The sequence below is a fragment of the Hemicordylus capensis genome, chromosome 2, assembly GCF_027244095.1.
Source record: "Hemicordylus capensis ecotype Gifberg chromosome 2, rHemCap1.1.pri, whole genome shotgun sequence".
Lineage (NCBI taxonomy): Eukaryota > Metazoa > Chordata > Lepidosauria > Squamata > Cordylidae > Hemicordylus > Hemicordylus capensis.
The window spans coordinates 256,823,435-256,895,054 of record NC_069658.1 but is presented as its reverse complement, the minus strand read 5'-3'; the positions used below and the strand labels follow the sequence as shown (position 1 = coordinate 256,895,054).

The 71,620-nt window shown below is 46.9% G+C and overlaps 1 protein-coding gene across 6 annotated transcripts; it reads right to left on the bottom strand.

Annotated features, from left to right (window-relative positions):
• Positions 1-11,267: 11,267 nt before the first annotated feature.
• LOC128344975 (zinc finger protein RFP-like) lies at positions 11,268-58,478 on the bottom strand. Of its 6 annotated transcripts, none has more exons than XM_053296157.1 (13): positions 58,460-58,478; positions 42,870-42,972; positions 35,042-35,175; positions 31,669-31,776; positions 30,543-30,684; positions 28,218-28,363; positions 22,674-23,090; positions 21,852-21,947; positions 20,515-20,742; positions 18,837-18,859; positions 17,725-17,840; positions 15,423-15,455; positions 11,268-13,179 (listed from the first exon to the last, which is right to left on the bottom strand). In XM_053296157.1, exons 2-13 carry the CDS (start codon positions 42,943-42,945, stop codon positions 12,584-12,586), a joined length of 2,115 nt encoding a protein of 704 aa, XP_053152132.1. In that variant the 5' UTR covers positions 42,946-42,972; positions 58,460-58,478; the 3' UTR covers positions 11,268-12,583. The 6 variants fall into 6 exon arrangements, with proteins under 6 accessions (XP_053152132.1, XP_053152130.1, XP_053152129.1 ...); XM_053296155.1 differs by lacking the exon at positions 58,460-58,478 and adding an exon at positions 54,062-54,146; XM_053296154.1 differs by lacking the exon at positions 58,460-58,478 and adding an exon at positions 49,377-49,508.
• Between the last annotated feature and the right edge of the window lie 13,142 nt (positions 58,479-71,620).

The following is a 71,620-nucleotide window of genomic DNA, read 5'->3' as shown; positions in this document are numbered from 1 at the left end:
ACTAGAACCGAAGACCTACCTGTGCGTGCAAACAGCAGTGCCTCTGCTGCAACCCCATGCAATGAGAGCTCCTCACCTGTTCATACCAGGCCATGACAGATGCAGTTTTAGCAAAGCTGCACAGTGGATTAGGCTTGAGTGCTGGACTAGGAATGGGGAGACCAGAGTACAAACTCCCCATTCAGCCATGAGACTTGCTGGGTGACTCTGGGCCACTCACTTCTCTCTTAGCCTAACCTACCTCACAGGGTTGTTGTGAAGGGAAACTTATGTAGTACACCGCTCTGGCCTCCTTGGAGGAAGAGCGGGGTATAAATGTATTATTATTAATAATCATCATCATAATTAAACACCTGTGTGGCGATTAACCACACAACTATTAGTTGAACCTGTGCTTCCCACTTGCTCATAGGGGGACGTGACCGATGCAGCTAGCAAAGCTGCACAGTGGATTAGGCTTGGGCATGCTCCCGCAGCATGAAACACTTGCAGGCCCTGTCCAGATTACTAAACACCTGTTCCCAAAGCACCAATAATGTTTTAAAGATAACTTTATTCATTCATTCATTCATTCAATTTTATATTGCGCTCTTCTTCCAAGGAGTCCAGAGAGGTGTACTACATACTTGAGTTTCTCCTTACAACCCTGTGAAGTATGTTAGGCTGAGAGAGAAGAGACTGGCCCAGAGTCACCCAGCAAATATCATGGGGATTTGAACTCGGGTCTCCCCGGGATTTGAATGGGGATTTGAACTCGGGTTTCCCCGGTCCTAGTCCAGCACTCTAACCACTACACCACACTGGCTAAATGACATTGTTCAGAAAAAAATCTGAAACATAATTTTTAACAATGTTTCATGATTTTTAATTTGATAACCAGAGCCGGTTGGAATATGAGAGGGTGCTGATTCAGGACCTGTGCGTGGAAACAGCAGTGACTCTGCCACAGCAGCACACAATGACAGCTCCTCACCAGAATCAGAATCAGCTTTTATTTCGATCAATAACCAGAACAAATCGCAAGCAAAAAGGAAAAAGAGAATAAGACATCATAAAACAGTAATACGCAACTTACATGCAATGTAACAAAACTTGGCCACAGAGTTAGTACTCATACTATCAAATTTAGACAGTAATAAATCAAGATAAAATTCATCTGAGCGGCCAGGAAAAGGCTTCAACAAGGGTGAGATAAAATCTAAATGGGTATCCCTGTAGAGGTCACAGTAAAGAATAAAATGTGCAGTCAACTCAATAGCACCTGAGCCACAAGGGCAGAGGCGCAAAACATAAGGAATCCCCTTGAACCTTCCCTTAAGCACAGATGTTGGAAGAACGTTAAGATGTGCAAGGGTCAAGGCACGCCTAAATTTAGGAAAAGTTATGTTACTTAGGTAATCAGCAGGCTTAAGATTGTAGAGCTGGTTACCTATATACAAACCTCTAGATATTTTGGAGGCTCCAACCTGTAGGATAATCAATTATTCGCTGTTTAATAACCTTCATAGCTGTAGTAGAGCCCATCCTAACAAGTTCTTCAAGTGGGATCCCATAAAGTTGAGATTTTATTTTAAGCGACCGTTTCCATCTCGAATCAAAGGAGTCGGTCATAGTAAGAGGGACTAATCCCACTTGTGAGAACTTCAATTTTAACCAGAATAGGAAAATACATTTCCAATAAACCGATTCCAAAGTATAGAGGCCTGCCTCCCATCTAACACCGGCATTTGAGACACTATTTGGGACCTGGAAGATGGATCTAAGAAATTTTGTCTGTATGGCCTCCAGAGGTGAAAAATTGCAGAAAGGGCCCAATTGTGCACCATATGTAAGCTGTGGGTGTACTTTAGCTGCAAAGAGTTTAATAGCAGCAGGTATATATGCAGCGCCCTTCGTAAAATGAAAAGATCTAATTGAGTTGGCCGAATGCTGGGCTTTCTGTATGGTATAGTTCAGGTGGGCCTGACGGCCTCCCAAAGCATGGAAGACTATGCCAAGGTATTTAAATATTTTAACTTGTTCAATTAATTGGCCATTTATTTTCCATACATGGGGCTTGGGGCGTTTGGCAAATACCAGTACTTTAGTTTTCTGGTAGTTTACCTCAATGGCCTCCTCTGCACAAAAAGAGCCAAGTGATGCAAGTGCCCGCCTTAGGCCGACTGGAGTCAGTGACAGGAGAACCATGTCATCGGCATACAGCAGAATCCTCTCTAATAAAACGCTTGGTGTCCGTCCGTGGATGGGCACCAAGCGTGTGTTCGTGCCTCCCTGCCCTGTTCTGCGCCTGCGCGAAGCGCAGGCGCAGAACAGGGCAAGGGAGACACGCTCGCCGGTACCCGGCGGACATCTTGGGCGGCCAGAAGCGGCTGCTCAGAAGAAGCCGGGAAGAGGCGGCGAGGGAAACGGCGGGGCCAGAAGCGGCCGCCGCGAAGATAGGAAAGAGGCGGAGGGGAAAGAGGCGGCGGGGGAAGCCGGCCGAGGTGGTGGCGGAGCCGCCGCCGAGGCCAGGCGTCGCCGCTAAAGCCGGCCAGAGGGAAAACTTTGGGGCCCGACTTCCCCACACTAGAGCCCGACATCCCCGCACCCCCCCCCCATGAACAAAGGCCAACATGGCCCAGGAAAATGCCACCGCGGCGGCCGCCGCCAACCGCCCTCCCAGTAGCCCGATCCCGCCTTCCCCGCTCCCCCACACATGAACAAGGGCCAACATGGCCCAGGAAAATGCCTCTGCGGCCGCCGCCGCCAACCGCCCACCCAGCTGCCCGAGACCTCCTTACCCAAAGAAGAACCAACCCCGACGACCGAGGAAAAAGGAGCTCACAAAAAGAGCTCCTCTCTCGGCAAAGACACTGCCCAGACTGCCGCTGGGCGTCCTTTACGCCCAATGCAACAGTCCGGGAAGAGGCTTGCCCGAGAAATGAGCTCTGCTTGCGAGCTCCTTTCTCCGTCGCGTTCAAAACAGTGAGTAAAGTTGCCAGGTTGGGGGGGGGAGCGCAAGACTCTTCTGGGCAGGGGAGAGGGGGAAGGGGGGAGGGCAAGTGGGGGAGGGGGCAGGGCAAGAGGGAGGGTTGGAGGGGGGAGGGCAAGAGGGAATGGGGCAGGGAGGAGGGCAAGAACAAGTGGGGCAGGGGGGAAGAGGGAGGGCCAAGAGGGAGTGGGTCAGGGTGGAGGGGCAAGAGGGAGTGGGGCATGGGGAGGGGAGAGGGCAAGAGGGAGTGGGGCAAGAGGGAGTGGGTCAGGGGGAGGGGGAGGGCAAGAGGGAGTGGGGCAGGAGGAGGGGAAAGGGCAAGAGGGAGTTAGGCAGGGGGAGGGGGAAGGGAAGGGCAAGAGGGAGTAGGGTGGCAGGAGGGACTGGGGCAGGAGGCTGACAGGAAGGGGAGGGTGTGAGCGGGGTGGGAGGGGGAGGAAGAGAGGCCAGAGTGTGGGGCAGGAGGGAGGGTGGGACAGGAGAGACAAACAAACACACACACACACACACACACAAAGAAAAAAAAGATGAAGAACACATAAAGGGGGGTAAAAAGGCTAGCGCCCGTTGTTATAACGGGCTTAAAAATACTAGTCCTATATAATAAAAGGCTAAGTGAGTGGCCGTGGCTTTGGAACGTTGGGGATCTGCGTCCCTGCCTCCCTGGGCTGTTCTGGGCCTGCGCGAAGCGCAGGCCCAGAAGAGCCCAAGGGACACAGGACCGCAGACACCAGTGTCCCACAGCCACGGGCGGCCATTAGCCGGTGTGTGGCGGCGGGGGAAAGTGGCCGAGGCACGGCGAGAGGAGGCCGAGACAACCAGAAGCGGCCACCCTGAAAAAGGCGAGGGCAATGGCGGCGGGGGAAGACCGAGACGGGGGACAGGGAAGCTGGGCGAGGTGGCGGCGAAGCCGCCAACGAGGCCCCCGCCTGCTCACAGCCGTCGCCCCCGCCTGCTCACCCACCCTCCCAGCTGCCCAAAATGAAGCTGGGAGAGGTGGCGGCGAAGCCGCCAACGAGGCCCCCGCCCGCTCACAGCCGCCGCCGCCTGCTCACCCGCCCTCCCAGCTGCCCAAAATCACCTTCCCCGCTCCCCCCAAAAAAAGATTAAGGGCCAAAATGGCCCATGAGAAGGTCGCCGCCCCCACCTATCGCCCTCCCAGCTGTCGAAGACCACCTTACCCGCTCCAGCCCGAGGGAAAAGAGAGGAGCTCACGAGCAGAGCTCCTCTCTGTGCTAAGTCACTGCTCAAACTGCCGCTATGGACGCAAAGGACACCTATTGCGTCCATTGCGACAGTATGGGCAGCAGCTTAACACAGAGAATAGCTCTGTTTCCGAGTTCCTCTCTTCTCCTTCGGGCTGGAGCGGGTAAGGTGGGCTCCGGCAGCTGGGTGCGCGGGAGGGCGATAGGCGGGGGCGGCCACCTTCTCATGGGCCATTTTGGCCGTTATTCATCCACCCCCCCTCCAAAAAAAGTAAAAGCAAAATAAGGAAGAACAAAAACAGAGACAACAACAAAACAAAAAGAGAGAGGGGACAAGGGGGGGGGGAAGAGACAGAAAGAGAGAGAGAGAGACAGAAAAGACGGGATAGAAAGCTAGCGCCCGTTATCATAACGGGCTTAAAAATACTAGTTGATATATGTTTATGAGCCAGTTTAGGCAGATGAATAGAAGGAGCATTCATATGCGTTACTATGGAATTTACTATGGAGCTCCTCACCTGCTCATAAGGGGACATGACAGATGCAGTTAATTGTGGAGTACACAAGTCTCTTTACTAATTCTAAAGTTAATATGGGTAAGAGCTTCTGACAGGTGTTGGGTAAGAGCTTCTGACAGGTGTTGGAGAGACTGAGCATGCTCTTTTTGCCAGCATTCAAGATGTCAGTCGTTGATAGATTGACCTTCAGGGTAAGGACACTGGCTTCAACTGGAGAGACTGAGCATGCTCTTCTTGCCAGTTCTCTAGGCCTTTCACAGAAATTAACATTCATCCTTGGGACGCACTATTGTAGTCATTCTTTTTTATGTTTCAGAGTAATGTTGTTACATAATTGCACATCCAATCACATGTGATGTTTTTTGCAGAATCTAGATTGCATCTCTTTGATATTTTAATCAGGAATGAAAATCCGAGAGGGGTTTGGGGCAGAAAACGAAAAGGAGCTTCATTTAACCATACTGAGCATGCTCCAATGCTTCTGAGCATGCTCAGATGCACAGTGCATGACCCATTGATTGATAGGGCAAAGTGGTACTACAGGTGACGGAGCAGCGGAAGGGGCGGGACTGAACAAGGCCGGCAAACCAAGAGCTGAGGATTTGCACTTTGCTGTAGCGCAGGTGCTAACGTAGGAAGCTGCCTTATACCGAGTTAGACTATTGGTCCATCTAGCTCAGTATTGTTTACACAGGTAGCAGCTTCTCCAAGGTTGCAGCAGGCAGGAGTCTCTCTTGGCCCTATCTTGGAGATGCCAGGGAGGGAACTGGGAACCCAGATGCTCTTCCCAGAGCAGCCTCATCCCTTAAGGAGAGTATCTTAGTGTTCATATGTAGTCTCCCATTTAAATGCAACCAGGGTGGACCCTGCTTAGGAAAGGGGACAAGTCATGCTTCTTACCACAAGACCAGCTCTCCTCTCTAATGGTGGAGCCATTAGAGCTCGCCTCTTCTCTGACCAGCTCTCCTCTCCCTGGTGGAGCAGGGGTGGGATTTCTAAAGCACCAGGTTCGATCTGGCGCATAACCGGTGGCAGCAAGAGTCTTGCAAGCAATCCTGGAGGATTTAATGGCTTTATTGTGGAAAATACTGGGAGGTTTTTAAGAAAATCAAGGAATGGTTTCAGTAAGAATCAGGAACTCCTGCTGCAGGGCCAGGTGCGTAGCAAGGTTGGAGTGGGCCCAGAGACAAGATTTTAAAATGGGCCCCCCCTCACTGAAGCTCAGCTCATGAAGTAAAGAAATCTTAAATGAGGCTGAATAGTGGTAACAAAAAGCATAGTAAAAATAGTGCCACAATAGATCATCATCCTAAATTATTTTTTAAAAGGTTTTGTAAATTGTGGACGATGCAAGTCATTTAATGGTACTAGAGAAAGACATGCTGTTCTGGTAGCTCCAGGTCTTAACACACATCAATTTCGGAGGATGGATACAACAGAAGGCCCTTGCCCTATTATAGGTATGCCCCTGTGCAGGACTGTACACACCTGCTGCTCTCCGTGTTTGCTGACTTCACCGGCTTTCATGATCAGGCCAGGTGCATGTAATGGGCGTGCTCAGCAGAACTGGCTTAGGGAAACAGAGAATGATGGGCTTTTGCTGATACATGTGGCTCTGCAACATGCTCGCCTGAACCCATTTCCAGGCTGCCACTGGCGACAAGGCAGACAACTGCTTAAATGTAAGAGAGACTATTCTAACATCCTGCATGCTGCACATTTCCACAGCAAAGGCCAGTGAGGAAAATTTGTTGTTAAAAAATGTGGGTGGGTGGGTGGGGACTACTTGCTTTAAATAAAAATACACTTCTGCTTCCGTGCACCAGACTGGGCTTCAGCAAAAAGTGAGGTAACTGCTGTGACTGCACTGAGTTGGGGTGCAGGAAGGGGTGGATAAAACATTTGCCTAAAACCCTGAAATGTTGCTGCCAGTTAACACAGACAATACCAATCTAGGTGGACCAATAGTCTGACACAGTAGTGGGATGCTTTGTATGCTAATTTATCCAGGAATAAACCTGTTAAACTCAGTGGGATTCACTTCTGAATGCATACCCCTCAGGAACAGCCTTGGAGAGGACAGCACAGTGAAGGAGGACGATCACTCCCCAACACACACCAAATGACTCTATTAATATTATCTACACTTTATATCTTGTTCTTCCTCCAAGGAGCCTAGAGCAGTGTACTACATACTTGTTTCTCCTCACAACAACCTTGTGAAGTAGGTTAGGCTGAGAGAGAAGTGACTGGCCCAGAGTCACCCAGCAAGTATCATGGCTGAATGGGGATTTTGAACTCAGGTCTCCCTGATCCTAGTCCAGCACTCTAACCACTACACCACACTGGCTTTCTAGTCCCACCTATGCAGAATACTATTGGAATAAAAGGAGGTGAGAGCAAGAAATAAGTTTTACAGGGGCCTCTAGCATTGCTATCCCTGTCAGGCTAAGGGAAGGGGAGAGGTAGAAAAAGCACGGAGTAGATAGATTCTAGTAGCTGTGTAGAGAAAACACAGAGTGGGGCTCTCCTCAGACCCTGGACTTCTGTCTTCCCCCATTTTCCTCCTCCTTTGCTAATCTTGCCCTTTCCCCCCCTAGCTGCAGCATGCATAGGTTTTTAACCTAAAAGCAGAAGATTTGAAACTAAGATTTTTTAAAAAATGTATAGCATTTATATGCTGCCCCATATAAAATGGGTTTACAAATTGGAGGTCTGCAAGTAGCTGTGCCTTGGAACAGAAAGAATTCTAATAAAAGATGTGCAAAAGGAACTAATTAATATACTCTCACACAGCATCAAGGAAGGAATAATAAAGGATGCCAAAAAAGCTGCATTGTTTTCTATCATAAACAAAATGCACGATGCTAGCAAGATAGATCAGCTCAGGCAGGTGTCCTCTTTGTCTCTGTTGAGACCGGCAAAAAGGATTAGCCAGCTGAAATAAAAATACATGCCGCGTTCTTGGGATTTCTGGTGGTAGAAGATCAGTCTGCATCTGGCTTCACAGAGTATTTTGAACAGTATGGAAAGTAATAAAATTGTGAGGACAAGGTTATGATGAGCTGCAACCATGAGTAGTGTCTACAGTGGTGTGCAAGCTGGAATTCAGGCTCTACAGCCAAAGGCAAGTTATGTCCACTGTGCTTTCACAACTTGAACCTGGTTATGAATGATGCTGTGTCCAATGTTCCAGAAGTAAGAAACTTCTTTGGAGTTGTGGAAAGAATCTACAACTTTTTTGCAAACAGTATCAAGCGATGGCATACACTATCCCTCTCAACATCTCAATCACAAATCACACTGACGAAACTTTGTCCTACCAGATGGGTCTTCACATTATGAGGCTCTGGTAACCCTTTGGTGTGGCTTCACAGATATTCTCAAAGTGCTTGCTGAAACAATTCTAAGCAAGACGATGAAGTCTCGGAAGCTAAGGCTCTGAAACCCAAAATGGAGCATGTGACCGAACTCAGACCCATCATCTTGACGTGAGAGCATCACTCCACGAACTAGACCCACCTTTCACCAACTCCATAATCATATGACACAGGAGATAGGGACACTTTGCAGATTAGAACATTCTTTGAACCACCTGGACCTAGCTCACCTCTCTGTAACGGCTTTAAAACTAGAGGGCAAAGGCCTTGCCAGTGCTCACCCTTTTCCATCTGCAAATGGAGAGAAGCTGTAGGGATTAACACTTTCTCAGCCAAGGACCTGCCTACTGATTTTAGGAAAGATTGAGTGGATGTGGACTCCTGGTGACCACAGAGCCATGTGGCTTTCTTGGCAGAATACAGGAGTGCTTTACCATCGCCCTTCTCCCACGCAGTCTGAGATGATGCCTTTGCCATTGTCACTGAAGTGACCATCCATCTCCAGCACCTTCCTATATCGTTGCTGCCTGATATAGGTGACTACAAATATATATTTACTAGGCAGTCTGGGAAGCACACCGGCGGAGATTCCAACTAACAGCCTCTTGCTCCCTAGGCAAGCTGCTTCCCCACTAAGCCACCACAGCTGATTGCTACTGATAGACTAAAGGTAAAACTCAGTGCTATTCAGTTAATGTTTTTGCATTTTCTTTTTAATTCCTGTGTGCCTTTCTTTACTTCCAGTTTCAGCCTGTTTCCCCCAATTTCTTATTCTGTGCGCAATCCTTGTTTCTTAATAAAGTGTATATACTCAGAAGTGGCTTCAGGCTGATTTAACAGGTTCCAGAGGGTTACTTGCAAAAAACTCTTCCCCATGTGCCTTGTAAGGTCATTCACTACTGTTATCAGAATAATACATTGTCTAGAGCTGAGTTGTATGGACTCTGGCTGTACAATGCCTGTAAGTCCCAAGCCAGACAGTTCTAGGTTGTTCAAGCCCTTTCTAAGTCTGATCAGTGGCTTTAGATTGGTCTTCAACTCCTTCAAACTCCCTACTTCGAAGGAGCGGTGTGCTCCTAGATTTGGGATCAAAGCAATCTCTACTGAGGGTAGATCCCAGGAAAGCATAGAGTAACCCCTGTTTTGTCACTGAGTAGTTCTGTTCCTGTTTGTCTTCCTTCTTGTGCTGCTCTCTAAAATTCTGGAACCTGTTAATGCTGTTTCAGAGATGCTACAGTTTCTGCAAACTGACCACAGCAAAGCAGCAACCTATCTCCAAACCGTTCATGTTGATTTGCCAGAGAACAAAAATAATGACTTCTTCCACAAAACTGCAGTTTTAAAATGTTGGAAACATAGGGACTATCCCAGGAGTTTGAGCAGCAACACATGCGAAAGGTGAAGAGGTTTCATGATGAGTTATGAGAGGATCAAAGATTAAGATATGCAGAGGATAGATTTAGAATAAATGTGGTCCTTTGTGTACTGGATATAGCTTCCTCACAGTTGAAACAACACTTTGAGGGCCTACATGAAATAGTTTCTACCTTCATTGCTCTTTACCCCTCAACACTGACATCAGCAACTGATGAGGACTTACTTGGAGAAGTTTTGGTCAGAAAATATGATACCAACTTGACAACCTCTCTTCCAACACACTTTTGATACAGTTCAGAAATGTATTGGGGGGAAAGAAGTTTAAAAAAAAAAAAATCCAACCCCACTATAAAGTAGCTTAACTGCTGATGATTGATAATCGTGGCCTTTGTTGTAGTTACCCTGATGTCTCCACTGCATATATGTTTTTCCTACCTGTAACAGTGGTAACTTCCAAGAGATCATACTCAAAACCGAAGCTTATTAAAAAATATTTGAGGAGTTCTATGTCTTAGGAAAGACTCAGTGGCCTTGCTCTGCTTGAAAATGAGCATGCAAAGAAATTGGATATTCAAAAGATCAGACAGACCTTTGCTGAACTGAAAGCACGAAAGAAGCCACGTTCTTGTATTATACCACACACATCCTTAACATTCTTCTGCAGAAAAGAAATGGGGGCCAGAAGGAAGGGAATGCAGCGAGGGGCCCATTTTAAAATCTCATCCCCAGGCCCACTCTAACCTTGCTACACCACTGTACAGGCTGGTTAGCTTAACTTCTGTGCCAGGGTCCCAGGCAGTAGTCCTGACACTGAGGTCAGGTCAGACACTGGAGGTGAGCGGATCGACTTTTGGTGTGCCTGGGAAAATTCTACTTCAGATCAAGGGGTCCTGTCAATAGTCTCACAAGGCTACAGAACAGAACTTCTGCAGCCCCGGGGAAAAGTTTCTGCCAACTCCATGGTCCAGAAACCAACACATCTTGGCCTCCTTCAGGCCATATACTACCTTCTCCAATTATAGAGGCAGTTCCTTTTGGAAACTCATTTTCACAGACAAAAGCCTTCAACTTCTAGCAGTGTGCAGGAGCACTTAAGCCACACAGCAGGTCGTTGGATGCACACAACAATAATCCATTTTTATATTACTGGACTAACTTTTAGTCTCTAGCCCCATTCACATGTTATGTTCAGCACTCCTACAAGTCTGTACACAGGTACAGTCATTCATATGTTATGCTGAATGCAGCTACAGAGGTACCCTTCCTATTTGTACCATGCATTTGAGGGGCACATACCCAGATTCACTTCCAACATAGCAATAGCAAGCAATAGCAATAGCACTTACATTTATATACCGCTTTATAGCCGGAGCTCTCTAAGCGGTTTACAATGATTTAGCATATTGCCCCCAACATTCTGGGTACTCATTTTACCGACCTCGGAAGGATGGAAGGCTGAGTCAACCTTGAGCCCCTTGGTCAGGATCAAACTTGTAACCTTCTGGTTACAGGGCGGCAGTTTTACCACTGCGCCACCAGGGGCAGGTGGTAAATGCAGGTACAGTCATTCACACAAAAGCATATATGAGCATAGACATCTGTACACTCATACAACATAGCTTCTGAATAAGAATTCTGTAAGTGTAATACCTGCATCTCCTTCATTGCAACACAGCAGTGTAAAACTGGTGGATTGTGGTAGCTATAAAAGTAATTGTCCTCAGTTCAAATATTACCACAGCCACATTCATCCCATTTTACAGTTAAGGAACACTTTGGTTCCAAAGTAAGTGACTAGGCCAAGACATTCAGTGAATCCTTGTCAGAAAATTCTTAAGCAGAAATAGCAACACACTTTTATACAGGACTATTAGATTCCATGTTACAGCTGGGATACATCCAAGACAGAGGGATAACATAAAACCAATCAGTGAATCCATGGCAGAGTTCTTAAACCAAATCACTATTCCTCGCTTTCCCCAGTTAGCACTGAAGCGGAAAGAAAGTGATATGCTGAAGGTCAGCTACTGAGTCTGTGATGAATAATATTTCAGTATCTCGCAGCGAATCTATGACTTGCTGTAAACTCCCATGTGCAGAATTAGAACCTAGATTGACATTTCCAGTCACAACACAAGGCAGAATACGAGGCTATGAGATTTGTTTTTAAAGAAGCAAAATAGATTTGCCCCCCAAATGCCAAAAAATGAGAGTCAAAGAAGCAGATCATGGCACAGCAAGATCTACCCAGATCCTGTTACCTAGAGAGATATTCTCTTCCTCCTGTCCTATTGATGGAAGAAAAGAATACCCAGACACTTATTTCAACAGCCCCAGTTTGGGTCCCTCCCCCACCCCAATAATAACCCAACTGGGCAGTTTTGTTTTCAGCTCTGTATTTGAGAGCTGAGCAGGCATTGGCCTATTTAAAAACAGAGTTAGTTTAAAAAAAAAAAAGTGCATCCTATACTCTTGGCCAGTGCATCTTATCAATTGAAGTGGGCAGCACTGGCAATAAAGCATCTGGAGAACCACACTAACATGGTGCCAACCCATTTCTAAGCTCAGTGAGTTTGGGTTTTGTTTGTTTGAAAGACCTCCTGGTCTTTCCAGGAGGAAAGAAATGAGACACTGCTCAAGTTGCAGTTTATCCATGACAAGAATCAGAAAATCATAGTTATAGCTGCAAAATGAAAATGGTGATGGCATGGGAGAGCACTAATGGTTCTAGTTGTTTTTGGTCTACTTTTCCTCATGCAGCACACCACTGTTACTTAGGGATGCCCTGAAGGCAAACTGGATGTGATGGCACCAGCCTTATAAGTCAGAATCTGGTTGCTGCCAATTCCCTATGAAGAGGGTGGGTATCATGGCTAGGGAAGCCTGCCTTCCCACACATGCTCTTCTGAAAGTGCTTCTCTGCAGCTGTCCTTTTCCTGCTGGGGCTCCATGACTGGAAGGGACCCACAGCAAGGAAAAATGTCTAGAGAGAAACAATTTTGGGAAGAAAAGCATTGATAGAGGAGAACTCAACTTGCTCCTACTGCTCACGCATGCTCTGCTTTAAATCCCCACCAGCCGTGTCAATATAGGGATTTAGATCTAGTTTGTGCTGTGAATGGCATCCACATCTCACCTCCCCACACTGAGCCAGGAGCAGAGTTTCTCCCCAGAGAACGAGACATCATTGAAACTAAAGATGGTGATCTGCTTGTCAGGATCAAAAAAGGTCACAGAACCTTCCTCATAGTTCAGGGACACACGGATCCTTCTTGGCTTCACACTCTGATAAAAATAGGAAATATCCTCATGGCCCGCAATGGTGAAGTTGGTGGACGTGGGGTTTGGACCCAGAGATGTTCCAGGAGAAGTGAATGCATAGTATTTGTCATTCTCTATGTCTAAGACATAGTCTTTGCTATTTATGTGTAACTTCCCAATAGCCCAGATCCCTTCCTTAGGGCTCAAACATATTTTGGGCTTCCCCCTTAAATGCTCTTTGGCCACTCCCACTGCCCAGAATTTTTCATCCCCCACCTCCACCATCCAGGAATGGCACCCCGAGGTTATTCTCTCAACTCCCAGGATGTAAGACCAGTAACACAACTGGCTGGGCTCTTCATCAAAACAATAATACTGTTGTGTTTGGTGATCAGTTGATAGGACTAGTGTGGGAATTGTCAGGTCTAGTGTGGGAACCGTCCGGTCTTCAACATCAGTCGAATTTGCTGCAAAAGGAAGGAAAAGGATCAGAGTGTGCAAGGCAGCCTCAGAGGGATGTTTTGACACTCAGTGACAGACATCTAAGATTTATTCAGCTCTGGGTAACTAATGAGATATGAAGCCCTAACACTGGAAAAATGGCCCTTGTAGGAGAGCATTCAGAAGCTGAATCTCAAGTGCTGCAGCTGGTTCGGTCACTGGACTTTGCTGATTCTCTGTTTGGGACTGTTTAAGGTTCCCCTGACCACTCAGCAGCCTTCATTAGTTTTACAGGACAAGAATTCAACCTGTTTAGTTCTGTACTTTGCATACCTTGGGCTGGCTCTACTCATCAGTCTCATTCAGCCCATTTAGAGGCTCTTCTCAGGTGCCTTTGACCTCAGAGATCAGGCAAGGAGCAACCAGAGAACGCAACTCTGAAGGGTGCCAAGTTTACTATGATTCAGGTGCCAAGTTAAGACTAGTTACTTACCAAGGCTTTTATTTTATTTTTACATGTATATTCCACTCCCCAAGGAGCCCAGAGCAGTGTACATAGTTATGTTTCTCCTCACAACAACCCTGTGAAGTATGTTAGGCTGAGAGACAAGTGCCTGACCTAAAGTCACCCAGTGAGTTTCATGGCTGAATGGAGAGACAGTTATTTCTGCTGTTTTAGCTATTGTTTTCTGCTGATTATTTTAGTGATCTGTATATTTGTTAGATATTTGCTTAACTGGATTTCTAATTAATGTTGTATTGATTTATTGTGAGCCATTCTGGACGCTTTTGGAGTGGAAAGTGGTACCTAAACTCCCAGGAATGAATAAATGCACACACAAACCCCACATGGGTGTTTAGCTGGTTTCTCTGCTTGGCTAAAGGGTATTTTTATGAGTGTGGATGCGTGTGAGCTTATGCCCTCTGTAAGGCCCAGTTATGACTCCTGGCCTTCACAAAGTATCTACGTGTATAGCAGGTTCTAACAAATCTCTATTCTCCATAGATTTCCCCTGATTAATATCAGAACTTCAGAAGCCACTTCTGAACAACTTTTGCTAGTTGCCCAGCAACTCTCCCCCTGCCTACAATCCTGGGAACTGACACAGGATTTTTTGGGAATTGTATACTTTTCTAGGGCTGCAGCTATTGCAGCAGTTTTGGAAAAAGATTACAATTCCCAATAAAATCTGCATCATTTTCAAGGACATGGAGGGACAGGGAGTTTTTTAAAAAAAAGGCAAGCTGTGGAAGCAGCTTCAGTACTCCCTGTATGCCAAGAGCAATGATAATGGATGCCTGCCCGGTCTCTAGCTTGGGATAAGTACTGAAGAGATTGAGGGAGAGGGCAAAGCTCCAACCTGAGGTAAGGTGGGATCCACCCCCTTTCAGTAATCAAACAGGGGCTCCCAGGGCAGACCCAGAAATGACACTTCACACAGTCCAACTTGGCAGGATGGGAAGAAGCCTTACTGACTTTTCTTCTGTTTCCAGCTATAGCAGTAGGGTACCATCTGGAATAATGATTGCTCTAATCTCACCTAAAAGCTGCAGTGTTATTGCACTGATTTAATTAAGCTTGGCTTCCTTGCAAGAAACCCTGGGGCCTGTGGTTTTGTAAAAATACTGAGAATCTCCAACACAATACTCCGCATCCTCATAAAGCTACAGATTGCAGACTGGCACATTCTTGCAAGGTACATGAGGCAAGCAGGGAGACATGATAGAGGTCTATAAAATCATGCCTGGTGTGGAGAAAGTGGATGGAGAGAAATTCTTCTCCCTCTCACATAACACCAGAACCAGGGGTCATCCCATGAAACTGATTGCCGGGAAATCTAGGACCAACAAACGGAAGTACTTTTTCACACAATGCATAATCCACTTGTGGAATTCTCTGCCACAAGATGTGGTGACAGCCAACAACCTGTATGGCTTTAAGAAGGGTCTGGATAACTTCATAGAGGAGAGGTCTATCATCGGTTACTACTGTAGTTGGAGGGCTAAAGGCCACCTCCAGCCTCAGAGGCAGGATGCCTCTGAGTACCAGTTGCAGGGGAGTAACAGCTGGGGAGAGGGCATGCCCTCAACTCCTGCTTATAGGCTTCCAGTGGCATCTTGTGGGCCACGGACACTGGCGGGAGGGGTAAGTGCACCCTCCCCTGCTCTTAAAGCTAGGCACACCCCGCCGTCTGACCCCTCTCCTCCCAGTTTTGTCATTTAAAAATTTTTTTTAAATTTTTTTTTGCTGCCAACCCTTGAAGTTTACCTTTTTCTTCTTGTGGTCCAGAGAGCACAGTGTCTGGGGAAGAAGAGGAGTTAAGAGGAACAGATTAAAGCTGATGTACATAGCCATGTCTGTTTCAGAATGCTTAGAAATGAGCAAATTTAATGTCCCATTCCAAAGCCATTAGTTTAGCGATAATATATTTATTCCAAAGTCATAATGACCAATCAGTGTGACCATGTTAATACACAAAACAGCATTAAAGGCATGCACTGATTCATCAATCAATATACTAGGACCAAAACAGAAACATGTACTTTGATATAAATGCTGTTAGAAGTCAACAGAACATCACTGGTCATTTTAACTCAAAAGTTTCCCACAGATTTTAGTTTTCTAGTGTTTCATAAACCCACACATTTTTGGGTACTGAATGTTTAGAGTGACTTTCCCTACTAGTTGGTGTCTACAGAACTATCTAGCAAAACTACTATGTTGGGGGGAAAGCATTCCTTGTTGTAACTAATTCTTTAAGATCAACAAGTATTTGAGTGCTGGAAATGATGTGAAAATATGTACAGAAGCCCACAAGCATATTGGGGCAAAAACCCCAACTTCACAGATACACAGATGGGGTCTCAGTTGTCAGTGACTGACTAGGAAAGAGATCTTGGGGTCGTGGTGGACAGCTTGTTGAAAGTGTCAATTCAGTGTGTGGCAGCTGTGAAAAAGGCAAATTCCATGCTAGGAATCATTAGGAAGGGGATTGACAATAAAAATACCAATATTATAATGCCCCTATACAAATCTATAGTGCGGCCACATTTGGATTACTGTGTGCAGTTCTGGTCACTGTATCTTAAGAAGGACATTGTAGAATTGGAAAAGGTGCAGAAGGGGGTAGATAATTCCATAGATTAATTACATGCTGTGTAAAAAAAATTAGGAGTTTTGTTACTCCTAAAATTCCCTTGTTCTAGTGTTGAGAAGGAGGGAGAAAAATTTCTCTGTCCACTCTCTCTACTCGATGCAGAATTCTGAACATCTCCTCCCCCCGCCCCACTAAAAAGCCCCAGATGCTGTAGCCTTGCCTCATAAGGAAGGTGTTCTGACCATCTTGGTTGCCCTCTTCTGTACTTTTTCCAGTTCTACAATGTCCTCAAGATATGGTGACTAGAACTGTATACAGTACTCCAAAATGTAGCCACACCATAGATTTGTATAAGGACATTATAATATTAGCAATCAAGCCCCTTCCTAATAATCCCTAGCATGGAATTTGCCTTTTTCACAGCTGCCACACACTGAGTCGACACTTTGAACAAGCTGTCCATCACGACCCCAAGATCTCTTTCTTGGTCAGTCACTGACAACTCAGACCCCATCAGTGTATATGTGAAGCTGGGGTTTTTTGCCCCAATATGCATCACGTTACACTTGCTCACATAGAACCGCATTTGCCATTTTGTCACCCACTCCTCGTTTGGAGAGATCCTTTTGGAGCTCCTCACAATCTGTCTTGAATTTCACTACCCTAAATTGTTTAGTGTCATCTGAAAATCAGGCCACTTCGCTCGTTATCCCATCTCTCTCTCTCTCTGCATCTAATTATTTACAACACTACATAGGAGTATCCTGAATACATCAATTTGACAGTTGTTGAAAACTAAGATGAGATGGCTTAGGACCAGGGTACTTAAGAGAGCACCTTCTCTGTTGTGAACCCTGTTGCCTACTCAGCTCATCTGGAGAGGTCCAGTTATGGTTGCCACCAACTCGTTTGGTTGCAACTCTGGACTGGGTCTTCTCTGTGGCTGCCCCAGGGCTTTGAAATATGCTCCCTGCTGAAATAAGAGCATCTCCGTCTCAGTTTGCTTTTAGGAGGACCATGAAGATGTACCCATTTTTAAATTTCCCATTAAATTTTAATTTTTTAAAATCTATTGTGATTTATCTGTTTTTATGAATTTTTTAAAATAAAACTCATAATTTTATAAAAATTTATATTTTTATATTTTATATAATAAAATTTATATAATAAAATTATATTTTATATTTTAATATTATGTTTTAATCTGCACACTGCATAGAGATTTCTATATTAGGCAGTATAAAAATTCAACAGACAGACAGACCTTTAGTCTGACCCAAGAATGCTTACCTTATGATAAGGAAAAAATAGGTATAAGCAGCCAGGGCTACTGCAGCATCTATTTTACTGTGCATTTAAGAGGTAAATGCTTCATCTTCTAGGCTGCAACCTGGCAACCCTAAACATAATTAACAGTTGGCTTGCAATTTTTACACCCACATTTGAAAAAAAGGCATACATTGACTCTGTTACCTTTAAATTCCTTCATAACAGTGTGCAGAAAGGGATGCATTTCAGAGAATTTCTTGATTTGTTGCTTTAATCCCGGAGGAAACGCTACTGGATTCACAAATTTCTCTTTGCTACACCTAGGGAGAAGCAACTGAATGTTATTTACTATCTGTCCATTCTGCAGCAGACTTGAAGGAGAAGAATGGAGAGAGCATGGCAGAGATGGCAAATGAGTCCACTTACTGTCTAGGCAATGGCGATTAAAATGAGCAGTTAAACAGAATTTTTTAAAATTATCATAAAACATAAGAAAAATAGGGAAGTACATCTAGTAAGCTTACATGCAAAATTTGGCAATAAAATTAAGTGAACCATTTTAATTTATTTTAGCCTGCTTTATCACCTTGGCAGTCAACAAAATCTTCAAATAATCTGCCCAAATTTAAGATGCAGACACTGCATAGTAAAGTATATTTAGTTACAGCAGAGTCAGAAGTAAAATATATAAGTGCTTAATTCTAGCAGGCCAATTACTCAAGGAACAATCCCTTAGATGCATTAAAAAGGGTTCAAAAAGAGCTTTGATATATCCCTCCACCCCTCTGCAAAAAAGAAGAAGTGCATAGTATTAAGAGCCATGTATCACTGGCAGACTCAGGTCCAAACTACCAGCGATGTTAAATGCATCATTGCAGAGCTAGAGATTTCAATTTACTCATAAGTACTGGCCACATAGGACCATGATTGAGATCAAAACTGCAGCACAGAGGCAGCCTATATTCCTTGCCATTTTCCCACCTAGTGTAACTGCCCCCAGTGAGTATTAAACCCCAAAGTGATTATCATAGCAAAAATAATCTAAGAAAGGTGTAAGACAACAAACAACTCTAGCATGAAATGAATTTCCCAGTATGTTGAAGACCCAAGTGACATAAGAACATCAATACTACATCAGGCCCATGACCCATCTAGTCCAGCACTGTGTTTCACACATTGGCCCACCAGTTGCCTCTGGGAAGCTCACAGGCAAGAGATGAAGGCATGCCCTCTCTCCTGCTGTTGCTCCCCCAGCAATTGGTATTCCAAGGTATCTTCCTTCCATTCATCTTTCCCAGCATAACAGAGCCACATACCTTTGCAAGATGCTTCTGATACCCTAAACAGAAGAGACAAACACAAGAAATTAAGTTTTCTGCCACACACCAGGAAAGCCTTTATGCCAAAGGTTCTCAAACTTGGGTCCCCCACATGTTGTTCAACTCCCATCAGCCCCCACTACAATGGTCTTTTGCCACTGGTTAGAGAACTCCTGCCTTATGCCATGGTGGAGATATACTCTGCCTATATTTTCCACCCAGTGTAAACCAGGATAACTTCACTGACCATAGCAGAGTTTCAATAGCACTTGGGAACCTGGCAGTACTCTTCTATAAATATTCAGAATAATCCTATGCAAGTTTACTTAGAAGTAAACTTCAGTGGCACTTATTCCCAAGGAATCCTGTTTACAATTGCAGATTTCGTTTTCGAACACCATGTTGCACATATTCCACCACTACCAGAATACTGAGCCATTTCTCTCAAAAAGAAATTGTATCCAGAAGACAATCCAGTCATTTTAACCATTGGTAGGCACTGGGGTGGATCGTACTCCATCCAAGAAGCAAAAAACCACATTATACGTTGTATTCTATATTCTGCAACTCCATGTTCCAGGTCAGGATCAACCTTAATGAGGTTAAGCACCCTATAGTGTTTCATCCACCACCCCTCTGTAATGTTGTCTACAAGTGCCCTTTTTATTAACATGCATACTGGGGTATTTACAACTCTTTTTAGACAGCATGGGAAAATGCAAGCTGTGCATTTACAGTGCTAAGGGTCAAAGAGACCCCACAAACTACCGGAAGCATGTTTCATGTCTGTAGATGCTTAGATCAGAACTTGTTCATTCCATGTCTTGTGGACATGCTGACTCTTTCCATTGGATCTCAGAGCAATATCTCTGGAAGAGGGAAAGCCTTCCCCCTCTTTAATCACTATAAAATAGAGGCCAAGACACAGGCACACCCCAGCCATCTTGTCACCATTCCAGTCATGAGTAATCCAAGTTACTGTCACCAGCTTCTTCTGAGGACGTCCAGAAAGGGAGCAGCTGTAGATATTAACTCTCTCACAGCCAAGGACCTGTCTACTGCTAGACTAAGGTAGACCTTCGTGCTAGTTAGTTAATGTTTTATATTTTCTTTGAATTCCTGAGGCTGCTCTCATGAGCAGCTAAGCCTGGGTTTGGCTGCACCTTGGCAACAAACCTGGCTAAGAAGCCAGGCTGTTAAACGAGGTGAAGGAAGGCTTAACCCTGTTTGATTGACCATGTATCAGTGCCGGCTGCTTTCTGTTGGTGCTAAAACACTGACAGGCACTCACCTGCCCATTGCTGGGGTGGGGGGGATCCCCTCAATGTACTCGCGTGGTGCATTGTGAGATTTCCAGGGACCGGGATGATGCATCTCAACCCCCCTGCTGCCCATTGCAGCCACAGACTGTCTGGGTGCATAACTTGCACACCCAACAACTCCACATGGATTGTCTGCGCGGAAGGCGAGCTTCCACTGCCGCCAGCCCTGCCGCCAGCCCTCTCACTCAATCATGAGAAAGGGCCCCTGTATGCCTTTCTTTACTCCCTCCCCATTTCCCCCCAGTTCCTTATTCTATGTGTAACCCCTGTTTACTTAATACATTTCATTAATTAACATACTGTTTGTCTAGAGTTGAAACCAGCATCCTTGTTTCCTTTTAAACAAAGCTCACCTGCAAGAATTCTGCCGGCTGTTGCTGTTTCTCTTCTATTTCCTTGATGAGGTTGTCTACAGAGGAAATCTCCTCCGAGAGCTTCGCAATATGCTTATTCCCATTGCCTTTAACCTTGTCATCCAGATCTTTCAGCTCAGCTAACAGGAGGTGCTCTTGTTCTTCCAGGAACTGGTGCAATTGCTTAAACTCATCCACAATCTTCTGCCTCTCTCTTTCCGTCTGTTCCTGTAACCAGAAAATGGAAGCAGAGAGAAGGGTCAGCCTCACTGGCTTCAATTTTTTTTTTTTTTAAGGGTTAGCATGAGCACCATCATGCATGAGCGATAGTGGGGGAGCTAACTATTCTTGACCTAATGAAAGAAAACAAAACTTCTTAAGAAGTAACAAATAGTAGTACAATCACATTCCACTAGTATTGCAATATACATGATGACTCCTTTCATTCCTTGAAGGTCAAATGCCCTAAACTGCACATAAATCTAAACAGTGGGTTGGGGTGAGAGAAGAGGACAGCACGACAGCTGTCTGTGTCCTGATTGAGGCTCAACCTATGCACTCCATGCATATGCATGTATGATGGTCAGATGGTTCATTTAGATTATGCAAAGACATTTCTGGTGGGGTGATGGGAAGCCAAAATACGATGCCTAGTTTTTACCACCTGCCTGTTTTCCACTCCCAAACTCTCCAACCAGTGGCAGAGACAAAGTTAAGGCCAACTTGCACACAGGCTCAAGGACTCAGAATCATGCAAGGGTCTACTGAGAAGAGCTGCCATATTAATTTTATGTACAGACATAAGAAAATATAGAGCCAAGTGGTGACTCTATATCCTCTTATCTCTATATGCAACTCATGTGCAAGCTCCTCCCCCTTGGGAGAAAGCTTTTGGCCAGTGGAAGGATGCAGCTTTACGTGTGTGTGTGTGTGTGTGTGTGTGTATGTGTGTGTAGTCTTTCTCCATGATGTTTTAAATGCACAAGTGGCGAAAGTTAAATGGAACTACAGCACATCAATTTTCTCCTATTGGATGAGACTTTTCGTCACTTAGTCCCAGTAAAGAAATGAAGCTACTTTATACAAAGTCAGACCATGAGCCCTTTTAGCCCAATAGTGTCTGCTCTGGCTGACAGCAGATCTCCAAGGTTTCAGGCAGAAGACTTCCCCAGCACCTGCTACCCGAGTGCCTTTAACTGGAGATGTGAGACATGGAGCCCATGACCTTCTGCATACAGACTGACACACCTGCCCTGCCTCTGAGCTAAGGCCTCCCTGCAAGTGGCAGCCCACACTGTAAAGGCAAAATATAAGCCAGGCTTTAAAAGTGTACTCACCAGCAAATTTTGGTTTTCAGTCTCCACACTTAGTTTAAAAGAAAGAATTGTGCTTCTCTTTTTCCTCAGAAATTCCAAATGACTCTGAATTTTGCCCTATTAAAGACAGCATTGGATTTAATTTTGGCTTTAGAGATGTGCTCAAAACATCAAGGCAATGATTGCTGCAAGAATAGAAAGGATCTAGGAAAAGTTTCCATGAGAAAGGAGGGGGGAATATTTCCATTTTTCATAGCTCCCTGTTCTAAATCCCCCTATCCATGATTACCTACAGTGCCCATTCCTCCTTTCCTTTGGCAAGGAACAGCTGAATCTTCTCGACTGCAGCATATGGAAGACTGATAAGGTTGCACAAAATTGCTTAATCATGTTACAACACTGCTAATGTTTAGGGGTTTGTAAGGCTCCCACCCCACCCTAAGAGATTAAGGAGCCCAGACATACATTTTACTCTGAATACTGTCAGATTCAATTTTTGATGTTCGTCTCTGCCAGATTCCCATCAGCACTAGGTAATCTTTTTGACATGACTGCTGCAGAAGACTTGTCAAAATGTGTTCAGGAGTTTTATTGACAAGAGAAATTTGGAATACCATGGAATGAATCAGGATTCTAACCTTTAAGACACTGCACTGAGAGAACCGAGAGCCAGTATCACTTGGTTTTAATGAAACATTTTGTAAGAAGGTTGATAAATTGAATATTTTAGTCTTCAGTACATCTAACCCTTTTCAGTTATTTTGTTGAATTTGGATTCTGAATCTTCCACCAAGAATGAACCAACGTTTTCCCCCCCCATGCCCACCCACTGCAGTTTCCTACCTTATACTCTTCAAAAGCCTCCTCATTAGGAACCACCTTGTGTTCTCTGTGCTCCTTGGATTTGTCACACACCACACAGATGGGGATTTGATCATCTTCACAGAAGAGTTTCAGGGGCTCCTGGTGCCTCTCACAAATGTTTCCCAATGCTTCTGGCCCTTTGGCCACCTGAAGGCTGAATTTCTTGGCTATTTCCACAATACTTGCCAGCTGTCGGATTGGCCTAAGGTTCCTTTGCTGGCAAGGTTCTCGGCATTGAGGGCATGAAGCATCTGTGTCAGACTTCTTCCAACACCTAGTGATACAGGCTCGGCAGAAGATGTGTCCACAGTCCACGCTCACTGGCTTTTTGAAATATTCCAGACAGATGGGACAAGTAGCTTCATCGTAGAGATTCTGGACTGGACCCTCATTTGCCTAAAGAGGAATAAGAACCTTACTTTAGTAGCTCTTTCAAGCACTAGCTGGGCATTTTCCTTCCTTGTGTGGACTCACTCTTTGCTGAGCTAAGATCAGCATCATGTCCAGAACTGGGCTGAGAGTTAGAACATGTTCTTAATAGAAAAAAAAAGAAAAAACAACAACAACACAAAAAATAGTATGAAATTAATCCCAATTTAAAGAGAACAGAAGGGAGTACACACAAGGCTCATCAATCCATCCCAGTCTCAGGGTTTTTTGGAAGCCAATAATAATTTTTTTAAAACCTTGGTTAATAACCTCCAGTCACACAAATAAGATACATCACACCAGAAGTCCTTCAGATATCCAAGGCCCAAGCTGTTTAGAGCTTTAAAAGTCAAAACTAAACTCTGACACAGAAGCAAAGATATTTAATAAGTGGTTTTAAACTACTATAAGATCACTTGGGGGCTGAATTATAGGGCAAGGGCAAAGCCAGTTTGTTTTTAAAACATACACTCTGATTTTCACAATTGATTCAAAGCAGCTTATAACAAAAATTAAACAATTTTAAAATCACAACACATACCCCTGCTAACTGGGCATACCCCTGCTAACTGGGCAAAGAGGCACCTTTTACCATGGTGATTCTCTTTATTTGGCAGGGGAAGAGTAACTGGCCATATCCACCCCCAGCACAGTACTTCCAGTGACTGTTCCTGGTGTCTATCTTATGCTTCTTTTTAGAATGTGAGCCCTTTGGGGACAGAGTTCCATCTTATTTGTTATTTCTCTGTGTAAACTGCCCTGAGCCATTTCTGGAAGGGCGGTATAGAAATTGAATTATTTCTTGTTTACATAGTCAGACAGGTGTTATTGACTGGTTTGTTTTATCCAGACATCGAGTCCTTCCCAAGGACCTGGGATGGCTGAATTTTATTGTCAGTTGTTATAGATATCGTCGCAGAATATAGGCTGTTCCCAGTAAAGCTGCTTTTTGTAATTGGCTGGTGGTGATTTCTGTGGCCCCTATGGTGTTGAGGTGCTCTTCAAGGTCTTTTGGAACTGCACCCAGGGCGCCAATTACCACTGGGATTATTTTGGTCTTTTTCTGCCACAGCCTTCTTCTTCTTATTATTATTATTAATAATAAAATCAACGTCAGAGAAACAGACATTTTAGGTCCAGATAGAGCCATCTTCAGAGCAATAATTACAAGCAAAAAAGATGAGAGAAAGCCAGTCAGAAAACCCAGGTCTTAACCAGCCTCAATTTTTTTATTTTTATTTTGAAAGAAGGAAGGAGCCAAAGTCTCATACAAGAGGAAGTTCCAAAGGACAGGGGCCACCATCAAGAAAGCCCTCTCCTGCATGGCTGCTAGATGGACTTCTGTTGGATGTGGCACACACAGGTTAAAATCACAAGAATGGTTTTGAAAGTAAAATGCTAACATTTAAAAAACGTTAAACTTTATTTTAGTATCTGACATCTCGCTGCAAAGGATAGGGCTTTTTCTATAGTGGCAAAGTGCCTCTGGACCTTTCTTCCCGAGTATATCACCCTAGCCCTTTCTGTGGCTGTATTATAAGCAGCTGTAAGGGGACTCCTTACTTTTTCTCCTCTTACAAATCTCATAAAACTTTTAACCTATTTTTATTGTTCCAACTGTTATTGGCCTATTTGCATTTATTTTGCTGCTTTTTAAATTTATTTATTTTGGGTCAACCTTTCTATATTTTATTATTTTAAGGCAGTTTCTTTTAATTAAATTTATAAGGTTCCATGCTGAGGCCCTTGGCCTTAAAGGGGATTTAAGGCCAAGGATATTGAGATCATCAGGAGAGGTCCATCTGCATTTGCCATCAGCTTGTCTGGTGGCTACTCAGGGACTGGCCTTCTCCGTTGCTGCCCTGAGGCTTTGGAATGCACTCCCTAGTGAAATAAGAGCCTTCCCATCTCTGACAACTTTAAAAAAGTCTTTAAAGACACATCTGTTCACCCAGGCTTTTAACTGATATTGTTTTGATTGTTTTAATGTTGTTTTTAGAATATTGTTTTAAAATTTTAAATTGTGTTTTAAATTTCTTGCTTTTAAATTTTTGTTTTTAATTAATGTTTTACTTTTTAATCCTGTTGTAAACCGCTCAGAGACGTAAGTTTTGGGTGGTATAAAAATGTGTTAAATAAAATAAATAAATAAAATAAATAAAAATGTATCATATTTTACATAGACAAACATTGTCTGTGGTTATTTTAAAACGTGAATTAAAGATTAAATATTTTAACTCTTGTTTTTTTAAAAAAGGGATCCTGCCTAAGATTTGCATCCTCCTACCTGGGACTCAGGGCAAAGCCAATCTACACATTATAGAGACTGAAGTGGTAGAATTCTAGAATGTGCCACTTCAGATTTCAATTCAAAGTAAGTGTCTTGGGTTTTTAATCATACCCTGCATGAACCAGATTAGTACATCTGGAGGAGGGCTAGGCTAGGCTAAACTCTCTCCCCCACCATTCCCATTCCTCTCTCTCTTGTCCTAGCTTAGCATATATAGGGAGGATTTGGGGGGGTGGGGGGCTAGGAACTGAAAAATGCAATCCTTCACTTACAGTCTAAATGAAATAGTACAGTCTGCAATTCACCTGCCCTCCCCATCTAAAACCTCATTCTGAATAACGTATAATTAATCCCTTATGTGTGGGGCGGGTTGCAATTGAACACCTTCTTCGTTATAAACTGAACACCCCACCACCCACTGAGATCACCAGGAGAGGTCTGTCAGCAGTTGCCACCGGCTCGTTTGGTGGCTACTTGGGGATGAGCCTTCTTAACTGCTGCCCCAGCGCTTTGGAACGTGCTCTCTGCTGAAATAAGAGCCTCCCCACCTCTGACAACTTTTTAAAAGTCTTTAAGGAAGCACCTGTTCACCCAGGCTTTTAATTAAGCATTGTTTTAACAGTTTCAGCATAGTTTTGAAATTTTAAATTGTTGTCATGTTTTAACTTTTACTATGGCATTTATTTTGTTTTAACTACTGTTTTAAGTTTTTTGCCATCATTTATTTTAACAACTGTTTTAGCTTTGTTCGTTTGTTGTAAACTGTCCACAGGCGTGAGTTTTGGGCGGTATCGAAGTGTAATAAATAAATAAATAAATAGTTCCAAGACCAGCATGGCTACCATTTCTCCTCCCCACCCCCAACCATTCTGGCAGAAAGGACAGAATTTCATGTTTAAAATAACAGACCTAAGTGCCTTTATGCCTTCCCACTGTGCATCAACACAGATTACAGTATTTCAGAAGTCCTATCCATAGGTTATCTTCAGTGCACATATAGTACAATTCCTATCTGTTCTCTAAATTTGAGGGGCCTCCTAAAATGAACTCATGTACAGTCACTCACACAAACACATGTACATGAGTAGTTTAAACACAAGTAACTGTGCACTCCTCTTACGGCACCTGAAGACATCAGAGGTGCACGATGGCTAGATTTTCATTCAGTGGAGTTGTGGGGAAAATCCTAAAGCAGCTAGAGCCTGTGCAGCATGCCTATTTCTAGACAGGATTTTGGGGCTAGATAGAAAGTCACTGCAGGACTGCCACCAAGCCCATGGCAATGAAACAATAAGTAATCCTTGCTGGAGGAACAAAATCATGTCATCTCCAATGACAAAAGTAATTTCACAAAATCTGCAAGGAATGCTAATCTCTTCAGCTCAGAGGCATGTTCTCCACACAGCTCACCCAACCGCCTCATCAGCCCCCTAACACTTGCATCCTATAATCAAAACAATTGGGACTCCTTTTAACATGGAGTTTCTCGGTTGTGATAACTAGACACAATTATTAAGAGCCAAACACATTCATATGAAAGCCTATTTGAATGAAATGAATGTCTATCCCATTTCATTTTTAGCCTACTTACCAGTAGGCTTATCACTCGGCATTCCGTGTGTGTGTGTCGCTATCAACTTCGCAATGCCTGGACCAATATGAACCAAATCCGGTACATTGTAGAGACACATAGGGACACCTCAATGGTGTCCCTTGTGATGAGGTCCTCCACCCCGATTCAAGATAGCAGAAGCATGAATGTTTGAGATGCAAGTAGGCTAGCTTGTGAACTGTCTAACCGATTTGGACCAAATTTAGTCCAGTTGAAGGCATAATGAAAGTAGGCAGATTAGTTCTTACTAGAAGTTGTTATTGAGATGCTCGCGGCTTTATACATTTCCACCTATACCGAGCAGAGCAATTGGACAACAGTGGAGGAAAGGAGAGGACACACACGGCAAAGCAGTATGGAATAGGGAACCACAAACTAGTTCCAATTGCAGTATTCTTTTGTATAGCAATACAAGTTCTCATCACTGCCCAATAAAGAGGCAATGGCAATAGCTTTACTAGAACTAAGTCAAGGTATGGGACTTAATCACTGCCTGGACAGCCTGTGGAAGCCTCACATAAGCCATGTCTGGCTCTTTCTAGAGAAGGTGAGATGCAAGTATAATAGAGTGGATTATCATCCATCTATTTATTAGAGGTACAACATTTTCCAAGTGTCAGTTAGTCCTCCCTATGGAGGCATATGCAATTGCAAGGGGAGGCTTGGATTATCTAACTCAGTGCCTGGGATGAGGGTGAGCTCTGCTAGCCAAGCAATTGAAGTTTTATTCCAGTAATAACTGTGTGCAATAAATGGTTAATTTTTCAGTTGAGAGGAGCACGACAACATCTCCTAGTGGGGAGATGTCAATGTGGGGAAATTGAATGCATGTGTGACAAGGCACAGGTATCGGATGTCTCCAATTAAGAGTTCCTATACTAGGAGATAATCTCTGCCTAAGATTCTGGAGAGCTGTTACCAGTCAAGCTAGACAGTGTGGGGCTACATGGATCATTGTTCTGACTCCATATAAGGCAACTCTCCTTAGATCCTAACCTTCACTCTAAAGAACTCCGAAAAAAGTGCTAACTAGATACAGAAATGGGGGTTGAGACAGCCTGCCTACAAGGGCACTGAAGAGGAAGATGGCACAAGAAACTAACTGGGTATATGTTGACAGGTGGAAGTTGAACAAGGGGAATTCTTTTGAAAAGCTTTTAGTAAAAAGCTGCTGTAACAATTATTGACCTACCAGTGTGTTCGTGTTGAGCTGTCCAGGGATGCTGATGTTCCCAGATGAAAAGCCTGTGTTCTGTACAGCTGTGTCCTGGCCAAATGGCTTGAAGACGAGGCCGGAGATTTGCATTGTCTGACCAAACAGACTTCCTGTTCCGAAACCTGTTGTATCCGAAATCCAAAGATATAAAGTAAATCACAACTACTTTATATAGTGCCATCCATTTATGTGGTTCATTACATCATTTCTTAAGAAAGCTATATACATCAGGCAGCTTGCATCTACTTTTCAACAGTGGGGAAAGCAAGAAGGGTGGAGTGCGAGAGGGAAGGTAACAGGGGCTGAGTGTAAGCAGATGCAGCTAGGCTTTCTTTTGAACTTAGATGAGACCTGAGTGATTGAGCGAGGGCTCCACTGGAAACATGGGTTTTGAGGAGGGATTTGGAGGGAGAGGGTTTCTAGGTCCAAGGATTAGCAGGGGAGAACAGGCAGAGTAATTTCAATACAGGAAACCTTCAGGCAGCTGACTATGATAGGGTTTCCATCCCATCAACAGTGAATTGCATAATTCATAATACAGTGAATATGCACAATTGCATAATACTAATTGCATAAAACATCAAGATGAATGCACGAGACCCTTTGTTATTCACTGGTTCCTGGATCATGGTTTCGGCTATTTGCAGTTCACTGACGCAGTCCAGGTTTCTTTTTCCACAATATGTCACTTCGGCTATTCGCAGTTTTTGCGAGCACCATTTTCAGTCTCACTTTCAGCATGTGTCTTACGGTATATCTGCATTGTTCGAGGGAGGAGCTTTGTGGGTTGTTGAGAAGTTGATGGTGGGGATTGGAGAAGGAGTCTGGAGGAGTTTTTTGTGCTTTAGAGGCTGTTTTGGTGTAATTTGGAGCTGTGTTGTGTAAGCAGCACCTTGGAGTGTTTTCAAGCTGCAGCTGGAGTACTTAAGTACAGTACAGCTCCATCCATTGGATTGTTCCAGTGTGAGCGTGTATATGTGTGTGTGCGTTTATATGCACATTTTGTATTGAACAATATAATTCAGTATAGCTAGCTTCAGCTATTAAAAGGTGTACAGTACATTTTAAAACTTTAGACCAGTGTTGCAAATTAACCCCTGCCAACTGAGGAAAGAGGCACCTTTTTAAAGTCATGGATCTCTAATATTAAGCAGGGGGAGAGCAACTATCCCTATCCAACCCCAGCACAGCTTCCTTGCAGTGGCTATTGCTGGTGTTTTAGACTGTAAGCCTTTTATGACACAGGGAACCATCGTACTTACTGTATTTATTATTTATTTTGGGGACTTAGAAATTTTCCAAGAAACCCAACCCCCAGATTTCCATAGGATCAAGGTTTCTCCCTCACTCTACCCCGGTGGTTTCCCCATTCTTGGTAACTGGAAACCTAACCCCCATGAAAAATGAAGGCCTCCTGTATTACCATATTATGCCGATTTATACAGTCAGACCATTGGTCCATCTTGTGCAGTACTATCTGCTCTACTGGCAACAGCTCTCTAGGGTTCCGGACTAGGGACTTTCCAATCTTACCTGGAGATGCCAAGGATTGGACAGTAGACCTCTACAAGCAAAGCAGGTGGTTTACAGGTGCTACAGCCCACCCTCATTACCTGTGTTCCCTGTAACAGGGATTCCCAGATGTCGTTGACTAGAACTCTCAGCATCCCCAGCTGCAACGACCTTTGGCTGCAAATGACGGGAGTTAAACTGAACAACATCTGGGAATCCCTATTATAGGGAACACTGCTTATCACTCCGATTCTGGGAGTGCTCACCTCTTTCTGCTCCAAGAAGTGTGTGTTGTCTCCTTGCCTATTTATTTATTTATTTTTCAGATTTGTATATTGCCCCAAACTTCTGTCTCTGGGTGGTTTAACAACATAAAGCAAATTAGAAATAAAACAAAAACCTTAACACAATTTAAAACCACAGTTTGGCTGAAAAAATAAGGCTTTAGAGACTTCTTAAAAGTTGTCAGAGATGGGTAAGCTCTTATTTCAGCAGGGAACACATTCCAGAGTCTCAGGACAGCAATGGAGAAGGCCTGTCATGGGCAAATGACTGACATTTGCCTAGTCATTGGCTATCTGGCACCCTTCAAACAACCAGTGCCTAAAGTAAATAGGCCATTTACCCAATAAAGGAGGCCACTCTACCTGGGTGGGATTGTTAAGGCATGTAGCAGCAACATGGAGTTTTTATGGCAACATTTTACAAGTCCATGAGATGCTTTTGGAAGGGCGGTATAGAAATCGAATGAATGAATGAATGAATGACCACGCACACACAAATACTTACTGGTTCCAAAGCCTGTTTTATTCTGTGCACCGGTGTTGATGGTGGAGGAACCAAAGAGCCCTGTGACTGTGCTTGGTGTAGCAGTGGACAATCCAAACCATGGACCTTTCCTGTTCACCTGATAGTCTTCCAAACGAAGTTCCTGAACAAGAAATACTTCTCAATTGCTGCTGTGTCACAAGGGACAGCACCTGTTCCCCCTCTTTCCCCCTCAGTCACAGCCTTGCAGCCAAGGAGGATAAAATAAGTATTTGAGGCCACAGTTTCCGGCACACCCAGCTCTGCTCTCGCAAGGCAGGGAGAACATCACCTTAGTGATCATGTTTCCCAAAGGAGACATTAGCAAGGCCCCAGAGGTGCCAGCATTGTGAGCATTCCTCTGAATTACACAGCAGTCCAGTGTGTGAGCCAATTCTGATACAGAACCAAAGGTGGGAGTGCATAGACTCACTACCTTGGGCCTCAGTTCCATTCTGCCTTTTTGCAAAGCAGAGAGACCCCTGAAGAGTTTTATTAAAGATATTTTAAAGTTCTCTCTCTCTCTTTTAGGTAGAATTAGTACAAGGACAGGCCAAAGGCTCATGTGCTGATAAGACCTGGCAGGTTTTACCTGACATTTGTAGGCTCAAGCAAGTGGCTTGACTCCATTCCCTCCCACACCACACTGGGGACAAGAGAAGAGTTGCCAAGAAAGATAAATAAGGACCTGCAGACGGACCAGCAGTTCCTCCCTCAATTTTTGTGTTTGTTTACAGGAGGTGGATAGGAGAGACAGCTTCAGTTTAGAAATCTGTTTTGGCAGACTAAGAGCTCTAAAACACAGAAGGGAAAACCTGCGAAGTTCCTTTTGTCAGGATAGTGACATCTATTGGGAAAGGAAGAAAGTGGCAGCTTTCTCTATCCATCATAGCATCCAATCCAAATGGATTCATTCCTCCCAGTCCTACCTGCAGAACCTCCCAAACTTCTCTGAGCAAAGCCAATGTGGGGCAAATCTTAGGAAGTGGGAGCTGCCTCTTAGCCTGGTTCCCTTTTAAAAGAAAGGTTGCCTTGTGACGCCTGCACCGCTAGATGGTGGCACAAGGACAGAACAATAGACAACTACAGACACATTAGATTGACTGACCTCTAGTGATTTGTTCTCATATTCGTACATAGCAGTAATACAATGATGCACAGTTTTGATGTTTTTGGTACAACCGTGTTTAACCATAATGTCGTTGCCAACTGGTGGCTGCAAGAGAAAACGGAGCAGTCAAGACTACTACTGATCGACTCCCCCTTCCCAAATACCAGGTACTGGAAGCCATCCTGTGGACAGAGCAGCAACACACTGTGAATACCCAAACCATTGCTTAGTGGGCTAACAAGAATTTTAAAAAGAGCTGGCATGGTACAGTGTCTAGCATACCAAGCTTGGACGGGGGAAATCCAGGCTCAGATTCTTGTGACATTCATGGGCTGCCAGTTTGTTGCAAGTCTAGGACTCCTTGGAGGAAGGATGGGATACAGGGACAGATGAACAGTGGGGCTTTGCCCGCCTTGGTCTGCAGTGGATGCCGGCATTTTCCCTCTTTGATTCCAAGCCTCTGCACTTGCTCTAAGCTGGTTGTGCTGTGAAGGCCCTTCTCTACCTGGAAAATAGCTATCATTTTCATGGCGTGTGCCTCCGTCACCTATGTCACATCGGGATTACTGCAAATGTGCTTTATGCGGGCCTGCCCTTGAAAAGTATCCAGAAACTAAAGAAGGTGCAGAATGCGGCTGCCAGACTGATTTCTGGAGTCTGCAGTGCACGTATTATACCCATCTTGAAGGCACTGCACCGGCTGCCAGTATGTTGCCAGGTACAATTCTAGGCACTGGCTATTATTTTTAAAGTCCTAAACACCACAGGCCCTGGGTACCTTAGGGACCGCCTAAGGTGAATCTACCCACCTGACAAGGTATGCTGGGAGGACTCTGCTCTGCAAACCCACACCTGCTGATGGCAGTTTATTAAGCACATGAGACAGGGCCTTCTTGGCGACAGACTGCAGGCAATGCAACTTGCTCTCACTTGAGATCCTCATGGCTCCCTCTCTCCCAGGTTTTCAGAGGAAATTGAAGACTGTCCTTTTTGATCCAGGCTTTCGGCCTAGCTCTCTTTTTAGGTTGTAGCCATGTGTGCCTTATTTCGAGGATGTCTTTATTGACCCTTTATGACTGACTGTTTTTTAACTTGCTGTTAACCGCCCTGGGGTTTTAGGACAAAGAGCAGTATATTAAAAATTCCTCTAATACAGGGGTAGGCAACTTTGGCTTTCTATCTGTTGTTGAGCTACGTTTTCCATCACCCCCAGCCACAATTTATTGTGACTGGGGATGATGAGAGTTAAAGTTCAACAACGGCCGGGGAGCCAAGGTAGCCTACCTCTGCTCTAAAATGTACTTGAGCAGGAAAGATTCCCACATCCTCACTGCTGCAACATGACAGAAGAATGGCACAGGAGAGCTTTCAGTGACACCATATCTCGGCATCTTACGCCATCAAATGCTACAGAACCCTCCAGGTACTCCAACTGCCCCTTAATGGCAGTCCTAAAAAAAATTCCCCTCAAGAACTGCTGCATGCTTTGTTCTGCACTTAACGCTACCACTCAGGCAATGATCACAAAAGAACTCCTATTCTTTTATAGGAGTAAAAGACGACTGATTCTTCACTTTTCTGTATTGTTTACATGGGAAACACCTATCTCGGGCAGCAGCGATATAGGAAGATGCTGAAAGGCATAATCTCATACTGTACGGGAGAAGGCAATGGTAACCCCCTCCTGTATTCAACCAAAGAAAACTACAGGGCTCTGTGGTTGCCAAGAGTTGACATGGACTCGACGGCACAACTTTAACTTTACACTTGCACACCTAATACAGAGGATCATGAATGGCCAAAAGTGGAACAGCACCAAGTACCTATCACATTCCCAAGTCTTTCTTCATAGCAGCAAAATAAATCTGAATATAGTATATTTGATACTGAAGAGAACAACCACCCCATTTTCTTGTACATTTAACAAGAACTTGAGCTTTCCTTGACAAGAATGTCCTAAAAGACATTTAGTCTTTATCAAACCTGAGACTATGGAACATTACTTTCAATAATGTAGTTACACATTATAGGTCAGATAAGTTGTCAAGCTTCAATGAGAATCCTGAGGAAGATTCTGGACATAAGAACTGCCCTACTGGATCAGGCCCAAGGCCCATCTAGTCCAGCATCCTGTTTTACACAGTGGCCCACCCGATGTCACTGGAAGCCTACAAGCAGGAGTTGTGGGCATGCCCTCTCTCCTGATGTTACTCCCCTGCAACTGGAACTCAGAGGCATCCTGCCTTTCAGGCTGGAGGTGGACTATATCCCTGTGATTAGTAGCCATTGATAGACCTCTCCTCCATGAAGTTATCCAAGCTCCTCTTAAAGTCATCCAGGTTGTTGGCTGTCACCACATCTTGTGGCAGATAATTCCACAAGTTGATTATGTGTTGTGTGAAAAAGTACTTCTGTTTGTTGGTCCTAGATTTCCTGGCAATTAATTTCATGGGATGACCCCTGGTTTTAGTGTTATATGAGAGGGAGAAGAATCTCTCTCTATCCACTTTCTCCACACCATGCATGATTTTATAGACCACTATTGTGTCTCCCCACAGTCAACATTTTTCTAAACTAAACAGCCCCAGGTGTTGTAGCTTTGCCTCATAAGAAAGGTGCTCTAGGACCCTTATTATCTTGGTTGTCCTTTTCTGCACCTTTTCCAGTTCTACAATGTCCTTACTTAGATGTGTTGACCAGAATTGTACGCAGTACTCCAGGTGTGGCTGCACCATCGTTTTGTATAAGGGCATTATAATATTAGCAGTTTTATTTTTAATCCCCTTCGCAATGAAGGGCCTTTTTCACAGCTGCCACACCTTGAGTCGACACTTTCAACAAGCTGTCCACCACGACCCCAAGATCCCTCTCCTGGTCAGTCACCGACAGCTCAGATCCCATCAACGTATACTTGAAGTTGGGTTTTTTTGTCCCAATGTGCATCACTTTACACTTGCCAACACTGAACTGCATTTGTCACTTTGTCGCCCACTCCCCCAGTTTGGAAAGATCCTTTTCGAGCTCCTCACAATCAGTTTTGGATTTCACTACCCGGAAGAGTTTGGTATCATCTGCAAATTTGGCCACCTCGCTGCTTACTCCTGCTTCTAGATCATTTATGAATAAATTAAAAAGCACCAGTCCCAGTACATATCCCTGGGGGACCCCACTTCTTACTTCTCTCCATTGTGAAAACTCTCCATTCTGGGCTAAGACCCTGCAGTCTTGCTGTATTACAACACTTTCACTGAAGGGAACATCCCACATACTTTTAATTGGAATCAGAAGTGCATAAGAGGCAAACTAATGAACAAAATGGTCCAGCACAAGGGCGGGAATTTGTCTTTACAAGTAAAGAAATTGGACTTACATTGAATCTAATGGTAGTGCCAGCTGGAACAATGGTAAAGGGGGGCAATCCAAAATGGAAACCAGAAGTAAATGTGTTGGAGGTTACATTAGAAGTCCCAAATATACCGCCACTGCTAGTACTTGTCCCAACATCTGTAAACAGGAAAGAAACTGAGTGAAAGCCCAAATGGAAGCAGAGATAAAGCTTCAGCCAACGACTGAGGAGCCTATTACATTGTTAAAACTACAGTCAATTGATGGAAGATACCTTGGAAGTTGCAACATTTGAATTGAACAAGTCTACAGTGAAGGTTTTACAGGAAGGAGCACTGAAACATTTCCATTAACATGTACTTCTTTCTTGAACCTCTATCCATTTGTTCTAGTACTCTCTCCTATGACAAGGACCTATACCATTTTAAATTTCCACTACAGCCTCCTCAAGACATTTGGACAGAGGTTTTTAGTTTGCCACTTGTCTCCTCACCAGGAGCAGGCAACAATTGTTTCAGGAAAAATTGTATTACAGGTCGAGTATCCCTTATCCGAACACCACGCCTTAACAACAACAACAACAACAAAATGCCTCAGCTCACTTTAAAAATGTAGTCAAGCCGCCTTCCTCAGGGCCAGGTCTGTCCCACCATCGCCTACCTCAGGGCTGGGCCAGGCCGTCCCACCGCCACCTGTCCACCCCCACCACCTCCCGCCTCCTCCGCTCGCCTCTTCAGCCGTCCACCTCCTCACCACTGGAACTCTTGCATGCTCTCATGAGAGTTCCGCCACGCATTCCAGATCCCCATCTACCAGAATTATATGCCTGTATATAATCCGGAAAAGTCCAAAATCCGGAAAAGTCCAAAATCCGGAACGCTGCTGGTCTCAAGCAGTCTGGATAAGGGATACTCGACCTAGATGCATAAATATTATTTACAGTTTAGTTCTAGCATATGAAGATCACTATGATTTTGGGGTATATTGTTTTATGTTTCCCAGCTTGATCCAGGATTGGAAAAACTATCTTTCTGTGCTTCTTTTCTAAATCAAATTGTAGAAAACAAATCTCAGTCTAGCTCTTGCAATAGCCTACTCTGAGCAATTCGTCCATTCAAATTAATCTGATTGATTCATGAGCCCTGCTTCTCCCCACCACTCCCAAAGTGCACTGGGAATAGATCTCCCAAGGGCACAGCATAGCTGACTAATGAGTCAGGAGAGATTAAAAACATTCCAGACTCTGGAATGCTCTCCCAGTAGCTATTCCCTCCTTGTCTCCATCACAGTTTTTTAGAAAGCGTGTTAAAGCTTGGCTTTTTACCCAGGTTTTTATACGATTGTCTCTACCGCTGCTTCTTTGTATTTTAAATCTTTTCAGTCAGATTTGTTTTATATTGAGCGTAATATTTTAATAGTGTCATTTTTATAGTCTTGTTTTTAATTTTTGTGTAAATTTTTGTTTTAATGAAAGGCGTTATACAAATTTAACAATTAAAAAAAATAATATTTTTTTTAAGTACAGAGTCATGCAGAGCCTAGACAGAACATAGCCTCAAGAAAACAATGTAAAAACACCTAAGGCTATAGTCTCTGGGCAGAGACTACACTGTGAAATCCATCCAGCCCAAGCATAATTCCTGTGCGCCAAACTTGTAAGACACCCACCACCAATCCTTTGTTTGCTTTGAAAAACAAAGGTTATCTGCATCTATAAGCTTCTTTTGCTTCCCTTTGTTTAAATTCCTTATATTTCTACCTGTCTGAAACATAATTTTCAAGCAGGCAGCCAAAAGTATGTAGAAATGTTTTACTTATAGCCAGGCATGGCTTTATGATATTTATATATACACTCATTATGCACAAGGACAAATGCCCTTCAGGCACTGTTCTGTGTCCCTAGGATCTAGTGTTAACTCTTCTATGTACTCTGGAGAACAAAGATCTAAGATTTACTCACATATGTTCCCTGCCTTCTAAACTGTATCAGCATCACTAGATTCTACTGTCCCTGGAATCTCAGTGTCCCTGATTATTGTGGTGCTTATTCCTCCCTTTTGCTACCACAGTCTGAAAGCCAGTGTGGTGTAGTAGTTAGAGTGTTGGACTAGGACTGAGGAGACCAGAATTAAAATCCCCATTCAGCCATGAAACTCACTGGTGACTCTGAGTAGGAGTGTGCACGGTTCGGTCCGGGCATAATTCCAAAGACCACCGGACCGGTTCGGAGGTCCGGCGGTCCGGGAGGGCGGGGGGACTGTTACTTTAAGCGGGGTGTGTGTGTGGTACTTAACACACACACACCCCCGCCGCTCTTCCCCCTCCGGCGCTGGTCCTTTGAAAAATCTTCTTGGGGCGGCAGAGTTCCTCCCTGCCGCCCCTGGCCCCGTCGTGGTTTCTAAAGGGTTAAAGAGACGAGCGCACACATCACGCAGGGCACATGCACGCCGCTAGCGCTCGTCTCTTTAACCCTTTAGAAACCACGATGGGGCCAGGGGCGGCAGAGAGGAACTCTGCCGCCCCAAGAAGATTTTTCAAAGGACCAGCACCGGAGGGGGAAGAGCGGCGGGGGGGGGGGGGAGTAATGGGAAATCTTATGTTCTAAGCTATAGATAGTTCATTTTGTGTCTTTAAGATGCTAACGTTCATAAAAAGTACAGAAACAACACATAATCAACCTATGGAATTCTCTGCCACAAGATGTGGTGACAGCCAACAGCCTGGTTGGCTTTAAGAGTGGTCTAGATAAATTCACGGAGGACAGGTCTATCAATGGCTTCTAGTCTGGTGGCTAAAGGCCACCTTCAGCCTCAGAGGCAAGTTCCCTCGAAATACCAGTTGCAGGGGAGTAACAGTAGGAGAGAGGGCATGCCGTTCAGCTCTTGCCTGTGGGCTCCCCAGAGACATCTGGTGGGCCACTGTGTGAAGGAGAATGCTAGACTAGATTGGCCTAGGGCCTGATCCAGCAGGGCTGTTCTTGTATTATGTTAAACTAGCTGACCCCGCACAGAACATCTGTGCGGCAGTACACTCTCCCCACCTTCAGGCCCAGTTTGTTCTCCCCCCAACCTTCTGCCTCAGCTAGTTCCCCCCCCCAATCTTAAGGCCCAGTTAGTTCTCAACGTTCTGCCCCAGTCTCTTCCGCTGCCCCCACCTTCTGCCCCAGTCTCCTTCCCCACCCCCCACCTTCTGTCCCAGTCTCCTTCCCCACCCCCACCTTCTGCCCCAGTCTCCTCCGCCGCCCCGCCATCTGCCCAGTTTCCTTCCCCACCCCCCACCTTCTGCCCCAGACTCCTCCGCTGCCCCCACCTTCTGCCCCAGTCTCCTTCCCCACCCCCCACCTTCTGCCCCAGTATCCTTCCCCACCCCCCACCTTCTGCCCCAGTCTCCTTCCCCATCCCCAACCTTCTGCCCAGTTTCCTTCCCCACCCCCACCTTCTGCCCCAGTCTCCTCCGCTGCCCCCACCTTCTGCCCCAGTCTCCTTCCCCACCCCCCACCTTCTGCCCCAGTATCCTTCCCCAACCCCCACCTTCTGCCCCAGTCTCCTTCCCCATCCCCAACCTTTTGCCCAGTTTCCTTCCCCACCCCCACCTTCTGCCCCAGTCTCCTCCACCGCTCCCACCTTCTGCCCCAGTCTCCTCCACCGCCCCCACCTTCTGCCCCAGTCTCCTCCACTGGCCCACCATCTGCCCAGTTTCCTTCCCCACCCCCACCTTCTGCCCGTCTCCTCCGCTGCCCCCACCTTCTACCCCAGTCTCCTCCACCGCCCCCACCTTCTGCCCCAGTCTCCTCCGCCGCCCCCACCTTCTGCCCCAGTCTCCTCCGCCGCCCCCAACTTCTGCCCCAGTCTCCTCCGCCGCCCCCAACTTCTGCCCCAGTCTCCTCCGCCGCCCCCACCTTCTGCCCCAGTCTCCTCCGCCGCCCCCACCTTCTGCCCCAGTCTCCTCCGCCGCCCCACCTTCTGCCCCAGTCTCCTCCGCCGCGCCACCTTCTGCCCCAGTCTCCTCCGCCGCCCCACCTTCTGCCCCAGTCTCCTCCACTGCCCCACCATCTGCCCAGTTTCCTTCTCCATCCCCACCTTCTGCCCCAGTCTCCTTCCCCATCCCCCACCTTCTGCCCCAGTCTCTTCCTCTACCCCACCTTCTGCCCCAGTCTCTTCCTCTACCCCACCTTCTGCCCCAGTTTCCTTCCCCATCCCCACCTTCTGCCCCAGTCTCCTTCTCCATCCCCACCTTCTGCCCCAGTCTCCTCCGCCGCCCCACCTTCTGCCCCAGTCTCCTCCGCCGCCCCACCTTCTGCCCCAGTCTCCTCCGCCGCCCCACCTTCTGCCCCAGTCTCCTCCGCCGCCCCACCTTCTGCCCCAGTCTCCTCCGCCGCCCCACCTTCTGCCCCAGTCTCCTCCACTGCCCCACCATCTGCCCAGTTTCCTTCTCCATCCCCACCTTCTGCCCCAGTCTCCTCCGCTGCCCCACCTTCTGCCCCAGTCTCCTTCCCCATCCCCCACCTTCTGCTCCAGTCTCCTTCCCCACCCCCACCTTCTGCCCCAGTCTCTTCCTCTACCCCACCTTCTGCCCCAGTTTCCTTCCCCAACCCCACCTTCTGCCCCAGTCTCCTTCCCCAACCCCCACCTTCTGCCCCAGTCTCCTCCACTGTTCCACCATCTGCCCAGTTTCCTTCCCAACCCCAACCTTCTGTCCCAGTCTCCTCCACCACCCCCACCTTCTGCCCCAGTCTCCTCCACCGCTCCCACCTTCTGCCCCAGTCTCCTCCACCGCCCCCACCTTCTGCCCCAGTCTCCTCCACTGGCCCACCATCTGCCCAGTTTCCTTCCCCACCCCCACCTTCTGCCCGTCTCCTCCGCTGCCCCCACCTTCTACCCCAGTCTCCTCCACCGCCCCCACCTTCTACCCCAGTCTCCTCCACCGCCCCCACCTTCTAACCCAGTATCCTCCACTGCCCCACCATCTGCCCAGTTTCCTTCCCCACCCCCACCTTCTGCCCCAGTCTCCTCCGCTGCCCCCACCTTCTGCCCCAGTCTCCTCCGCTGCCCCCACCTTCTACCCCAGTCTCCTCCATCGCCGCCACCTTCTGCCCAGTTTCCTTCCCCACCCCCCACCTTCTGCCCCAGTCTCCTCCACTGCCCCGACCTTCTGCCCCAGTCTCCTCCGCCGCCCCCACCTTCTGCCCAGTTTCCTTCCCCACTCCCCACCTTCTGCCCCAGTCTCCTCCACTGCCCCACCATCTGCCCAGTTTCCTTCCCCACCCCCACCTTCTGCCCCAGTCTCCTCCGCTGCCCCCACCTTCTGCCCCAGTCTCCTCCACCGCCCCCACCTTCTGCCCCAGTCTCCTCCACCGCCCCCACCTTCTGCCCAGTTTCCTTCCCCACCCCCACCTTCTGCCCCAGTCTCCTCGCTGCCCCCACCTTCTGCCCCAGTCTCCTCCACCGCCCCCACCTTCTGCCCCAGTCGCCACCACCGCCCCCACCTTCTGCCCAGTTTCCTTCCCCACCCCCACCTTCTGCCCCAGTCTCCTCCGCTGCCCCCACCCTCTGCCCCAGTCTCCTCCACCGCCCCCACCTTCTGCCCCAGTCTCCTCCACCGCCCCCACCTTCTGCACAGTTTCCTTCCCCAGCCCCACCTTCTGCCCCAGTCTCCTCCGCTGCTCCCACCTTCTGCCCCAGTCTCCTCCGCCGCCCCCACCTTCTGCCCCAGTCGCCTCCACCGCCCCCACCTTCTGCCCCAGTCGCCTCCACCGCCCCCACCTTCTGCCCAGTTTCCTTCCCCACCCCCACCTTCTGCCCCAGTCTCCTCCGCTGCCCCCACCTTCTGTCCCAGTCTCCTCCCCCACCCCCAACCTTCTGTCCCAGTCTCCTTCCCCACCCCCCACACCGGGCCGAGTGCTCAGAATGTGTGGCTCTCTCCACCCGCCCACCCCGTCTCCCGCGGGGCCCGAGTGCGGCTGCCAGCGGGGCCCGAGTGCGGCCGCTAGCCGCCGCCAGCGGGGCCCGAGTGAGGCCGCCAGCGGGGCCCGAGTGTGGTCGCCGTCGCCAGCGAGGCAGAGTGCGGCCGCCAGCCACCGCCTGCGGGGCCCGAGTGCGGCCACTAGCCTCCAGCCTCCGCCTCACCTCCGCGGTCGGGCCCGCCTGGCTCCTCGGCCATGGCCGCCACCGCCATTCTCCTGGGTGCGCCAGCCAATCAGGCGCCCCCTGCAGCCCAGCCAATCAACTGGGCTGCCGGGACGCATTTCTCCTGGGCACACCCAGGAGAAATATATATATAGATACTGCATAGATTTCAATCCCACCACCACCAAAAAAACCCACACGTTTTTTCTCCATGGCTTTAAAATTTCCAGGAATTTTACATCTCTAGGCACCTCCCAGATTAAGTCTTTAGAATTGTCAGACTAATTAAAGGAGACTCAGCAGGAATGTACTGCTCTCCACAAAACAATTACTGAACATCGCATGCCCCATTCCTAGAGATACGAGTTATACCCTATCAAACTCCCCAGGTTAATTCTGTGCAAAGGCCTTGTTCCTGAATGAGAAGGGCCCTCCACCATTGCTTGCTGACCCAAACAAGCCATTGGAAATCCCTGCTGATGTTCCAAACCAAGAGCCCATGCTCATAAAGGACACAGCTAGCTGGCTAAAGGTATGCTCCCAAAAAAGGTACCCTTGCAGCCGATCCTCCTCCACTCATTGTTCCAAAGCCAACCTATATATATTAGTAAGAGGAGCTGGACAATGAGACACTCTGGGCCAAGCACATAAGAGGCCTGAAACCACTTAGCAAGACTTGCCTGCACACCAAGTAACAGCCCCAGCTGATCTGCGGGAAATTAAGTCATCATAACATGATACATGTGTAGAATTATGCTAGCTTTGCGATAGTAGTGATGCATAAAGTACTTGGCTAACTCGCAAGTTTATAAAGATCCAGAAATAAGAAACAATATATTAATTTGTGGTGAAATACTTGGCTGAATCACAAGTTTATAATGATCTAGAGATAAGAAACAATATACTAATTTGTAATAGCTCATTTCTGTAACCCTATGAGCCATGTGATTTTGACAAATTAAGAAACTTAGGTAGTACTTGCAAACAGTATGTATGGAGGAATGCATGAGTGAGCAACATCAAGTGTGCCCCAGCCCCACTCCCTCTCGAACACAAACAATGTTGGGAAAGATGCCAAAGGCCTGAAGAATCGGTGAGAATTGGGGAAAACTGCCAAAGACATTGTAAAGGAGAAAGAACTGGAAGAGAACAAAAAGATAAGATGAGTACATCTTGTGATCACGGAAATGGAAGTGGACCGCAGATGTACCAGCCGGAGTGGAAACATCCCTTTATAAGTCAGGCAGGAAACCAGAAGAGCCCTGAGAAGCATCACCACCCAGAGTGAGGCCTCCACGCTTCTTCCAACACCCCTTTCAAAGACTGATCATCTTTGGAGTGGGGCTGGTGAGTATGAGTGTGTGTGTGTGTGTGTATGAATTAGGAGCTAGCTTGCTGTTTAACTGACTATAATAAACATGAATCATTGATTGACTAAAACCAGCTGGTGTCTGCATCCGTTTTCCTGGGGCTGCCTTGTTGTTGGGCCATGCAGTGCTAGAGGACTTAGAGTAAATAAAGGGTTCCACACATGGTCCTGCAAGTTATCTCTATTAGACCACATACACTTCTGCCATATGCAACAATTCCAAGCCACTTTGACAGAGTGGCCGAATCTTTAGGCCTTAGACTTAGAGCAGTTTTCATTTAAAATTAAACATTTACAAGAAAAACATGCAAGCCCAAACTCATTCACAAACTTCCCCACAATTAGCAAATTGCACTTACTCTGCCCAGAAGTTGAAGTTGTTCCAAAGCCACCTGCGTTGTCTCCAAAAGGTGCTCCAAAAGGTTTGTTAAACATCTTGCAGTTGCTTTAGATTCTCAAAACCTAAACAAAGACATTAAAGTCTTGGACTAATCCAGTTTTGAGAAATGTACATTTAGCTTTATTCAGAAATACACCACATAAAAACAGATAGTATGGGGAAAGCAAATGCCCACCATCTCTTCAGAGAAAACTAGCATCTCAAAAGAACTATATCTGGTGGCTGTTTCAGGCTGTGCCTGAATGACAGGGTTAAGATAGCAAAACATTTAAAAGAACTTCTGAAGGACAATCAGAAACACAGTTGACATCCCTTTTGTGACCTATAATAGGGTCACAAACTCCATACACTGAAATCCATCAGTGTTCAGGCAATGCAAGTATTAGATCAATTAGCATTCTCTTTTTTGTGGTTATCAAGAAAACCTTGTATAAGTCAAGGAAGCATAATGAATGCAATTCTTTCCATAGCAATTTCCAAGTTCCCTCATTCTTCTTTACTGCCCATACAATTGTGAAAAATGAAACAGAAATAAGGGGAACACAAAGACGTTAAGTTTACCAGACAGCATTAAACCATGGCAATTTCACAGTAATTTTAGAAGTGATGTAACTGCCACCTTCACCAGATAAGGGCAATCTAGCAGATAGACTAGATTTTTTTGCACTGTAAAGAAAATACAGTTCAAGTATTTTTAATACCGTAAAATTATGCTGCAAAAAAGGTGTCTAATTCATTTCAGGTCATGCAAAAAACAAACGTGTTTTCAAGCCACGAGATCCTAAACTAGTTCCTAAAGTCTTAAAGAGAGAACTAGGCAGCAGTTTTGAAAGGGGGCGGGGAAAGCACAAACTCCATACACTAAAATCCATCAGTGTTCAGGCAATGCAAGTATTAGATCAATTAGCATTCTCTTTTTTGTGGTTATCAAGAAAACCTTGTATAAGTCAAGGAAGCACAATGAATGCAATTCTTTCCATAGCAATTTCCAAGTCCCCTCATTCTTCTTCACTGCCCATACAATTGTGAAAAATGAATATATATTCATTCCGCTAGAAACAACGGCCTCCAAAAGGACTCAGACAAATATCCAGGGCTGCTCTCAAGAACACTCTCTATTTCCCCCGCGTATCTGTTGCCAAGGCGCCTTCCGTCTAACAACACAAGGCCTAAATCCACATAAGTCCTGTGACTGTACAGTCATCCTTGACTCTGTTACCTGCAAGTCTGGCCGAGGCTTCGTGGCGAATCGTCCCGCGCGTCCAGCCTCAATGCACAGAAAGCACAACCACAACAGCCCCCCTCCTCCACTCTTCCTTCGTCGCCTCGCCCAAAACGTAGATGGAGGAGAAAAAGGCTTCGAAATTCGAACACATACAATCTCTCATTGTCTGTCTACTCCCCTTAGACTACTTCATTGGGCCACAGCCTCCTCCTGCCTTTCCACATCGGAATGCTATTGGTCGGTCCTAAAAAAAAAATACGGAACTGCTCTCACCACCCATTCTCTGACGTTGGGCGTAGAGATCAAAGCATATCTCTGGGTGATGGACAGGGAAATTTCGGAAGAAATGCGCACGACTCTCTTTTCTCGCAGTGGGTGGAGCTGAATGCAGTATTCTCCAGGATTCTCTCTCTCTTTGTACAGTAATCGCTTGAGGGGTGGGGGGAAATTACAAATTTAGATTGGCATAGACTTGACGGTGAAGAAGTTGATGCAGCGGTTCTAAGCATGTTTATAATGGGAGTAATACTGACTGATTCTACTGACTGAGTTCAGTGGGGCCTATTTCCGAGTAAACACGCAGAGGCTCTTAAACTTGCAAGCAGCTACCTTGATACTCAAGTTTAGATTTATTGGGCCTAGCTAAAAGAATAATTTTAAAAGTCGTGTGTGCAGATTGTTTGAGTTTCACAGAGCTCTTATTCAGGCTGGATGTCAAAGCAAGAAACAAAAGAGTTAATTGAGATGTGGCTTCTAATAGTGAGAAATAAATCAATATAAATTAATGAACCCAAATATACCTCTCCTAGTGGTGTGTTTCACTGTATTTTGTTATTTATTTTAAAACATTCTATGCCACTAAATATGCATATTTGGAAGGCAGCAAATCCATTCTTAAAATAGCCATTTACTACTACTACTACTACTACGAATACTTATATACCACTTTTAAACAAAGGTTCTCAAAGCGGTTTACATAGAAAAACAATTAAGGCTCCCTATCCCCAAAGGGTCTCAACTGAAAGAGAAACATAAGGTAGACACCACCAGCGGCCACTGGAAAGATGCTGTGCTGGGGTTGGATAGGGCCAGTTGCTCTCCCCTTGCTAAATATAAGAGAACCACCACTTTGAAAGGTACATCTTTGCTCAGCTCATTTGAGTTGGTTCATTCTATTGCTCTAGGCGTTTATGTTTTACTACATCTGCTGTTTTTTATACTAATTGCCCTAACTATTTATAGTCGCTTAATAGCCTTACTGAGAGTAGAAATATTGAAGAACAGAATATAAATATATTGTTAGTAAAGTAAAGTGGCAGCCCAGGGTTTCAAGGTAAGGACAGAACTCCAACCAGCACCCACCCATCCACTAGGAAGACCTAGGGCACCAATTCTTGGGGGACACATAAACTGTGCCAGGATATAGTACTGCCAACCAATTTTTCTCCCCCCCCTCATGTTGCACCCCTGAAATACTGCACAGTGTGATATGTAATACTGCATCCTGCTCCCCAAAGGGCCTGCACATTCTGCACCCCCAAATACACTTTTCTTTGCTCGTTGCATCTCAGCCCCCAATAAACAGCTGCTCTCATAAGCTACATTCCCTCTCTGGTCTGAGGAGTAGCATTTCCCAGAACTGGTGGTACGTCTGGTTACTCCAAACCCTTTTCTGTTAGAAATGGCCTTGAGGGGTAGCTGGGAGGTAGAAGTGCAGGAGATGGGTTACTGGCAAAGAGGTTTCTCAGGATGAAGCAACTCAACTCAGCGTCCCATCACCACGAGGCCATTTTTGATGCCCCAGAGAAGATAGACAAGAACATGCAAGAGCTCACCATCACCCCACCCCACAATGGGCCCTGTGTGGGATCTAGGGTTGGCAACATGTCATTGCCAGAATGGAGGACACAAGTTTATGGGGGCTGGCTGGGGGCGGGGTGTATGCAGTGGTATGCAGTGGTAATCAAGAGCCTGAGTATCATTGATGTACATGTAATTGAATTATACGCTATTGAATAAATGAGGGACAAATGCTGTCCCTATAGGGACCAACATTTTTTAAAAAACATATTTTATATCCCGCTCTTCCTCCAAGGAGCCCAGTGTGGTGTACTACATACTTAGGTTTCTCCTCACAACAACCCTGTGAAGTAGGCTAGGCTGAGAGAGAAGTGACTGGCCCAGAATCACCCAGCAAGTATCATGGCTGAATGGGGATTTGAACTCGGGTCTTCCCGGTCCTAGTCCAGCACTCTAACTACAGCACATCCTTGAAATGAGGGCCAACCTACGAAATGAGGGACTGTTGGCAACCCTAGTGGGATCACTTCCAGGTCAGGGCGAGTTGTAGTAGACCAGGCCTGCTCAACTTTGGCTCTCCTGCAGATGTTGGCCTACAGCTCCCATAATCCCTGGCTATTGGCTACTATGGCTAGAGATTAAGGGAGTTGTAGTCCAAAAACAGCTGGGGGGCCTAAGTTGAGCAGGCCTGTTGTAGACACATAGTTGTGTCTATCTTGCCATAGAAACAACTATGGCTTCTAGTCCATTAAAGGCAAAAGGCTGAATTGTGGCAGAAGCTCTTGGAAACTAGAGCCCACATCTCCAGAGCTTGTGGTGTTATCCTCAGAGGGTGTATGGATGTGCACGGTCTGCGTGTGTGACGTAGGCGGCCCGCACGCGCACGGCGGCGATGGGCGCACGAGCATGCATACAACTCTTAGAAGGACTTGCAGGCGACGACGGGGGCAGGGGCATCAGCGAAGAACGCTGCCGCCCCAAAAACTTCACATTAAAAGACAGCGCCGGAGGGGGAAAAGCGGCAGGAGGGGTAAGTTCTACGCCCCTGCCCTTAAAGGGACATGCCCCCTCGGTGCTGGACTGCTGGTCCGGAGGCCTCCAACATGGCCTCTGGACCGGTTCGGGACCCACAGGGTCCAGCAAAAAATTCAGCGCCGGAGGGGGAAAAGCGGCGGGGGGGGGGAGTTCTACCCCCCCTTGAAGGGACACCCCCCCTCGGTGCCGGTCCGGAACAGTCCGGACCGTGCACATCCCTAAGAGGGTGCACAACATTAGGACAAGCAAGGACAGCCCACAGCTCAACAGCAGAGCACCTGCTTGGTGCGCAGGAGGACCCTAAAAGGTTCATCTCTGGTGGCAGCATTTTCCAGTTGAAGGATTATGGCAGGAAGCTGGGAAAGGCATCTGCCTCCAAGCCATTTCCAGTCTGAGACAGAGTAGGTGACCCAGGGTAGATGAGCCTAGGGCCTGACTAAGGAGAAGCAACACTAAATAAAGACCCAATCGCTCAGGGGCAGGAGATGCTTGGAAAGCAGAAAGTCACAGCTCTGTCCTTGGAGCTTTAGGGTTGCCAGTTCTCCAGGACTGGCCTGGAGTCTCCAGGAATCAGCATCAATCTCTAGGTTAATCTTGAAAACAATTCTGGAGATTGTAATGGTTTTATATGGTGAAAAATATTGGGAGAAAAAAGCATAGGGGTAGAGCAGCAGCTTGGCAGGGTGAAAGAGAAATCTCCAAGAATGGCTTCAGTCAGAGTTGGCAGCCATACATCTCAGATTGAAAAGGAGCTTGGGCAAGCAAAGGCCCCTCTCCAGCTGAGATCTTCTAATGGCAGTGCAGGTGCTTGGTAGGGATGTTCGGTTTGAATTCAAACTGGGTTCGAATTGGGGTTGGTGGTTCAGTTTTGGTTTTGCTCAAACCACCCCCCAGTTGGGTTTGAATTTGAACCGGTTTTGAACCAGTTTGGTTTGAATTTGAACTGGTTCAAACTGGTTTGAACCTCAAAAAGTAGGTAGGGTGGTAGGCACCCTTGGGTGCCAACTACCACCCAAACCTCAAAGCAATTGGACATTCCTATGATTTTAAAAAATATTTTCCATTGTTGCCCATAACTCCCTCTATGGATTACTTAGGGGCAAAAGGCTGGTGTGGGTGGTAGGCACCCATGGGTGTCCCCCACCCACAAATTCCCAAGGCAATTGGTTGCCCCTAGTATTAATGGTGAATTTTGGTGGGGGGGAATCCCATAGGATATAATGAAGATTTGGGGCAGCCCCGAACCCTGCCTCTGTGGGGTGGCAGCACCCCAAAGTGGGTCTGGGGCCATGGCAAAAATGGCCTCAATCCCTCCCAGTCACCCCAGATTGATAGGAGTGATGGGTTTGTTTGTTTTTTTAAAAGGATTTTCTAAGGCATTAAATAATATCTCATTGGAAAGAATGGAATGTGTGTCACTGGGTGAAAGGTTAAGCCATCAATCCCTATGAGATATTATTTAATGCCTTAGAAAATCTTTAAAAAACAAACAAACCATCACTCCTGTCAATCTGGGGATGTCTGGGAGGGATTGAGGCCATTTTTGCCATGGCACCAGACCCACTTTGGGGTGCTGCCACCCCACAGAGGCGGGGTTCGGGGCTGCCCCAATCTTCATTATATCCTATGGGGAAATTGTTTTTTCTTCAAAAATTCACCAAAAATACTAGGGGCACCCATCAATTGCCACCCCAGCTTTTTTGCCCCATCCAGGTGCCCTAATACCACCCAGGTCAGTCCACCTTACCTACCCAAGTAACTAAGATGACACAAACCACCAACTAGTGTTGACAATGACAATGATCTGAAAAGCCACTGCCTGCCAGCACAGCACACACAGAGAAGAGGCAGCAGACCTGCTCTGCTGCTCCTGCAGGAAGGATGATGCCCCAAAAAATCACCGCCCCAGTGCCTGCCCATTGAGGCCATCACAGACAGAAGCTGACCTGCTCTGCTCAGCTGCTCTCCTCCTTCATCATGGATGCACACAGTTGTACACGCTACAGCTGAAAAAGCCAAGAAGGGGTCCAGGCAGGCCAGGGGACCAATCCAAACCAAACCAAGCATGTACTACTAGCTACTATTACTACTACTACTACTACTAGTAGTAGTAGTAGTGCAACACCATCACACCACAGCATGAGCATAGCATACAGCCAGCAGCTGCTGCCCACACAAGCCAACAAGACCTAACTAGATGGCACACGGCAGTAGTAGCCAACCCGTGTGATGACGCAACTGCAAAGAAAACAGGGGAGGGCATAATTATAGGCTGGCAATTCTAACACAGATAGAAAGTTAAAATTGACTACGGGAAGAACCACCAGTGAGTCTATATAGTGCAGCTGAGAGCAACTGAGTGTGATGATGATGATAGAGCAAAGCATTGAGCATTGCAGCACTCACCTGCTGGTTCAGTAGTTCTCTCAAGTTCTCTTGTCCAGTGTCTTCATCTCTTTGTGTGTGCAGTGCGTGCCTTTTGCCTTGCTTGAGCAAAACAATGGCTCTGTCTGGTCCACCACATCTTTGCTCTAGGACGCAGAGGCCCAAGGCAGGTGGTGGCACCAGTGTGAGTGCATGCGTGTTTGTGTTTGTTTGGCCAGGTGTTGTGTGTGTTGCTAGCTAGCTAGGAGAGGGGAAGGGAGGGGGAGGGGAGGGGGATGTTCCAGAGGGGATTGAAGGGGGAGGAGGTCTGGCTCAGAGTAGGTCGTGTGCCACATATATGCACACACGTGATGTGTATGCTTTGGTGGGAGACCAATTCTCATCAGCTTGCCAGACCAGGGGTAGGGGTGTGTGGAAGGGAGGATAGAAGGGTGATGAAGAGGATGGAGGGAGGGATGAGGGGAGGAAGGGAGGGTTGGAGGGGGGAGGGGGAAAAACATGCAGACACAGGCAGACAGACACCACACTACAGCAAGCATCCATCCACACACAGAGACAGTACTAACATCCATCCACACAGACACAACAGAAACAGCCTCCACTGACACACACACACACACACACACACACACACACACACACACACACACACACACACACCTACCTTTCTCTCCAGACAAGTACGAGCAGCACAGTCACAGACCCAATTCCCTCCCCTCCCCCAAGGAACACAGACAATCAATCAATCAATATGTTGTGTTGACAAGTAAAGTTCTATTATTATAATTTGTTTTTTTCGCATCAGTCAACACCAACAGTAACCATAATCAACAACATGAGAATTCATTCAGCAAGCATTAAAAAGATATTAAACATTTTTTAATGAAAATCAACTCCACACATGATTTCTTTGATAACATATTTTTAAAAACCAATACTTTTTTGAGTTATCATTTGTTTTCAAGTATGATTTTCAATATGTTTGGAGGGTTGATTAACATAACATTTTTTGAAATTATTATTTACATATTTACAGACTGTGTACCCACTGCCGCTGGTGCTGGTCTGGTGGTATTATTATGGGGCTATGTTACTTTTAGGAGTGTGTGCTGTGCCCATGCCAGGCCCCCGAATGCTGACAGGTGGAGATAAGGGCTTGTTGTGGTCAGCATCGGGTTTCTTGCGTGGGTGTGAGTGGGGTGTGTGTGTATAAACGTTTGGCCAGTTGCAGCACCAGTAGTAGGCACATTGCGACTTGGCTGGCACGGCTCAGCATCTGTCATGTCAGCTCAGCTAGAGGTGGAAGGGGGGAGGGGAGGGATGAGCAGAGGATGAGCCAGGCAGGTGATCAACCATGGGGCAACCACAGTAATCACTCACCCAGCTCCAGCTCGGGGTAACCCAGCAAGGGGAGGCTGACCTTAAGGAAGACCAACTGCTCCACCAGACCAGCGTCCAACCAGGACCGAGAGGGTGTCACCATGTCCCCGGCACGTGAAAACACCCGCTCGCTCTGGACACTGGTTGGGGGGCAGGAGAGGAGGCACACAGCAACCACCGCCAGGTCCAGCCAGACTTGGTGGCGGGTCGCCCAGAACTGTGTGAGGTCCCTCGAGCTGTCTTCCTCCACAGGCTCCTCCAAGTACTGGGCAACGCATTGCTCAGCACTGGAGGGCCTGGCAGGTTGAGCCTCCTGCACACCAGGCAAGGGGCCAAGGCACACCTGCTGAAACCGCTGGGTGGATTTCACGGCAGGAGCAAGTGTTTGCTGCGTTGGCACCATTGTCTGGGATGCCACGCTGCTGGACTGGGAAGAGGAAGGGGGAGGGGAAGCTGATGCTGCCTGGCCACCCACTACACTGCTTCAGGTGGATGCAGGACGCTCAGGGGAGATGCACCCGCACCACTGCCACCCTCCTGGTCTCTCCTGGTCCTAGCCACCTCCTCCTCCCTAAATTTCTGGACCAGGAGGACCCTCCACCCGGGCAAGTCGCCGGCACTCACAACATTGCCCTTGATGGTCGGGTCGCAGAGACAAGCGAGGCCATACTCCTCCCTGCTACCCAACTCACCAACAAGCCGCTTGGCCACCTCAGACTTCAGCCTTCCATCCAGAGCACGACCCTCTGGCGTGGTCAGAGAAGTCTGGAGCTCACCCATCAGCTTCTCCAGACCCAGAGCTGTGAGCAGCGCCTGGCTCAAGGGAGTGGTGTCACCACACAAGCCCTTCATGGCAAGCTGGAAGGGCACCAGTGCCAACACCGCTTCGGACATCTGCTTCCACTCTGCATTCAAGAGGTCGCAGACAGCCAAGGACTCGTCCCTCGCCAGGGCGCCAAGGGGTCTCTCCTGTTCCAGCAGGCGCTGGAAAAGGAGGAAGGTGGAGTTCCACTGCGACTCTACATCCGTTGGGATGAGATGGCAGGGAAGCCCGAGGTTGGCCTGCTTCTCACGAAGCAGGCGCCTGGACATCTCGCTGTGGTAGAAATGGCTGGCCAGCTTGCGAGCCTTCTTGACAAGCGTGGCCATGGCAGCAGCAACACTTGGGGCACAATGGGGAGGACTGGGGTATCCTCAGGCTCATCCCTGTGTCCTCTCCCTCTCTGCCCCACAGCCACAGGCACAGCCTGCCCCCAGCCTCTCTCACCTCTGCCTGCCAACCATAGGCGAGGCCTGGCTAGGACACGGCGCTTGCGTTGCTCAGACATAGTAAAGGTGGGAGACTGTATGAGTAAGGCCGGAAAGGGGCAAAAAAATAGTTTGGAAGAAGGAGAAGGGGCAAAAAAGGCCAATTAATTGGGAGGCTGGAGGGAATTTTTAGGATAAAAGCCAATTGAGGGGGAAGGGAAGATTTTTAGCAAGGGGACAGAAAGGCCAATTGAGGTGAGGGGAACCTTTTGGTTTGGGTTGAAAAAGCCAATTGGGGAGGGGGAGTTAAAACTTAAAAAACGGGGGGACCCCTGGGTGGGTGGCACAGGCAGTTAGGTGGCGTAGTTGTGGGGGGAGAGTTTTTTTTTTAATTATGGGAAAAATAGAAGGGGGGGGAATTAGGACACAGCACCTACCAGGGAGGGATGGAGTGAAAGCTTGGGGAACCTAAGGTTGAGGGGCAGAATGAGGAGCCACTACTTGTGACTCACCCACCCCCAAACAGCGACAAATAAAATTAAATACTTTGAAAAAATTATATAAACCGATGGCAGGTGCTGTGGGCTGCAGCTGTGGGGATGAAAGAAGGAAAGGAGACAAGAAGAGAGACTAGAGCAGAGTCAGAGAGTGAAGGAGGAGAGAGCAGGAGTAAGAGAGAGAGAGTTCAGCACAGAGAGAGGAGGTGAGTGGAGGTAAGGTAGCAGGGAGAGGGGGTGTTAGGAGGAAGGGGAAGCAGGCCCAAGGGAGCAGAGAGAACAGGGGTGAGTGGGGGTAATGTAGCAGCAGGCCCAAGGGGGCAGAGAGAGGGGGTGCATGGGGGTAATGTAGCAGGGAGTGGGGGTGTTAGGAGGAAGGGGGCAGCAGGCTCAAGGGGGTAATGTAGCAGGGGGCTGTTAGGAGGAAGGGACAGCAGGCCCAAGGGGGCAGAGAGAGGTGGGGTGAGTGCGGGGAATCTAGCAGGTGATTGAGGGGAATCTAGTGGGGCGGTGAGTGGGGGGAATCTAGCAGGGAGGAGGGAGAGTAGGGGAGAATTAAGCTGGGAGGGGGGTTTCAGGAGGAAGGGGCAGCAGGCCCAAGGGCCACAGAGAGGGGGGTGAGTGGGGGAGAATCTGGATGGGAGGGAGAGGTGGCAGAGCGGGAGCAGGAGGGGGGCACCAGGCCCCAAGGGGCACAAAATCAATAACAACAAAAACCAGGAACGAATAACAGCAAAGTGCAAAAACCCAGGAATGAACTGAACAACAACAGAGAAAACAAACTCTTCAATAATATTAATAAGAAATCAAATCAGAGCACACACACAGCAGAAATATATATATATATATATATATACACACCAAAATTATTCCAAAGCAAGCCCAGGCAGGCAGGCACAGAGGAGGGAGGGGGGCAGTGGGGCAGAATCTGGATGAGAGGGGGGACTCTGGATGGGGGGGGGATGACAGGAGGAAGGGGGCAGCAGGCCCAGAAGGGGCACACAAAAATCAATAATAAAATACACACAGCAATACATATATAACACAGCAACAAGTAATCAGGAATCAACAATAATCAATAAAAATAAACCCAGCAGAAGAAAAATAAATCAAATGCAAAGCACAGACATGGAGGGAGTGGTGGGTTCCAGAGGGGCAGATGGCGCAGGAGGAGGTCAGGGGAGGAGACCAGGCCGGGCTGCAGGGCCTAAGCCCCGGGTCAGCCAGGGACTGGCCTGGGATGGGATCCAGGCAGGGAGGCAGGAACCAGAAGAATTAAAAAAGAGCACCCTAAACCAAAAACAAAATCAAAGCAAAAATAAATCAGCAGGAAAAGAGATGAACAAGAAGAGAGGCAGGTTAAAATTAATGAAATCAATGCAGATGGATGGGGTGGGGGGCGGGGAAGGGCCGAGGCCTAGGGCCCTGGCCAAATAGCAAAGGAATGAATGAATGAGAGAGTGACAAGACAACAACAAATATTAGATGGAAAAAGAAGCTGTAAAGTAACACAGACACAGGGCAGAGATAAGGCAATGGACAAAAGAAAGAGCAGGAGGACAGACACAGTCAAGGACTCACACAGACACCAGCTAGTCAGGAGCACAGCACGGTCCAGATGATCCCACAACTGCAGCCAAAGAGAATTTTCCAGCCCAGAGGCTTGGCTTGAATATTTTTGAAATTCCCTCCTTGGGGAGCCCCCACCTTTGCACTCCCCCCACCCCCCAGCCAACAGGGTGCCAGCTCTCAAACAGTGGCACACTCAACAGCCTACTGGAGCGCAAAACTCATTCTGGCCAATCAAACAATCAATAGCCTAGCCAATGCAAAGTCTTAAAAATAGGCTCACAAAATGGAGGCCAGGAGCAAAAGTGAACAATGATCCGCAAAATGGAGGACAGACACACAATAGCAAAAACAGACCCTAGGCACTCCATAGGACATCCAAACCAGTTAGAACCTGTTCAAATGAAACCGGTTCAGATTCGGTTCGAACTTGGACCAGAAGGGCAAAACCATAGCCCTGTCTTGCCCGAGTTCGAACCTTCGAACTGAACCAGTTCGAACTCAAACTGGTTCAAACTGAAACCGGTTTGCACATCCCTACCGGAGACCCAGTTCCAGTTACTCTCTATTGGCTTCCTCTTTGTGCGTTCCTTGTCTTTTTCTTGCTCCCACTCCTTGCCCATGGGCTTGGGTTCCTTGAAAAACATTTGGAAGACGTCCATTTATTCGCCTTTCCAAATCCAATCCTTGACAAGATGCAACAGGTGGTCCCATAGGCGTAACGATAGGGGGGGCAGGGGGGCACGTGCCCCAGGCGCCACCCTGGTTGGTCATGTGGGGGGCGCCCAAAAGTGCCCCCGCGCCGATCCCCTGGCTTTCCCGTTTTTTTTTTAAACCGCAGCAGAGCAGTCCGACTGCTCCGGTCCGCATGGTGGCGTGGCGCCCCCTTCCCCGGTCCCGGCGCCACCCCCGCCCACCCCATTGCTTGGCTCTGGCGCGCAGATCCACTCCGGAGCGGCAGGTGGGGTGTTGTGACTTCACCGCCGCCGCGATTGGCTCCGTCGCTTGTCACTCAACGCACCACTTCCGGGGGAAAGGAGAGGGGGAGAAAAGTTTGTTGGGCCCAGAGAGCTGTGCACCGCTGCTGTTGGGGTTGGCCTCTCTCTGGCGCGCCTTGGAGACACCCGCGGCGGCGGGGACCCCCGGAGGAGCCGTTGCTACCTTTCTTATGCCATATAAGTTTGGTGCCGCTCTGTTACCGGCATGGGTAACAGGGTCCCCTGCTGCGCCGCGCCATGAGCAACGTGCGCCTCGGCCAGCTCGCCCTGCTGCTGCTGCTCTCCTCGGTTGGCGTGCTGGCCCTCGCCTTGCAGCCCCGGGGCGCCGCCGCTACCGGCCCGCGCCTGGACAAGCTGCCGGAGGAGGCGGCAGCAGCAGCAGCAGCAGCACAGCCACGGGGCTGCTGCCGCCGCCGGCTTCGTCTCACCAGCGCCCAAAGGAGGAAAAGGGCTTGGAGAGGCGCACCTTGGAGATGCGGCAAGTAGCCTTGCCTCTCCATCCTCGCCGCCGCAGCCGCTGCCTCCCACTCCCCGAGCTGGCCCGCGAGAGGAGGAGGAAGAGAAGGTGGCAGCAAGGGACGCGCTCGGCTCCTGGGAGGCCAGCAACGCCACCGGCCCCCCGCTGCAGCACACCTTGGCTCCTCCAGCTGAGCCCCAGGGCGGCGCCCCCCAGCCAAGCGGGAGCGGGCAGCCCCATGGCACGCCCAGGTGGCAGCAGCCACAGTAGCAGCGTCCCGACGGGGGTGTTCCCCTCACCCTCAGCAGGCGCCCCTGAGTCCCAGAGCAGCAGCATCCCGACAACGGAGCTGCTGTCCACGCCTGCGGAGGAGGAGGAAGATCCGCTCGTCCATAGCGGGACAGGTGAGTTCTGGGGTCTAGGGGCGGCTCGGGTGGGGTAGAGGCTCCCAAAAGGGAAGGAGATGCGGGGTGCTTCCTCTCCAAAGGAAGCTTTCTTGCCTCTCCCAGGCAGGGGCTGGCTTGGAGCCCGCGCTGGTGGACTGCTGGGGTGGAGCCTCCGGTGATGGTGCGTCCTTTCCCCTCGCATTTACTATTCAGGTCGCTGAGTTCACCCTAATTTGCCACACACATTTTCTCCATTCTCCCCAATCTGTTCTCATTGTAAATAAAAGATTTGGCAGCTTCCAGTGAATAGGCTTCTCTTAAATGCTTATCAAAAAAACGAAGGGGGAAGAAAGGGGTTGTAAAACGTAGTCATATTTAGTACACTCTCGGTTTCCCTTTGCTTGCACAACTAAATTCTCATTTAGTAAAATCTACAGTCAATGGAATTCACCTTTTGAGCCAAAGTTGTTTCTGTTCAGAACAAAGTAAAAAATACGCCAGAAAACCTGACATTTCTTAGAAATTCTCTAGTCTGTCTTATGCCAAATCCCATGGGGACAGGTCTATAAAGAAAGGGGGTTTATTTTCCATGTCCTTTGAACACAGTGCTTTCATATTTTCTAGGGCAAGATGTTTTCCCAGACAATCTCAATAATTGTATTTTTATATTAATATGTTATTTGAAAATGTTGAGGATTTTGTGCACAGACAATACATACAGATTTGCTTACTTTTAATGATATTATTTTAAATCTCTCCCTCTTTCTCTCTCTAACTGAATGTATTTGAATGCAAAAGCTATAACTGAAAATGTAGGTTCTGGCAAATATATATATATATACTGTTTCTATCTCTGTGTGTTTATCCTTATTTGCCACACTTCTGCGTGTGTATGTGTGTGTATACATAAAGATAAAATTATGGTTTGTTTGTACTGTTCAATTTCTTAACACACATGTTTGCCCTTGTAAAGAAAGATTGTTTCATGAGGGACATGCAGTGACCATTTCTGTGATTATGACTCCACTTTTTGCAGCAAATACCGTCATGGATGTAGTTGGCATGAATCTCTAGGAAATGGCATGAATCTCCAGGATACTATTGAAAACTATCCTAGAGATGTAAATGGCTTGATATTGTGAAATATTGGAGGGGGGGTTCCCCCACATATCGCTTCAGTCAGAGTTGGCAGTCCTATATAGGTGTTTCCATTCAAACCCACAACCTTTTGCTCCCTAGGCAAGTTACTTCCCTGCTGTGCCATTAGGTATGGCTTGTATTCCTTGTAAATCTAGGAGTAGGCAGTTGTGGGGTGTGTGTGTGTGTGTGTGTGTGTGTGTGTGTGTGTGTAGGATCTTGATTATGAAAGTTGGCTGAGTGTCAGGATGGGACAGGTGTCTTGTGTGTGTGCTGCAGTAGTATTTAGGAACATAGGAAGCTGCCATATACTGAGTCAGACCATTGGTCTATCTAGCTCAGTATTGTCTACCCAGTCTGGCAGCGGCTTCTCCAAGGTTGCAGGCAGGAGTCAGATGCTGCCATGGAGGGAACTTGGGACCTAGATGCTCTTCCCAGAGTGGCTCCATCTCCTGAGGGGAATATCTTCCAGTGCTCACACTTCTAGTCTCCCATTCAAATGCAAACCAGGGTCGACCCTGCTCAGCTAAGGGGGCGGAGGGGGGGCGCAGTGGGGGGGCACAATTTCAGTGCTTGCCCTGGGCGCCGTTTTCCCTAGTTACGCCTCTGGGTGGTCCCCTAGGGGGATGGGCCCATCCTCAGTGTTGCTGCTTGTGCTCACCGGGGCAGCTTGCGCAGGGTTGGTGCTTCTCCCCCTGCCTAGCCCACACTTGCCAGACCTGATTACAGGTGGTGTGAGGCGATGCCCAGTTCAACAGGCCTGGGTACCACCCGTAGGACCCGACAGGGGGGCTATGGGGCAAACCCCATGGCCACACTCCTTGGGGAGACTCACCTGATCCAGACCCTTGTCCTTCCATTTCCACAGTGCCACCTCCTGGTGCAGGTCCCTCTGGTGTTCTGCTGCCCCCTGGACTGGGTGATGGCTGCGGTCACCCGCGTGAAGTGCTGCTAAGCGATCAGCGAAGCCCTACATTAGTTTAGTTCGCTTCGCAGCCCTGGACAGCCTCTGCAGGTGTGCGGGAACCCTCAATGGGCCACCTCCCCCATCTTCCCCCTTGGGTGTCACACATTCACTTTCCAAAGCTTGCAGGCGGGCAAAAAGCGTCCTGATGGCTCCCAGTTCCCTATCATGCTCATCCTCAGATGAAGAGTCCGGTGAAATTGGGGGCCTCTTAGGGGGATGGGCCGACTTCTTCCCCTTCCCCATTGGTGTCTTCTTGGGGCCCATGGCTGTGGCCCCCCCAACCTGAAGAGCCAAGCACGGGGGGAGCGGTGTGTGCGAATCCCACTTCTCAGTGGCCCCGCGCGCACCTAGAGCCCTAGTGCCAGTGACTCCCTCCTCTCCCCGCCCCCGCTACTAATTGCTGCTAGGGACTGGAGCCCTGGTGACCTACGGATGCTCCCCTCCCTCCAAGCCTATCTTCCATACCTGAGAGGTTAAAACCCGGCCTGGTGTGCTGCCGCTGGTGCTGCTCTGCTAGTTCAGAGGAGTTGGGTCCAGTGAAGGTCAGCTGGTGAGCCAAGGCCCAGCTTCAGCGGCCTGCGCAGCAACCAGGCCGCGAGGTGGAACAGGCCGGGCTGCGTCCTCTGCCATGAGGGGTGGTGCGGGTGGGGTTCTCACTAGCCTTCGCGCTAGCCCCCACAGCACTGCCAGACGGGCTCCGACCTCCCAGCTTGGGTCACGTGGTCAGCCTGGCCCTCCGTGGCAGCCAAAATGGCGGCCGTGGCCAACTGCCACTTGCTGGGCTGTGTGACGCCGGGGGAGAAAAAGGCGGGTGGGCTTGCAAGCCCGAGCCCCACTGCTACAGCCCCCAGGCACGTGAGCGGCAGCCAACCAATAAAGTTGCAGCCCCCACTGCCTCGGAGCACTCGCCCGGCACGTCCGACTTCTTCACTGCCAAGAGGTGGACTGATGCCAGTGCAGGTGCGTTGCTGGCTCACTTGTTCTGGCCTTGCCCCGGAAGCCTGCCGTGGCCAATGGGACCTAGCTCCCAGGTCCCGTGTGCTCCTCAGAGGTGGGGGCTGCGGGCAAACCAGCCGCGCCACCGAGGAGGGCGGCAAGCGGCTTGATTACTTAAAGAAAAGTACATAACTCAAGCACTGACATGATGCCAAGGTACAAAACTTCAATAGAGGTTTTCAGTTTCAAAGAGCAAATAGCAGTAGCAGCAACAAAAATCAAAAGATTCCCAAAAGCAAGCTTCTCAAAAACCAACAGATCCCCAAAAGCACGTTCCCCCAAAACAAGAATATATTTCTTTCTTCTATCTCTTTTGGAGGACTTGCTCCAAAAAGCTTGTGAAGCTGACTTCTCCATCCTTGATATCTTCAAACCTGCTCCAGTAACTACTCAAGAAGTTTCCCGTCTGTCCCAACACACTATTGCAGGCCTTAGTTAAGGGATTTCTCTCTCTCTCTCTGATCCAGCTTTCTATGATTGGTAGACCAATATTCTCAGAGCGTATTGCTCTGCCTGTGGATGCCATGAGCCATGTGGCTTCTTTCTCTCCCTTTCTGTTCTGCGCTATGAAGACAGAAAGTTCAGGGACACAGGTCTTTCTGTCCAAGTATGTAACTTCCCAATATACCATACTTGCTTTTGAATTTGTCTCAAGGTACTCTTTCTTTCTTTCTTTCTTTCTTTCTCTTTCTTTCTTTCTTTCTTTCTTTCTTTCTTTCTTTCTCAAATTTATACCCCGCCCAAACCTTGGTCTCTGGGCGGCCAAAAACAATTAAAACACACGTAAAAGTTAAAACAATTCAATATAAAACACATATAAAGTTAAAATACAATAATTTAAAAACCATAAAATTAAACAGTATTTTTATTAAAAACCTGAGAAAGCTTGGGTGAAAAAAAGCATTTTCAAATGTTTTTTTTTTAAACAGCCAGAGATGGGGAGGATCGTAACACAGCAGGGAGCGCATTCCACAATCTCGGGGCAGCAGCCGAGAAGGCCCGTCTCTGTGTGACCACCAAACGAGTTGGCGGTAGCTGGAGACGGACCTCCTCAGATGACCTCAATGGGTGGTGGGGTTCATAGAGAAGAAGACGCTCTCTTAAATACCCAGGACCTAAGCCGTTTAGGGCTTTATAAGTTATAACTAGCACTTTGTATTTTGTCCGGAAGCCTATTGACAGCCAGTGTAATTCCATCAGCAAAGAAGTAATGTGGTCTCTCCGAGATGACCTGGAGACCAACCTGGCTGCCACATTCTGAACCAGCTGAAGTTACTGGACTACGTACAAAGGCAGCCCCATGGAGAGTGTATTACAAAAGGCAAGTCTGGAGGTTACCAACAAATGTACCACTGTTTTGAGGTCACTGATCTCGAGAAAGAGACACAGCCGGCATATCAGCTGAAGCTGATAGAAAGCACCCCTGGCCACCGCCTCAACCTGAGAAACCAAGGAGAGGTGTGGATCAAGGAGTACGCCCAGTGTTGGAAATTCTCTGTGGTGAGAGAATCCCTTTTTCAATATAGCAGAGTGCACAGAGGCACAAACACAGCGGATTTAGTTAGGCATGCATGTGTGCTAAGAGTAAAGTAACTTGGAGCCAATTGCTAGTTTCAAATCAATATAAAAGGTATTTATTAAGGAACTCCATTCTAGATAGGAAAGTGAGGATTTAGGATCTCTAATCTATCTATCTAAATGGATGCAGATGGATTCACCATCTTCTCTGCACATATGGTGCAGGGCAAGAGACTTGCCATGTTGCAAGGTCAACAGCCAGGTAGCAAGAGAGAGAAGGAGGAAGGAAGTTGAATCCCCTAAGATTAGCAATCTACATTTCAAAGGGATAGCATCAGAGCAGCGGGAAGTGATGACCAAATGTCTTTGACCTTCTAGCCCTCTGACTTACTAGTCTGTCCTCCACTGTCTGAGGCAAAGAGACAGCGCAAAGTCCTTTACTTCCAACACTCCCTCTCGTTGTCTCGTGACTCAGTTCACAATATTCATTTTCTCTCTCAGCTTTTCAAAGCAGGGTCTTGGTAGTGGCTTAGTGAGTATGTCTGCAAGCATTTCATTTGTCGGGCAGTAGAGCAACTTGATTAGTCCATCTTTCTGCAGACTTCTCACTACATGGTACTTCACATCAATATGTCTGGTACTCCTCTTTACATCTTCTTGTTTGGAGAGTTGAATGCAGCTTTGGTTGTCTTCATACACTGGTATGGGCTGTGGTACATCTGTACCTAGGTCCTTCAGTAGTTGACACAGCCATTGTATCTCGTGACAGCCCTGTGCAGCTGATACATATTCCGCTTCAGTGGTTGATGATGCTACTATGTCTTGTTTTCTGCTTGACCAGCTTATCGCTCCATCTCCATAGAAAATTATGTGACCACTGGTGGATTTCCTGTCTGTTATATCTCCACCCCAGTCTGCATCTACATATGCTTCTAGTTTTGGTTGACTGTTAGCTGACAGCTTGAGCTTAAAGTGTGCAGTACCCTTTAGGTACCTAACAAGTCTTTTCATTGCATTCCAGTCCTTGACTGTTGGTGATGCAGTCTGTCTACAAAGTAAGCCAACTGCTGTACTAATATCTGGCCTAGTGAGTGTACTAATGTATAAAAGCTTACCCAATGCTTCACGATATCTATGGTTGTCAGATAGTGGCTCAGTTTGATCTTCTTGCTTTATGTAGTTCACTTCCATTGGAGTTGGTGTAGGATTTGCATTTTCCAGTCTGAGCAAGTTTATCAAGTCTTTAATTTTCTGTTCTTGGTTGATCAGGAAACTTCCATCTTTCTCTCTTTGTACTTGAATGCCCAAGTAGTGTGCAATGTTGCCAAGTTGCTTGACTTCCACTTCTTTGTTCAGATGATCCATTATTTCCTTGCTGTCATCTGGATTTTCACAGGCAAAAATCAAATCATCAACATACGCCAAAATGTAAGTCCATTTCCCATCTCTGCATCTCGTGTACAGGCAGGGATCAGCTTCACTTCTTTTGAAGTTTGCTTGAAGCAGCATATCATTCAGTTTTATATTCCATGCTCTGGCAGCTTGTTTTAAACCATAAATGCTCTTTTGCAGTTTGCATACATAGTCCTCTTTGCCTTCCTGTAAGAAACCTGGTGGTTGTTGCATGTAAATGTCCTCTTTTAGTTCACCATGCAAAAATGCAGTTTTCACGTCTAGGTGCTCAACATGCATTCCTTTGCTAGCAGCAATACTTAACAGAGTCCTTACTGTGGTATGTTTAACCACTGGTGCAAAGGTTTCATCATAATCTTCTCCATATTTTTGTGAATATCCTTTTGCTACTAATCTGGCTTTGTAGCGCTGAATCTCACCATCAGCATCATGTTTGCGTTTGAAAACCCATTTGCAGCCAATAACTTTTCTTCCTTGTGGTAACTTAGTAAGAGTCCAGGTTTTGTTTTTCTGTAGAGCCTCAAGCTCTTCAATTGCAGCTTGTTTCCACTTCTGGGCTTCTGGTGGTGGTAGCTGGGATATTTCCTCCCATGATGAAGGTTCTGGTTGTTCCGCTGTTCTTGCGAGGTAGGACAGCCTCGGAGCTGGAACACCTCTGTTTGAGCGCGTTGATCGCCTCACCTCACCCTCTTTGGTCCCTTCTACCACCTCAGGTGCGTCTGGTGGATCGCTGGGGGTCTCTGTGTCAAGTGTGGTTGGATCTGGATCTGCTGTCTCCTCCTCCTCAGTTCCTCTGAGATCAGGAAGCATAATCCAGTCATCAGGGTGCTTGGTCTGGTTGCTTGCTTCAGTGTAGGCCCCCTCTGAAGGTGTAGCTCTTTCATTCTCTTCAAAACACACAGCTCTGCTTATGGTTATCCTGTTGGTGTCAGGATCCAGAATTCTGTAGGCTTTGGATTGTGCTGCGTAGCCTACAAAAATCCCTTTTGTGGCCCTAGCCCCTAACTTAGTCCTTTTTTCCTTTGGGATGTATGAGTAAGCCGTGCTTCCAAAGACACGCAGGTGCGTCATGGACGGCTTATGACCATGCCAAAGTTCATAAGGTGTTGTTTCAATAGGTTTTGTGTTCATTCTGTTGTGTATGTATGTAGCAGTCATGATGCCTTCTCCCCAGAATTTCTGTGGGAGGTGTGCGTCAGCAAGCATGCATCTTACCATGTCCAGTAGAGTTCTGTTAATTCTTTCTGCGATTCCATTTTGGGGCGGGCAGTAAGGCACCGTAGTTTGATGGACGATTCCATGTTCTCTCAAGAACTGCTGTGTAGCATTGGACATGTATTCTCCTCCATTGTCTGTGCGCAGGATCTTTGGCTTCCAGCCAAATTTGTTGCTTGCCATCGCCACATATTGTTTTAATTTCTCCAGCATCTCTGATTTTTCCTTCAGTAAATAAACACATGTGTATCGTGAGAAATCATCTGTTATAGTTAGAAAATATTTATGATTACCTATGGTTGCTGGTAGTGGTCCAGATATGTCACTGTGGATCAGATCCAAGGGTCCTTTCGTCTTCCTTTCACTCTGCTTTGGGAATGGCTTGTTTACTGCTTTGAACTCGAGACAAGAAACACAGTTAGTTACAGTGTCACATGGTACAAAATCAATGCCATTAGCTAATCCCTGTTCCTTCATGTTTTGAATTGATTCAAAACTTCTGTGTCCTAATCTTCTGTGCCATAATTGTAAGCAGTTTCCATGCTGACACAACTTGGCTAGGTTCACTACATTAGGCTGGTATGCCTCAGGTCTGGACTGGGCTGGTCTTTCTCTGTCTGTAAATTGCTCTTCCACATGATAAAGACCTTGAAATTCCGAGCCCACAAGGCAAACTTCTCCATTCTGGGTAACAACACATTGTCCATCTTTAATATACAATTCACAGCCTTGTTGCTCTAGCTTGGATATTGAAATCAAAGAGCTTGAGAATTCAGGGATATACAAAACATCTCTCAGAAAAAATGGTTTAACAGATCCATCCAGCAATTTGCAATATAAAATTCCTTCACCCTTTTTCTTTGCTTTAATTGTAGTATTATTGCCCAAATAAACAGTCTCTTCAGGAATATCAAACAGTTCAGTATAGAAACTTAGATTTTTAGAAATATGGACAGATGACCCAGAATCTAAAATCAGCTTTTCATTATTTTTCATTAAATTAACACTATAGTTCTTGTTGAAATGTCTGTCTGTATACTTGGAATCTCTATTTTCATTCTCCTTTGTTTGACTGATATTCCCAGACCTCCTGGTCTGATTCTTGGGACAATGCGCCACCCGGTGGCCAAATTCGTTACATAGGAAACACCTGAAGGCTTTGTTTCCAGCTGACCTCATTTCAGCACTGGCAGTCATGTGACCTCTCTCTCTGGGCTGAGTTTCTCTGGTGTAATCGGCTCTCTTTGTATGCAAATGTGAGGTGCCCATGCGGTTCCCTCTTGCAGCATTTCCTCCAGCATTCCCTCCCCATCTCGGGTTACGTCTGGAATGATCAATTGTTGCTTTAAGAGCAAAGCTGCTAGCCAGTTCACTTTCATAGCGTGAGTTTAAAAGGTTTCTTCGGTTTGCCTCCAAAGACAATGTTTCTACAGCCTTTTCAAAGTTTAGATTGGTGTGGGTTTCCAATTGCCCAATTATAGTGCTATAGGAAGCAGGCAAGCTCAAGAACAGAGTCTCCAGCTTTTGACTCTCTGTAAATTCCTCTCCTGCTTGTCTAAATTGAAAAAAGAAATCTTCTAAAGTCCCAATAAACGTAGAGAAACAGTCCCCATCTTTATATTGGAGGTCTTGCAATTTTCGGCGTAAATTAAACGTGTATGCCCATCCTTTCCTCATATGCATAGAATCTAGCTTGTTTAGCATCTCCTTTGAGGTTCCAAGATCACAAATAGCATAAAGAAAAGTTTTACTCACGGAAGCTGCAATCATTGCTCCAGCTTTCTGGTCTTGGCGCACCCATTTCTCTTTCAGGGCTTTTTCAGCATTTGTGGTTCCATCTGGCGGGGGGTCATCCTCAGTAACTTGGTGGAGTCCCTCTGCTTTCAGTGCAATCCTCAGTCGAGTCTTCCATTCCAAGTAATTATCCGCTTCCAGGATGGTAAGCCTGAGTTTTCCCTCCAGGTATGCAGCCATCGTCACTGGCTCCAAAAGGCAGTTGTTGTAGATTAGCAATTCAAAGTGTCCACGCTAGATCTCAATGGATCTCCTGGAACAAACCTAACTCTCTAGTTGCAGCACACGCAGCTCAAAATACTGCTCCCATAACTTGCTGGGCCCATAACCTGTTGGAAATTCTCTGTGGTGAGAGAATCCCTTTTTCAATATAGCAGAGTGCACAGAGGCACAAACACAGCGGATTTAGTTAGGCATGCATGTGTGCTAAGAGTAAAGTAACTTGGAGCCAATTGCTAGTTTCAAATCAATATAAAAGGTATTTATTAAGGAACTCCATTCTAGATAGGAAAGTGAGGATTTAGGATCTCTAATCTATCTATCTAAATGGATGCAGATGGATTCACCATCTTCTCTGCACATATGGTGCAGGGCAAGAGACTTGCCATGTTGCAAGGTCAACAGCCAGGTAGCAAGAGAGAGAAGGAGGAAGGAAGTTGAATCCCCTAAGATTAGCAATCTACATTTCAAAGGGATAGCATCAGAGCAGCGGGAAGTGATGACCAAATGTCTTTGACCTTCTAGCCCTCTGACTTACTAGTCTGTCCTCCACTGTCTGAGGCAAAGAGACAGCGCAAAGTCCTTTACTTCCAACACCCAGACTGCGGACCTGTTCCTTCTGGGGAAGTGTGACCCCATCCAGAACAGATAGATCAAAATCATCTATGGAGTTCTGGCCCCGCACAATAAGTACCTCCGTTTTATCTGGATTCAGCTTCAATTTATTCTCCCTCATCCAGCCCATTACTGCTTCCAGGCAGGCATTTAGGGAGGATATGCCATCTGCTGAAGAAGTTGACACGGAGAAGTAGATCTGGGTGTCATCAGTGTACTGGTAACACCCAGCTCCAAATCCCCTGATGATTTCTTCCAGCGGTTTCATGTAGATGTTAAAAAGCATTGGAGAGACTATGGAGCCTTGAGGGACACCATACTTAAGCTCAGATTTTAAAGAGCAACAATCTCCAATCGACAACATCTGGAATCTGTCCAAGAGGTAGGAGCGGAACCACTGTAAAACAGTGCCTCCCACCCCCAACCCCTTCAAACGTTCCAGAAGTATACTATGGTCAATAGTATCGAAAGCCGCCAAGAATTCCAAAAGGACCAACAGAGTCACACTTCCTCTGTCAATTCCCAATTGGAGATCATCCATCAGGCTGACCAAGGCAGTCTCCACTCCATAGCGCACCTGAAAACCAGTTTGAAATGGGTCTAGATAATCAGTTTCCTCCAAGACTGCCTGGAGCTGGAACTCTCTCAATTACTGTGCCCAGCCATGGGAGGTTGGAGACAGGCCTATAATTGCTCAACTCTGAGGGATCTAATGCAGGCTTCTTTAGAAGAGGTCTAATAATTGCCTCCTTTAGACAAGGAGGCATCCTTCCCTCCCTCAGAGAAGCTTTAATGGACTTGCTTTTCTCACACATGCTTGCTCTGCTACTACCAGTGGGGTGAACGGAACCTCTCCCCTCCAGCAACAACCTAAACCTAGAAGATCTCTAACCCATGGTTCTTCCAACCAGGAGATGATCAGGAGGATTGGGAAAGCAAGGCCACATTCTGGTAATTCTTCTACATGATATTTTGAGGAGGGTTCTTTGTTCCAAATCCAGCATCACCTACTGCCGCTCTCTGAACTTTTCAGGTTATGGAGAACCCATCTGAGAAATCTCACTTTTCTGTCTTTCCTTGAAAATTTTCAGATGTTTCATCTAGGGTGGAAGATTAGAATTCAGTTTGCATTTCAGTTTTTCTGAATTTTAGTCCTAACTCCATCACAGCTACATCTTGAGAAGTCAGTAAGCTCTCAGCTAGCTCTGCTACTGCAGTTTTCCATCCCGCCCCCCCGCCCCCTTTCCTGCCCCCCACTGCCTCAGCAACATTCAGGGATATTCTTTTACAAGCAAAAACATAGTTTAGTTGCTCCTTTCCCAGTGAATCCCCCTGAGAGACTTCCTTCTCTTCCTTCCTTCCTTCCTTCCTTCCTTCTGCTGCTGCTTTTCCCCTTCTGTTTCTCCCTCTGTGCTCACCAGTGGTCCACATTTATTCCTAAGAAAACTGCGGTGGCCAGAAGACTCTGCTCCAATGGGAAAGAAAACTGAGAGCCTCATCAAGCTCTTCTCCGTGCATTCCCCTCCACACTCAGTGATCTTTTGAATGATGGCAGTTCTTAATACAAATACTAGCTTAAGTGGTGTTCTGCAATTTCAGATGCCTGCATGCCTCATGCTTGGGAGTGGGGCATGAAGCTACACAAGACCATGCATGGGGATTTTAGCGCTCTGGCTCTTTCTACAAAATGGCTTGGTATTTGGTCTGTGAACAAATGAACCTGCATTTGGCTCTTAATGCTCTGGAAAGTTGTGTAATATATACTTTAGATGGCACAGGCTGTGAGGTAAATCCTGGATTCCATTCTAATGCACCTTTTCCTCTCTAAGGCTGAGCTTTGAAAAATCCAGTTATTAAAGTTTGCAGCAAAAGCTGACACTGATTGGCTAGTGCTCGTGTATCACCAAGGAACCGTCTTCTAATCCCCTTTCCCCAATTCCAGCTGCAAATGCTGTTTTATAGCCCCCCCAAAATGTTTGCAGGATAGTGGGATGGCTATTTGGGATGTCAATTCAATTATGTTGATTTATATCATTTTTAGCCTACTTTCCAGGAGGAGGAGGAGGAGGAGGAGGATGATGATGATGATGATGATGATGATTTTTACATTTATATCCCGCTCTTCCTCCAAGGAGCCCAGAGCGCTGTACTACATACTTGAATTTCTCTTTCACAACAACCCTGTGAAGTAGGTTAGGCTGAGGGAGAAGTGACTGGCCCAGAGTCACCCAGCTAGTATGAAATTACCCGGCATTCTGCATGTTTGTATGTGCCTATGTGTCTGTCAGTGTGTCCCACCCCCACTTATCAACTTCACAATGCCTGGACCAATATGAATTAAATCAGGTAAGTTGTAGGGACACAAAGGGACACTTCAACAGCGTAATTTGTGATGATGTCATCCACCCCGAACCGAGATGGCAGCTGCGTACACTTTTTGAGGGGCAAGTAGGCTAACTTGTGAACCGCCTGGCCAATTTAAACCAAATTTGCTACGGCTGTAAGGACGCATAGGAATGCCCAAATGGTGTGCTGTGTGATGATGCCATCCACTCCACTTCAAGATGGCGACCACATGAACATCTGAGGTGAAAGAAAGATAATTTGTGCACTGTCTAACCAATTCAAATTAGGTACAGTTGCAGTCAGTGACACATAGGGACACCTCAACAATGTAGTTTGTGATGATGTCAGCCACCCCAATCCAAGATGGCAGATGTGTAAACTTTTGAGGTGCAAGTGGGCTAAGTTGTGAACCGCCAAACCGATTTGAACCAAATTTGCTACAGCTGTAGGGACACATAGGGATGCCCAAATGGTGTGGTGAGTGATGATGTCATCCACTCCAATAAAAATGGCAGCCACATGAACTTCTGAGGTGCGGGCGGGCTAATTTGTGGACTGCCTAACCTATTTGAACCATATTGGCAACAGCTGCAGTGAGTGACACACAGGGACACTTCGGTGGCATAGTTTGTGATGATGTCATCCATCCCAATCCAAGATGGAAGAAGCATACACCTTTGAGTGGAAGTGAGCTAACTTGTGAACTGGTTAACCGATTTGAACCAAATTTGCTACAGCTGTAGGGACACATGGGGACACCTCAACGGCAAAGATTGTGACAATGTCATCCAACCCAATTCAAAATGGTGGACACGTAAACTTTTGAGGAGCAAGTGAACTAACTTATGAACAATCTATCCGACTTGAACCAAATTTGCTACAGCTGAATGGACACATAGGGATGCCCCATTGGTGTAGTTTGTGATGATGTCACCCACTCCGATCCAAGATGGTGGATGTGTGAACCAAATTTGGAACAGTTGTAGTGAGTGACACACAGGGACAACTTAATGGCGCAGTATGCAATAATGACACCCACCCTGAGCCTTTGTTTGTTTGTTTGTTTGTTTATCTGTTTATCTATTTATCTACTTATTCATTCATTCATTCATTCAGTTATTTATAGATGTAATATACCCCCCTATTCACAGACTCAGGGCAGTGTACAAACAAAGAACAGCATCTGAGATTTAAGGGGGGCGGAGGGGGGAAGAAACAGAAATATTAAAGGGCAAACGCCTGGCAGAAAAGAAATGTTTTCAATAAGGTTTTGAAGGCTGAAAGGGAGGAGGCAGACTGAATCGGGGGGGAATAGAATTCCAAAGTGAAGCGGTAGCAACACAGAAAGCCTTTCCATGGGCCCTATCACTATGGACCTCTGTGAAACCAGGGACCGAAAGAAGGGCAACCTGAGAAGATCTCACAGGATGGGACAGGACTGGTCAGGAGAAGCAGTCAAGCAGGTGCTAAGCCCTGAAAATAGAAAACACATTAGCATTTGAGGTGCAAGAGATCTAACTTGTGGACCTTGATTTGCACCAAATTTAGTCCAGATGTAGAGACAGTGAAAGGAAAGTAGGCCGATTAGTTCTTACGAGAACAACTTCTTAAAAATGTGTTTCTCCTTCACAAAATGAGTGATGGCACTGCAGTTTGTGATTACCTGTTTTGTCTTACAAACTTGGCCAGCTGATAATGGTAGGCTGAAATCCAAATCAAGCAAGCACTAATTACATTGGAAGTTATATTCTTGGGTGGAATGGTAAGTGGTGGGAAACTGTGCATGCATTAATTCCAAGATTAAAGATATGAACCCAAATTTGGGGGCGGGGGGTGGAACTCAAGCTTTTTCCAAGTTAGAAAAAGTTTGGAAAGACCAAAGCAACTACAAATTAAGATGAGTGAATTTCTCAGTCCTTATGCAAGACAAAGTTGTGCCATCGAGTCGGTGTCAACTCCTGGTGAGGTTCTCATTTATACAAGCCAGGTCGGCTCCTTCAACTGTGATTAAAGTATGGGTGGTTTTATTCTTATTTTGGACCAACCTGGCATTACAAAGGAGCATCTTTAAGTTCAGTGGGGAATTAGAACTAGGCCTGAAAGCTAACAGGGCAGCGAGAATGAAAACAACAACAATATTTATATACCACTTTTCAACAAAGGTTTCCAAAGCAGTTTACTTAGAAAATAAATAAATGAACAAACAAATAAATAAGATGGCTCCCTGTCCCCAAAGGGCTCACAATCTAAAAAGAAACAGAAGACAGACACCAGCAACAGTAATGGAAGTACGGTGCGGGGGCAGATAGGGCCGGTTACTCTCCCCCTGCTAAATAAAGAGAATCACCATGTTAAAAAGGTGCCTCTTTGCCCAGTTAGCAGGGGTCAGTATTTAAATTACTGGACTCCCTCCCCCTGTAATGGCATGTTAGCCTGCCAGTGCCTGATCCTCTACTGCCCACCACTACTGAAAGAGCTGCCCCAATCTCATTGAATGCACCCCTCCACCATCCTTAACAAGAGAGCCTGGACACATCCCTGTGAGCAGCCTGGCACAAACACAACTTCCCCTCAGACCCACACTGAAGGCCTGGCACCAAAGGCCAGCACCTAGCAGCATCCACACCAGTGACTATGCCAGTGGCTGCACCTCTGGATTGCCTCTATCCTTTTCAGCCAAACTCCCCAGGCCCTAACTCTCATGGGGACTTTGGAGCCTGGCTGGTGAAACTGGCCCTCACATCTGCAGATCTTCAGTGCAATCAGGACAGCTGTTCAGGCTGGCAGAAGGAATGCCAGCAGCAGGTCTTCTCTGCTTGTCAAAACCAAAGGGAGGAGGCAGGGCTGGCTCAGCAAATTTCCCAACTCAGGCCAGAGCCCCCAGTCTCTCATTTAGGACCCCCTTATATTATGTGTTGTAATGATCAGCCACTGACCAGCCCCTCCTCTCCCCTAGAGAGTTAACCAGAAGTGAACCCTGTCCTGACTGACAGGCTGGTGAACTCCAGGGATACGCCAACCAGCACACCAGGTGGGTGGGACCTAGACAGGAGCTGGGAAGAAGAGAAGGCTCTTTGTTAGAAAAGAAGCTGGGCTGGAGGTGCAGCAAGATGTGTGGCCAGCAAAATGGCTGCAGAAAAGAGGACTGCTGTTCTTGGAAGATAGGACTGCAGGGGCTTGAATTATCAGTCCAGGGGTTGATGAGTTCCAGGCAAAGTAGCATGAATTTTAAAGAGTGTGACCCCAATATCATCTGGGGTGATTTCTGAAGTATTCTCGTAACCTAGGGAGTATTTCTTTTACCTGTAACTAAAAGCTGGGAGAGCCTCAGACCGAAACAGACTGTAGCATTTAATAAACCTCCCCCCGAAACACACACCTTTGTTCTTTACAATTTTTTAAAAAAGCCTCTGAGTTGATTTTTAACTTAGGAAAGTGGGGTTCATCTGGTGCAAAACACGTCCTCAAATGTTCAGCAATTCTACCAATTTTCTCACCACGTGTGAGCTT

What these genes read in the sequence shown, in the direction of transcription:
- LOC128344975 (XM_053296157.1), bottom strand. Translation starts at nt 42,945, where the DNA reads ATGTTTAACAAACCTTTTGGAGCACCTTTTGGAGACAACGCAGGTGGC. An exon ending in AACTTCAACTTCTGGGCAGA is followed by an intron (nt 35,176 to 42,869) that starts GTAAGTGCAATT and finishes TCCTGTTTACAG; the next exon opens with ATGTTGGGACAAGTACTAGC. An exon ending in TAAAACAGGCTTTGGAACCA is followed by an intron (nt 28,364 to 30,542) that starts GTAAGTATTTGT and finishes CGGATACAACAG; the next exon opens with GTTTCGGAACAGGAAGTCTG.